The 71,101-nt window shown below is 34.4% G+C and overlaps 6 protein-coding genes across 10 annotated transcripts; 3 read left to right on the top strand and 3 right to left on the bottom strand.

Moving 5' to 3' along the window:
* Positions 1–44,847: 44,847 nt before the first annotated feature.
* LOC120204297 lies at positions 44,848–46,738 on the bottom strand. Of its 2 annotated transcripts, none has more exons than XM_039204399.1 (4): positions 46,527–46,736; positions 46,360–46,442; positions 45,051–45,106; positions 44,848–44,966 (listed from the first exon to the last, which is right to left on the bottom strand). In XM_039204399.1, exons 1-4 carry the CDS (start codon positions 46,696–46,698, stop codon positions 44,888–44,890), a joined length of 390 nt encoding a protein of 129 aa, XP_039060330.1. In that variant the 5' UTR covers positions 46,699–46,736; the 3' UTR covers positions 44,848–44,887. The 2 variants fall into 2 exon arrangements, with proteins under 2 accessions (XP_039060330.1, XP_039060331.1); XM_039204400.1 differs by having other exon boundaries at positions 44,877–44,979; positions 46,527–46,738.
* Positions 46,739–47,613: 875 nt separating this feature from the next.
* LOC120204301 lies at positions 47,614–49,381 on the top strand. Its single transcript, XM_039204407.1, has 4 exons — positions 47,614–47,795; positions 47,875–48,242; positions 48,935–48,990; positions 49,091–49,381. The coding sequence occupies exons 1-4, from the start codon at positions 47,730–47,732 to the stop codon at positions 49,120–49,122; spliced, it is 522 nt and encodes a 173-aa protein (XP_039060338.1). The 5' UTR covers positions 47,614–47,729; the 3' UTR covers positions 49,123–49,381.
* LOC120204296 (protein COFACTOR ASSEMBLY OF COMPLEX C SUBUNIT B CCB3, chloroplastic-like) lies at positions 49,227–50,443 on the bottom strand. Its single transcript, XM_039204398.1, has 3 exons — positions 50,392–50,443; positions 50,021–50,229; positions 49,227–49,920 (listed from the first exon to the last, which is right to left on the bottom strand). Exons 1-3 carry the CDS (start codon positions 50,441–50,443, stop codon positions 49,525–49,527), a joined length of 657 nt encoding a protein of 218 aa, XP_039060329.1. The 3' UTR covers positions 49,227–49,524.
* Positions 50,444–50,669: 226 nt separating this feature from the next.
* Positions 50,670–61,437, bottom strand: LOC120204300 (probable serine/threonine protein kinase IREH1). Of its 4 annotated transcripts, none has more exons than XM_039204403.1 (18): positions 60,663–61,437; positions 58,590–58,654; positions 58,284–58,466; positions 56,846–58,210; positions 56,203–56,375; positions 55,849–56,095; positions 55,469–55,561; positions 55,249–55,389; positions 55,058–55,150; positions 54,548–54,752; positions 54,168–54,253; positions 52,855–52,943; positions 52,119–52,170; positions 51,930–51,986; positions 51,693–51,866; positions 51,514–51,594; positions 50,997–51,157; positions 50,670–50,885 (listed from the first exon to the last, which is right to left on the bottom strand). In XM_039204403.1, the coding sequence occupies exons 1-17, from the start codon at positions 61,300–61,302 to the stop codon at positions 51,074–51,076; spliced, it is 3,828 nt and encodes a 1,275-aa protein (XP_039060334.1). In that variant the 5' UTR covers positions 61,303–61,437; the 3' UTR covers positions 50,670–50,885; positions 50,997–51,073. The 4 variants fall into 4 exon arrangements, with proteins under 4 accessions (XP_039060334.1, XP_039060335.1, XP_039060336.1 ...); XM_039204404.1 differs by having other exon boundaries at positions 50,671–50,885; positions 51,514–51,591; positions 60,663–61,436; XM_039204405.1 differs by having other exon boundaries at positions 50,671–50,885; positions 60,669–61,436.
* Positions 61,438–62,943: 1,506 nt separating this feature from the next.
* LOC120204299 (TPR repeat-containing thioredoxin TDX-like) lies at positions 62,944–66,116 on the top strand. The gene is made up of 10 exons (XM_039204402.1): positions 62,944–63,127; positions 63,230–63,263; positions 63,484–63,636; positions 63,749–63,836; positions 63,910–63,990; positions 64,071–64,135; positions 64,249–64,389; positions 64,459–64,575; positions 65,069–65,099; positions 65,601–66,116. The coding sequence occupies exons 1-10, from the start codon at positions 63,018–63,020 to the stop codon at positions 65,927–65,929; spliced, it is 1,149 nt and encodes a 382-aa protein (XP_039060333.1). The 5' UTR covers positions 62,944–63,017; the 3' UTR covers positions 65,930–66,116.
* A 358-nt stretch (positions 66,117–66,474) lies between these two features.
* LOC120204298 (ERAD-associated E3 ubiquitin-protein ligase component HRD3A-like) lies at positions 66,475–70,257 on the top strand. The gene is made up of 6 exons (XM_039204401.1): positions 66,475–67,094; positions 67,179–67,667; positions 68,317–68,532; positions 68,809–69,132; positions 69,231–69,473; positions 69,916–70,257. The coding sequence occupies exons 1-6, from the start codon at positions 66,537–66,539 to the stop codon at positions 70,129–70,131; spliced, it is 2,046 nt and encodes a 681-aa protein (XP_039060332.1). The 5' UTR covers positions 66,475–66,536; the 3' UTR covers positions 70,132–70,257.
* The last annotated feature ends 844 nt before the right edge of the window (positions 70,258–71,101 follow it).

Below are 71,101 nucleotides of genomic sequence, written 5' to 3'. Positions count from 1 at the left end.
TACTGGTTAGTTTCACCTCATAATAATTTCCTGATCTCTAGTTCCAAAGTTTTAGTGTGTTGATTTTATGTTTTTCTTATAATTTCGAAAGTTATACATCAGAATTTTTGGCATTCAGATATTCAAATAGCCAGAGAAACAAAGATTCTAAGAAAAGTGACTCCTAATTTGAGGGACAGATGAAGATTCCAGTTAACATGTACATTACACCCTGTTTTGAAATGGTTACTCAAGTCTATCTGTCATATGGTTGTCCTGTGGCATGCAATTGTAATTATGTAAGCACATCCAATCTTCTTTTGTTACAAATTTCATACACGTGTTACTAATGAAATTAGTCAGCATTAATAGTTATTTTTTTATGCTTCCTCTGTGAATGCTTCCCTACAATTCACAACTTTAACAATGAAATGGACAAAATTTGATAATACGCTTCCTCATATCATAAAGTCTTTCTAGGTTGTGAGTTTTACATTATGTTAAGATCTTGACGAATTTTACATAAAGAAGGTTCAAGGGAATATTTCGTAGCTAATTTCAATGTTTCAAATATATACTATAGCTACATGTCAATACCATTTCAATCAAAATTTTAGGCAAGTATTATTGCTGTACTCTTTCTATGTATTGCTGTGTGCAGACATATTATCCGAGTAGTGCTTTATATCAAGTAATTCCTGTGCTATCCGAACTTGTGAAAATTCAGTTACTTTTAAAACTTGGATACTGGATTGAGATGATGAACTCGTATTAGTTTTATGTTGTAAATCGATTGTATATATTTGATATTATGACGATCTGAAATACAATAGTCAATAAACATTGTTCTTCCTGCTAATTCAAAACACAGACATCTTACCACGAAGAAAGCTTAATTCTGTCTCCAGCAAATATTTTTTAGAGCTATAAATCCATTTTCTTTAACAGAATGCACTAAAAGTATGTACTGTCGATGACTATCAGATGCACCGTGAAATAAGACGAATAGGATTTGATTAGCATGTGTTCCAAGTCATTGTAGGACATATCAAAATGTTGCCCTGAGCTATTCACGATGATCCAAACGTAATATACTTTTTATTATCTCTTTAATCTACTTTTATATATTGCAATAAAGTTTAAATTAATATACAACATGAGTAGTTTTCATTATGTTATCCTTTGATTGTTAATCACATTATTGAATTCATATAACTATTCAATTCGATTAATTATAATTAATTAGTCATATATTTATATATCTTTTGAATATTTAAGGTTGTTATAAAAAATCATGTCATTACTTTTTTTTTTTTTTACTTTTTCTCTCCTCTCATTTACAAAAAAAAAAATGTTTGAAACCAAGTTCGAAATATTGTTCTATTTTATCGTATATAATAACCTTAAACTGACTTTCAAAGAAAAAAATTAAAAATGATATCAGTATTAGAATGCATAGTTGGGCTGAAAGCTATATTGTAAAATAGCCCACAAGGTACACGAACAACAACAATATATTTTTCCTTTTTTGGGTCACGAACAACAACAGTAATAAACCCCGCTTTACAGGCCCTCTGTACATACGAACAACAGAATTTTGGCCCCAATAGGACACCCACTTTAATTATTAGGCCCAACCCCAAGCCTCAAACCCAAACCATTTATAACATTACTTTTTCGATGTTAATTCTTTCTTAATTGATTCCCACGACTTACATTATCTAGAGATTGTGTGAATTGGATGCATACCCCACAATAAAACTATAAAACCCCAAATCCTAAACTCCCAAGCCCCAAACCCCCAAACCCAAAGTCTACGTCCACTACCTTAGTTATCCACACTAAGAATTTAGAGTGGTTCGACTTTCTCAACCAAAGTCTACGTCCACTACCTTAGCTATCCACACTAAGCATTTTCCAACAAATTCACTAATTTGTTCTTTCTTTTGAGGACAAAGAGTAACCTTACAACTCCCTCAAGAATTATTCCCCAATTCTTGAGCACATTCTTTTTCAAAGAGAAATACACAAATTTGCAAACTTACAAGGAAAACCTCACAAGGTAGATTGTTTGCACAATTCTAGAACAAAGAAAGAACACTCGAGAATGAATATAATTGAGTACATGTAGTGTTCTTGAAAGTAAAATGAATATTGAATGAAAAATAGGCTTGAAGTGCTCAAACAATGAGTTTGATGCTTTCTCTTTGATTCTCACTTGATTCTTGTTTCTGCTTATTGATCAATGGCTTCTAAGCTTATTTAAATACTTATTCAATTGATTCTGAACGTTGGGGATTATTGGTGGAGTAAATAGAGTCGTTTAATTGTGAAAACAATTAATAAAACAGTTGAGAGCGTCTGGTGCATCGATGCATAAGGTTGGTGCATCGGTACACTATGTGTAAAATTCAAATATTTTGATCGTTGGACCCTTAGTGCATCGGTGCACTAAGAATGCATTGATGCATGGAGTGCATTCGATGTTTCAAACAAGCCAAAGTGCATCGATGCATGGTTTGTGCATCGATGCATAAGATGCATTCGATATTTTCATAAAACCCTGAGTGCATCGATGCATAAAATGCATTCGATGTTCAATTTATTCAATGGTGCATCGATGCATGGATTGGTGCATCGGTACACTCCTTTGAAAAATTGATTTTAGGCTCGTTTTTTGTTCGAAATACTTTGTGAAAATTGTTTCAAAAATAGTTTAAGTATAAAACACAATTTTACACATTAGTAAGGATTGAAATTGAACTTTGAAAGACTTGGAGTAATATTTTGATATTCGAGTAATTAAATCGAATATACTTAAAAAATCATTTTTAAAATATTAAAATTAAATTATACTTAATTTGTTATATAGAAACATCAAAATGTTTTCAACAAATTCATTCTTAATTGATTCCCACATCTTACATTATCTAGAGATTGTGTATTGGATTCACACTCCACAATAAAATTATAAAACCTTAAACCCCTATGCCCGGTACCCCAACAACCAAAATCCAAAACCGAGACCTTGGACCCCAAACCTTGAACCATTTATAACATTTCATTTTTGTTTTTGGCTTTATTTTAAACTATTGATCTGGCTGACCGTCATCTCTTTCATTTTCTTCACGGCCGGGGAGGCGAGACCTTGCAAAGTTCTCAAAAATTCTGAAATGGAAAAAAAAAATGAGAGTTTAGTTATTCTTGTAGTTATACTGCTTGTAAATAGGGTAATCACCATGTAAACCTTGTACATTTGCTTATTGATGATTTAACAATGTTATTTTCCTTTTTTTTAGTCGTGTTGTTTCATATATGGTTTGGTTTACATACAACATGTTATGTATTGTCTTTATTTTCATTTCCTAATTTTTGTTATATATGAATTTCCATTATATAATAAATGATTTTTTAGTATTAAATATATAAATTTCAATAAAAAAAATTAAGGCAATGTAATTTCGTTAAAGGAATATATGGAAACGAGCCTCAACTGGAAAAGATAGTGTTCCTGAGTATTTTTCATACAAAATTTCATCCTTTTATATTCGAATATTTTTCGAACATATTAAATATATATCTATTTTTTTATATTAAATATATAAACCTCGACATCGACCGCGACCCCAAGACCCAATATAATTAAATTTACATTTATAATAAAAAACTCATACAAGTTAAAAGCCAAGCCCAAGAAACCATAAACCTAAACACACATCAATATAATTAATTATACCCCATACACAAATAACCATCAGCCCAATTCACATCCACAAACCTCAAACCCTAAACCTAAACCTTAAACTCAAACCTTAAGCCCAGAACCCAATTTTAGATACAATATCAAATGGACTCAAAGTTTTCATATACAACGTATACTTTAATGGGGACCCGATTTCTACGTGGAAGTCCCTCTAACTTAAATACCATTCGCTTAGCCCATTCCCCCGGTGTGGGTTTTTGTACTACCCTATACAAAACGGTTTGCTTCTTTCGCCAATGTCTTTATCCCAAATACCTGCACCACACAAAGCATATTACAGGTTGAGAGATCCATTACGAAAAAAATTATAAAAACAAAAAAGCTTCAAAATAAAAAAACTTAAAACCTGACACCATTTTCTGGGAGATACTGATATTGAAAATAATAATAATAATAACAAACTAACAACAGTCCACAACCTTCAACATACAGAGTTCCATTTTGTCATCCCAACATTCTTTTGCACAACCATATGAATCTTGAAACAATAAAGGTTTATGCATGAAAAAATAATAAATATGACAAAGATATAAATATGAATCTTGAAATTAAATTTAGTGACACAGTTTAATTCACCATAAAGCTTACTAACATAAATGAGATTGTAAGCATAGTTGAGTGACTAGGTTGTTGATTGGGACTGAATCTTTCAAAAACAGTTTGGTTCTTTTATGTTTTGAGCACGTGTTATGTTTCTTTTAATTTAGGTCCTTTTGTTCATTTATTTCAAGTTGCGCTACTTTAATTTATCATATTCTTTCTCCTCATCCCCTTTATCATCATCTTTAGCAGTGGTAGGAGTCAGAGGAGTAGCCTTCTCTGAAGGAGACAGAGCTTTTCTCAATTGCATCCGCCATCTAAATCAAGTTAATCATGTAATACACGTCACATTCATGCACATAAATAACATATTTTCATCTGATGAACAAGAAGAATTCAAATCAAGCTCCCACTCAAAAGATCATGGACCCGGTGCGCTGATTATAACTTTACTTACTTTCACAGATTTTCATATTATCATAAATTGTTTAGACTAAAAAACTCAAAGGGGAAAATCTGAAAAGGATTATGTTTCTTATTTCAAAAGATGCTTGAAATCCTGCTTTCCTAGAACTCACAAATCACCAAAAAGAGCTTTGACTTGTCAATACAACAACAAAGTAAGTAATGACAAGTAGTAACGCAGGTAAAAATTAGCAATACTGTAAAAGATAATCACCTCTTCTGTGGTAGAACTGTGATCCTTAATAGGCAATGAAGCTGGATCCTCAAAGGTTATGGTAGTAACCGAACCGAGGATTTCGAGAGGAGAATCAGACCAAATGAAATCAGCAGCAGTAGACATCTTCTTTGAGATTGTCTCCTCATCTTCATAACTGAAATTGGCATGTAGTTAGGAACAAAGCATAACATAAACCTTGAAACCAGATACCAGATACCAGAGGAATCAATTCAATAACAATGTTCAATCATTATCAACAAAGCAGGTACATTGCCGTATGATAAAGGGAAAGCTCACCCATCAAGGTGTCTCTTCTGTTTGGTTACCCTAAGTACAACAATCACCTACATCAAGTATGTGGCAGAAAGAACAATAATGAGCAGAGATACAATCAATAGGAGAACAATATTAGTCATTTAAGAGATTTTGAAACATAAAATGAAATTAAAAACCTTCTTTTGTGGTTCTTATGATCCCTAAAATAGATGTTTGAAATCAAGAAGACGTGGATCAATCTTTCCTGGGTATCAGTACTTTTCCGAGGCTTGTCCTCTCCAGACATTGATTCTGTAATTTCATAAAGAGAGGCGGATGCTGGAGGGTGCAAAGTTGAAATGGAGAGTGGTTTACCAGTCAGCCGCAATGAAGGGCATGGAGTTCCTAACGATGGTTCCTGGTTTGCCCAGTTCAGGTGGCTAGATATGTCTATGCAGTGATGTTTCTAGCTTCAAATTTCCTCGCTTGGGCTGTCCGATATTACGGCCGCAACACGTTCCCGGAAATGGAAAGTAAGACATTTTACTCGGAGGCATTTAATCATTCTCTACCGTCCTCTAAAACCTCCTAAAAAATTTGATCCTTCTTGATGTCATTCTGTTGATTTTAATGCGTTAATATTGAATCAAAAATTTGAGAGAGATATTTTTCGAGCTAGCGGAAATCGAAGGGCAAATCGCCTACATTTTTCGAGCTTTATCGTAAGAATTTTATTCTTATATTTCTTTCGTTGTCTCTGAAATGTTGATTCTGATCAGATTGTTATGATGTCAACTTTTTCTTTCTTTTGTAAATCTCTATTTCGAGTAACTTGAGCTTAGGCATTGTTGATTCCATATCGGTTAAGAATTTTTTCTACGTTCTTTTTAAATTGCTGTTGTATTTATATTGCAGAAACGGATTCCAGAAACTGGAGAAGATTAAGGATGTTAACAGGCAGAGCAGGCAATTGGAAAACCTTATCGACAAGATGCGAGAGTTTAAGAGGTATTTCAGAATCATCCTCGATACTTATTTTCCTTTTCCTGAATTATTGCTAGGTGAAGAAGTAAAACAGTGAGGAGGTTCGCATTATGTTTACTCTCTTACTTTAGTTTGAATAAATCACAATGATAAAGCTTTGGTTTATAGTGTTTAGGGAAAATCAGTGCATTTATTCTGGTGAGCTTTTGTTTTGGTAGAAGACTGTAAAAAACTTTTTTTTTGTCACTGAGAAATTGCACAGACTTCTGTAATCTTTGGCATTGTAAAATTCTTCTCTACTTATTTATTTATTTGCTATACTTTGTTGCGGCATATGGAAAAGGACTAATCAGAAACCAGAAACCTGGTTTAAATTTGTAGCCATCTTGTTTTTTCCTAACTAGCATTTTGGCTTCCTTAGCATTAACATTAACCTCATTTCACTTTTAATGATTTGTCCCTACTTTAAACTATAAAATAAACAAATAAATAGAGTGTTACGATGTAGGACCTTATTATTTGCTAATCTGGTTTTTGTAAGAAATATCGTGAATGGTGAAATTTCGGGCCCTTAAATGTATCTTTGCCTTTGGCTCTTCGTGAAATGTTCTAAATTTCTAATTAGTTTGTGATTGGTTGTTTGAAATGGTGCCTTCTCTTGGGCACTAGATGATGAACAATTAATATTATTCGATACTACTTTCGTTATATATTATTCACTCCTCCTTATATTTACAGGTTCTTGCCCTGGTTGGTGATCAACTTGACTATGGAGATAATGTTTGTGGTGCAGTGCTGAGCATTCGCTTCAATGAGGATATATTGAGTGTATGGAATCGTGATGCGTCAGATCATCAGGTTTGCTATTAATAAATAGTAATCGTACTGATTTACCTATTTCGTGTATTTGTATTTCGATCTCCTCAGTAGTTATTGATCGTGTTTTATTTCTACCAGTCTGTCATGGCCCTTAGAGATTCAATCAAACGGCACTTATACCCTAATTATAGAGTCTCCATTGTCAAGATCACGATCTACTGATGAAATGGATACCAATTCTAGCAGATCCCCAGTTACCCCAAAGGCCCAAGATCTTCGGTTTTTTTCCTATGGAAGATACTAATACAAATAAGAAAGGCACATACCAGATGTGGAATAGTTCTCCCCTAGTGCTAGTGGAAATTATTAATCTTTTAGGGTCTACGAATAGGTTGCATCATTAAATTCATGCTGAGTTTGTATGGCAAAACTGTTCCATAGAAGTGGGTTTATTCTTGAATCCCAGCTGTAGAAAAGGGGTTGCTCAAAGATTCCCAAATTTCTTCTCTGATGCCTATTGGTTCATTCTTTGAACGTTGCGAAATAAATGTTGTGGCTTAAATCTTAACAAGTAACCAATTGAGGTTAAATGTTGCAGCTGTTGACTATTATTCCTGTTACAGTGTTCTCGTTAGTGCTCTAGCAATTGTGTGCTAGAGAACTTTCTTTGAGTAAAGCTGATGTTTAAGGTGTCTTTGGATTTTGTTCCTACTTGAATTATTCTTTGTATTTTTGTGGTATAATTATAGTATGTTTGTATCCATATGAAAAAATGTAATTTTTTTGCAGCTTGTAATTGACATTTGTGAGGTACTGTTATCGTTGGGCAGGAAGGAAGGGTGTGTGCAAGATTCAGAGCAACCTGTTGGAAAGTCTTCTATAGAAAGGCCAAATGTTGGGGGTTTATTTCCAAGCCAGATGTACGGTCATTTTGGTAATTTGATTGAATTAGGGAATAAAAGTGACAAATAGCCAATTGGAGGGACTTTAGAATACATCTCATCTCACTTCTCAAGGCGAGAGATTATAATATACTTTGATGCATTGTATTTTCTCCAGGATATTAAAGAAAACTCAAATTCATTTGTGCATTAACTTCATCCTTTTCAATCTTTAAGTATGTAGATGTACAAAGAATCCAAACAAGCACGCCCAAGATTCATTTATATCAAGTCTAGAATTGGTACTTATTTTGTCACAAAGGATAAAGATACATCCTATCAATAACATTTTTGAAAGGCTTTTTTTAATAGGATGTGTCTTTGTCATATGTGATAATTCAATCAACGAGGAGCGGCTTATTTAACATGTTTTTCAAGGATTTTAAAATTCGAAAAAATATATAGTACACAAAACATGTTTCTTCTTGCATTCTTTTTAGGGTAGTTCTGCGGTGCGGCGCTTAAAAAACGGCTAATATACGGTGTGACCGGTTAAATAAGTGACCGGTTAAAATTTAGACCGGTTATGTTATATTATTTAACCGGAAATATTATAAAGTACAATAACATACTAGGTAGCGCTTATATAATGTAATAGGTAGCGCTTATATTGACCTATTTTATAAGTAAACCGATATATTTATACCGATAGCATTACAAATTTACCTATTGCATTATAATATGTTGAAAGTGTCTATACTGTTTTATAAAAAAGATCGATACTTTTTTTAAAGTTATGTAATTTATGTTTCAATTTTTTAATAGTGTTTCATGTTTTTCCACCTACAATATTAATTTAATAATTTCATTTGCACAAAAAATTATTTGATTGTTTTGATATTTTAAAAATAATATTTAGAATTTAAATTTAACAATATTAACCAAAGATAATAATAATATGTAATATATATGTTTATTGTTTTTAATTTAATGATAATATATACCGTAACATAAAAAATAAATCATTAGATACATATAATTACTAAATTGATATCTTAAAACTCACTCAAAAGATAACTTTAAATTAATGTTTTCCACAGTGAAATAAGTATGGACACTTTTATAAAAATGATAGATACTTTACAATATAAGCACTACCTATTACATTATATAAACGCTACCTATTACATTATATAAGTGTTACCTATTACATTATATTTTTACCTATTATATTGAAAGTGTCTATACTTTTTATAAAAAGGATCGATACTTTTTTTAAAGTTATGTAATTTATGTTTCAATTTTTTTTAATAGTGTTTCATGTTTTCCACCTACAATATTAATTTAATAATTTCATTTGCACAAAAATTATTTGATTGTTTTGATATTTTATAAAATAATATTTAGAATTTAAATTTAACAATATTAACCAAAGATAATAATAAATATGTAATATATATGTTTATTGTTTTTAATTTAATAATAATATATATCGTAACGTAAAAAATAAATCATTAGACGCCTATAATTACTAAATTAATATCTTAAAACTCACTCAAAAGATAACCTTAAATTAATGTTTTCCACAGTGAAAAAAGTATGGATACTTTTATAAAAATGATAGATACTTTACAATATAAGCATTACCTATTACATTATATAAACGCTACCTATTACATTATATAAGCGCTACCTATTACATCATATTTTTACCTATTATATTGAAAGTGTCCATACTTTTTATAAAAATGATCGATACTTTTTTTAAAGTTATGTAATTTATGTTTCAATTTTTTTTAATAGTGTTTCATGTTTTCCACCTACAATATTAATTTAATAATTTCATTTACACAAAAAATTTTGATTGTTTTGATATTTTATAATAATATTTAATTTAAATTTAACAATATTAACCAAAGATAATAATAAATATGTAATATATATGTTTATTGTTTTTAATTTAATCATAATATATATCGTAACGTAAAAAAAATCATTAGACGCCTATAATTACTAAATTAATATCTTAAAACTCACTCAAAAGATGTACATACCTAAATATGTAGTTATTGTACATACCTAAATTTAATGATATATATACTTGTAGTTATTGTACATACCTAAATATGTACTGCGAATTTAATGTTGTACCCACCCTTTAACTACCACTACCAATACCACATCCTATTGAAAGCAGCACGACTGAAACATGTTCAAAATGAACCTTTGCTTACATCTCCATCAACTCCTGGACCACTGAACTTACATAACAAAATTTTTGCCATGGATAATACTGATGTAGACAATGTTAAGCCAACCGAGGAATGCCATGAAGTACATAATGTTGATGAATCTGACAGATTGGTTGGTCAGTTCTTCTGTTCACGTGATCAAGCTTGGTACTTTTACAAGGGATTCGCACGGGAACATGGTTTTAGTGCACGTAAGGGAACAACACGGCTTGACGTGGAAGGAAATGTGAAGACACAAGAATTTTGTTGTTCCAAAGAAGGGTTTCGAGTATCAAAAGTCAATACTGTTGATCGTCAACGTGCTCATACGCCAGTCACAAGAACATGATGTAAGGCTAGAGTCGTAGTTACAGCAATAAATACAAACGATCAGTGGGTTATAAGTAAGTCTGATCAGAAACATAATCATGCATTGTGCACACCTGCTATGACACCATTTATGCGTTCTAATAGAGCTGTAAGTAAGGCTGATATCGATGAGGCAACAACATTGAAAGAGGTCGGTGTTGGCACGTCACAAGTAATGAACTATTTAACGCAGCAGGCAGGGGGCTATCATAATGTTGGATTTACATATAAAGACCTCTACAATGCACTTTAAAGAGGTAAAGCAAAGGAAATCGTCGATGGGGATGTGAATGCGCTTATTGCCTACTTTGATTATAAGAAACATGATGATCCCGGGTTTTTTATGACATACTCAGTAGACGAATCGGGGGCATTGTATAATCTTATTTGGTCGGATTCTACATCGAGATCGGATTAAACATGCTTCGGTGATGTGATTGCGTTCGACACAACGTACAAAGATAATTTGTATGGTCGACCAATTATGCCTATTGTTGGTGTCAATCATCACCATAACACAATTGTGTTTGCCACTGCCATAATCGCTGACGAGACGTCTCAATCTTTCGAGTGGGTGCTACAGAATTTTTTAGAAGCCATGATGAATAAATCACCTATTTCAGTTGTCACCGATGGGGATAGGGCAATGAAGAGGGCTATCAAATCTATTATCCCTTATGCTAAGCACAAATTATGTTCTTGGCATCTTTCTCGCAATGCACAAGCTAACATTGGTGACCCAAAGTTTACAACAGCATTCTCAAAATGCATGGCTTCCTGGTGGACAACCAAGGAATTTGATATTCAATGGCGTTCGGTTGTTTCAGAATTCAATGTCCAAAAGCATCCATGGGTGATTGAGAAGGGAAATACATGACACTTATGGGCACAAGCATATCTAACCGGTCATTTCTTTGCCAATATTCGCTCAACACAAGGGTGTGAGTCTATGAATGCTTCACTAGCTATTGCACTGAAACACAAGAAGACATATTTAGATGTTGTTCGTGCAATTGAAGATGGAATTATTAGAATGCGTATGAACGAGTTAAAAGCGGATTACTTAAGTTCCCATACGAAGCCCATCCAGATCATAAAACTGGTCGACCTTGAAAGCCATGCCGCTGTGATTTTTACCCGCGAATCTTTTCGTGTGTTCCAAGATAAACTTATACGGGAGACATTGTACCGGATTGAGGCAGGGATTAAGTCCTTATCAGATGAATGTCAACATTATATTTTGTCAAAGTACGCAGAAAAAAAATAGGAAATTTGAAATTAGTTTTGATTCTCGTACGAAAACTCTAATTTGCTCCTGCAAAAAATTCGAGACCGTTGGACTTCCGTGTCGCCATCAACTTCACATTTTGAAGCACTTTGACTACACATATTTGCCCGGGACTTTGATTCAAAGTAGGTGGACTAATGATGCGAAGGCTTCTGCACCCAGCTATGTTGATTTGAATGTGTCTCCAGAAGTGATGCAAATGGAAAGGTTCGTTGCTCTACGTTCAACGTCAAGTAGGTTATGCTACATTGCATCAAAGACAGATGAGTCTTTCAAAACCGCAAGAGATGAGATGAAAAAACTAATAGAAGAATTAGAAAACTCGTTTGGTTTGAATGATTCAGTCAACCAGAGCATTGTAGTAAACAATGTTTGTGACCCTCAATGAAAACAACGCAAGCGAAAAGAAGTGCCGAAGAACAAGGTCGAGAAGAAAATTAGGCGATGTGGGTACTGCAACGGTGAGGGACATAACAAACTAACATGTCCTCAAGTCAAGATCAGTTTGAGTACAAGCACACAGCCTACATCAACTGATTTTTTCGAAGACGGAATGGAATGACAACGATCTCCATATATCGTAAGTATCAACATGACTCCTATTGTATGTACATATAAATATTTTGAATGAAGGAAGAAAAACCGCGTTACTTAAAATTACCGACACAATATTAAAAAGTGTCGATATAGGTTGTAGACCTATTCACTCATAAAACTGGTATATTTATACCGGTTATATTACAAAATTATCTATTACATTATAATTCTGGGTTCCGATGTGTAAATGTCGACATTTTTTGACAAGGTATCGACACATTTTTCTTCCAATCTGGACATAAAGTACCGACACAATATTAAAAAGTATCGATATAGGTTGTAGACCTATTCGCTCATAAAACCGGTATATTTATACCGGTTATATTACAAAATTATCTATTACATTATAATTCTGGGTTCCGATGTGTAAATGTCGACACTTTTTGACAAGGTATCGACACATTTTTCTTCCAATCTGGACATAAAGTACCGACACAATATTAAAAAGTGTCGATATAGGTTGTAGACCTATTCGCTCATAAAACCGGTATATTTATACCGGTTATATTACAAAATTATCTATTACATTATAATTCTGGGTTCCGATGTGTAAATGTCGACACTTTTTGACAAGGTATCGACACATTTTTCTTCCAATCTGGACATAAAGTACCGACACAATATTAAAAAGTATCGATATAGGTTATAGAGTACTATATATAGTGAATGGTGGAAAAACACTTGATATTTAAATTAGTATCGACAAAACATTAAACAGTGTCGATACATATTATATACCAATTCTCTCATAAAACCGGTATACTTGTACCGGTTAGATTGAAAAATTACCTATTACATTATACTTATGGGTTTCGATGTTTATGGGATCGACACTTTTTATATATGGATCGACACTTTATTGTTGCACCCTGTTTGCCATTCATTCTGGACCAAAAATAGCGACACAAACTAAAAAAAGTGTCGACACATTATTTAGGCCTATTCTTTCATAAAACCGGTATACTTGTACCGGTTAGATTGAAAAATTACATATTACATTATACTTTTGGCTTTCGATGTTTATGGGATCGACAATTTTTATATATGGATCGACACTTTATGGTTGCACCCTGTTTGCCATTCATTCTGGACCAAAAATATCGACACAAACTACAAAAGTGTCGACATATTATTTAGACCTATTCTCTCATAAAACCGGTATACTTGTACCGATTAGATTGAAAAATTACATATTACATTATACTTTTGGTTTTCGATGTTTTTGGGATCGACACTTTTTATATATGGATCGACACTTTATGGTTGCAGCCTGTTTGCCATTCATTCTGGACCAGAAATATCGACACAAACTACAAAAGTGTCGATACATTATTTAGACATATTCTCTCATAAAACCGGTATACTTGCACCGATTAGATTGAAAAATTACCTATTACATTATACTTTTGGGTTTCAATGTTTTTGGGATCGACACTTTTTATATATGGATCGACACTTTATGGTTGCACCCTGTTTGCCATATTGTAAATTTGCCTTTTACTTTAAAGTATCAACATGACCCTTAATGTGTATAAGAAACATGTACAACAACATACTTCTAACTTTTCTCATCTCATTCATAATTATATTCACATACAAAATTATAAATCGTATACAAAATTATAAATCTTATACAAAATTAACCCTACATTTACATCATTGCATCCTTTTGTTATTCTTATGTATCATGGCAGCTTTTGTTATCTCCATTCTTCGTTGATTTTGATTGTAGCTTACGAGATCGTTTAATATTCGCGATCGATCCCACTCTCCAACAACCTATATTCAAATTGTCAGAACGTTAAGTATTGTAAACTACAGCATTCAATCTACGACTTTTAACAATTTTACCACAAACGAATTTTTCTTTCCACTTACAAAATCACCAGTTGCCCCTGTAGAACCGATCGATTCCATCCACATCATCACATACATGCCGCAATCATGTCTGTTACAAAATTTGAAAACCACACATGTCAATTATGATGAATACTGCATAAATTAAGCTTTCTATTTGTGATAACATCTCATACCCATTCAATTGCTTATTCTTCTTATGCTCCACAAATTTATAGGATTTAAAACTACTTCTCTTTTAAATTCACGAATTCACGAAGTAATCCTTATATAAAGTACCGTATCCGGTAGCGCTTTACCGGTTTTGTCATTTCAATACTGGTTTTATCATAGTTTTACCTGTTATATCGTTTTGGATCGACACATTTTTAATTTGGATCGACACGAACCGACAAATTAAGTTTGCCGGTTGCAGAATTTTTTAATATTTCTTCATGACTTAGACCTACTACATTATTATTAGTCAACATTTCCGGTAGCGCTAAACCGAATTTATTAAATATCTTTTAATATATCCAGTAACGCCGTATATTAGCCGTATGTTAACCCGCCTTTCCTGAGACAATCCCTTCTTTTTATCCTTTTCCTTTCCCTCTTCCTTATAAAAATGACATTCCCCTCTCTATAATACACGTAAACAAATAAGTTGACAAAAAATCTCTCTTGTTTTTATTATGTAGGGAAAAAACTCAGATATAATTCAAATATTTTGACAATTCTTATTTAATATTATTTGTTTAATTATTTATTTGATTAGTTGTTATTTTTAGGTGTTCAATATATTATATTTTGAATATTATTTAATTTTAAAGAATTAATAATTCCTTCGTGTAGTTAAAATAGTCATAAAGGATATTTTTCTAATTTTTAAGAATAGTGACGAATTTTTTATAATTATTTTATTAATATTTTGTCATAAAAATTGAAAATGTTAATATCGGATGTGAATCACATTTTAACCTATCAACCACATATGGTAAAGAAAATATTTTTTTAATAATGGTTAATTAATATTATACTTTCACTAAATAATTTATATTTATTTTAAATTAATACGATGAGGACTTATGGTTATTTATTCCAATGTGAAAATTACCATATGGTCGCATTATGGATACTTAAGTCAAATTTGAGTACGTTTCACGGGTGCTCAGAGATTGTAAATTGTAACAAGCAATTATTTTACATTCATTGAGAGGTGCATTCTAATTACAAACCCTACAAACCTTAAAAATTCTACAAACCCTAAAACCTTACAAATCCTAGAAACCCTAAAACCCTAAAAACCCTAAAAACATTACAAATCCTAGAAACCTTAAAACTCTAGGGTTTAAGGTTTAGGTTTGGTTTTTTAAAAAATATATAATGATAAAATTAACTCTTAATGTTTGTTTAAATGGTCACTTTGACCCTTATTCTTTTCTTTGAGAATATTTTAGTACATAAACATTTTAATTTTTGGTTAAAACAATACATGTTGATTGGCATTTTCATATTTGTTTAACTGATAACATGTAACATGTCATGTTATATTATCAAAAATAATGATGTGACATGTGTCATGTAATTCAAAATGATAATGTAACATGTATTATTTTATTAATTAAACACATGTAAAAATGTCACGCTAGCAATATGTGTTGATCGTTAGTCAATTAAAGGTTTCATCCAACAAAGGTTATTTTGACAAAAAATAAAATTTTTGACTAAAATGCTCCAAAATAAAAGAATAATGATCAAAATAACAATTTAAACAAATATTAAAAACCAATTTTATTATTGTATTTTTTAAAAAATTTATATTTTCCACTTTTATTATCTTCTAAAAAGACTATGAATCTTCGTATTGAAGAGAAACTCTATTCGTATTATTCCATCTTAAATATTTTATATTTTGAAGTACATACACTTTGAATATTTTCATTCTATTTTTAAATATTTTATATTTAAATTATTTTTATTAATTAATAGTTTGCATCTTATATAAATTTTAAATCCATACAGCCGCATCTTAATTATTATTTTTAATTTATATTCATAGCATATAATTGTATTGTGTTTTTAAAATTGGTAGTTCTAATTTAGTGTTATATATATATATATATATATATATATATATATATATATTGCTAGTTGTAATTTGACTTTGGATAAATGACACTTAATTTATCATGTTACACTTCAACTTTGGAAAGAGTTCGTAAGTCTCCGTTTGGAATTTGAAATCCAAAGAGACGTTATAAGCTTTTTAAATTTACCTCCTTTTAATAATATTTTTTATTTAAAAAATCGAAATCCCATCTTTACTCGCTCTCTGTCTGCATTCTATCGATTTGAACTACAAATACTCTCTCTCTCCCTTTCTCAAATTCAAAGGAGGAGCCTTTCCACTTTTGTTTTTCTCAATAAATCTCAACTTTCAGCTTCAAAGTATATACAAGTTAAACCCAGAAAATTTTAGCTTCAGTTAAGCTGATCTTATTCATTGGTTTCAATGTAAGTGTTTTTGGTTCGGTTAAAGATTTGCTTGTGGGGTGTTTTGTTGATTTTATGATGTTTTTTTCTTATCATTTTTTGAATTGTTTACGTTAGGTGTGTTTGGTAGCTGAGAAAAATCGGGAAAGGGGGTATGATTTTAAGAATTTTGATTGTAGTGTTCTTCATGTAGCGGGAGGAGTTTTGCTTGGTCACTGGTCTACGTTTCGGATGACACGATGAATTTTGATTGATTTCGTAAAGTATACGTTTAATAACATTTGAAGAGGTTTAGGGTTGTGTTCTGAGTTATAGAATGATTGAATAAGAGATTGGGTATGGTTATAAGGTAATTAGAAATGGATTGGGTTCTTTGGGAAGTGAAAGCAAATCATTGATTACAAATTGCAATGGGATAAAGTAGAGAAAGGAGCATGAGAACATTGAAAGATATGTTCTTATCGGTATGTGTAATGAAAATTCGAGGACGAATTTTCTTAAAAGGAGGGGAGATTTGTAACATCCTCAGTACCGGGTTAGTGACTAAATTGTAAGGTTTCAAAATTTGGTGATTTAAATTAAAATAATTGAGTGGTTTAAAGACTTATATGAGAAATGAGGTGTAAGATCAAATTGAAAAGAATGAGGAATGAAAGGATAGTATGGTCATTTACAAAGAAAAGAAAAATATAATAATAATATATGGTATATATAGATACACGTGGAAGGAAGGAAACAAAGTTTAGAGGTTTCCAGAGTTCTCTTCTTTCTTTCTTCTTCTTCTTCACGTGTGAAGCCAAGCAAAGGTGAGTTTTCTTTTGATCAAATTCTTGATGAATTTAAGTTTCTTATTGATCCTTAGTTGATAACTAAGCTTAAGGAAAGCTTAGATTATCTTAAAACCATAAGATGAGGAGTGTATGAAGAATTAAAGAAAGGAAGTAGAAAAGTGAAATTTTGGAATAGGGTTCTTAATAAGAATTAGAAGTGAAATTTGACTTGTCATTAAGCTAACTAAGAGGTATGAAGTGTTAGAAGTCAAATTAGAACATGTTAGAATTTGGGTTAGATTCTTAAACTCTACATGGAGAATCGGATTTCTAAGTTTTGAAAGTATGGAATGAATAATAAGTAGTTTAAGTAAGAGTATGTAAGTTAAGGATATAAAAAGAGGGGTAATATAAAGTGTTAAGTAGACTAAGAAGAGATTTCCGTGCTAAAATGACAATTCTGGGCAATGTGCATCAATGCACATTCATTGTGCACCGATGCATCAATGATAAATCCCAGAAATTTTTTAAGGTGCATCGATGCATATGAAGTGCATCGATGCATTAATTTAAAAAGAAAACATCGAATGCCATCGATGCATCGATGCATAAGGAGTGCATCGATGCACCCCATTAAATACAAACATCGAATAAGATTTATGCATGGTGTAATGCATCGATGCATACCTCCATTAAAAGATGAAAATGACTTTTCTTTTAGCCTAAGAATGATAGCTTAGAATATACTAACTAGTATACTGATAAGTATCAATGAATTACTATGTAGATACTGAGCCTAAACGAGTTCTGGAACCATCGACCAATAGGATCAATCGAGGGAAAGACAAAGAAATCTAGGCGAGTGCATATGCATAACATGATTATGTTAGTATATTCAGTTCTAGACTTGCGATAAGTCTAGATTTAATATCTTGATACATTATTCATTCAGTATTATTAAAGATGATATGAATTCATACCATATGCATTATGGGATATACTATACAGATTGTGGTAAGTCTATTTTCCAGATTAGAGCTTATATATGAATGTATGTGTCATATGAGATTGAATGAGTTACGAGATATCTATATTAGGTATATGAAGTGTGTGTGATGTGTTTTTTTATGGTTTATATGTATGAATGAGCATATGTATTGACATGTTACAGTATATATATATTATATGAGTTGTGTAAATAGGTAGATAAATGTGTTAAACATGTGAAATAGTTAAAATGATCAATATGATTTCATAAGAATATGAAATAAGAAGTATGGAAAGGACATAAGAAAGAATATGAAATATATAGCATATGAATATAAAATCATATGAGGGGTGACATGAATTATATGAAAAATAAACTACGTGATTACAAATATATGAAAATATGCTAGTGTGATGGGACCTAGGAACTAGTATACGTGATATATATACATTTATATAAGTTATTGGATGAAAAATGAACAAGAGATAAAAGAGATGAAGGATAATACTATAGGAGTATGATAAAAACATAAATGATGACATGTATGTATGTATGTATGTATGTATGTATGTATGTATGTATGTATGTATGTATGTATGTATGTATGTATGTATGTATGTATGTATGTATGTATGTATGTATGTATGTATGTATGTATGTATGTATGTATGTATGTATGTATGTATGTATGTATGTATGTATGTATGTATGTATGTATGTATGTATGTATGTATGTATGTATGTATGTATATATGTATGTATGTATGTATATGTATGCATGTATGTATGTATGTATATGTATGTATGTATGTATGTATATGTATGTATGTATGTATGTATGTATGTATATATGTATGTATGTATGTATGTATGTATGTATGTATGTATGTATGTATGTATGTATGTATGTATGTATGTAATGGTTATATGAAAAGGTATAGTTAATAAGATGATCATATGAACATGTGATAAAGAGCTATAGGAAAAGAAAAATGTGATATGATGTGTGAATATGTAATAAGGTAAAAGAAAATGCCCATGATATGAGTTATGAGAACTGTAGGTATAGTTGGCATGCCAAGAGTCAAAGAACTACCTATGTCTTTCGAGACATATGGACAGTATACCTATGTTCTAAGGAACATATGAATAGTTTACCTAGGTTCTTCGGGACCTATGGATAGTTACCGAGGATCTTTATGACCTATGGATAGTGACCGAGGATCTTTATGACCTATGGATAGTTACCGAGGATCTTTATGACCTCTGGATAGTTATCGAGGATCTTTATGACCTCTGGATAGTTACCGAGGATCTTTATGACCTCTGGATAGGTCCTTCGGAACATTCATTGAGCTGTGGTGACAGCATACGTGTGCACAAACTCATAATACTCGTATACCTTGGGTTCTCAATGGTTTATATGGGCTTAAATAGGACATAACGAGGATATATAAAATTGTATCTTAATATGGTATTATTATGATTTATATTGTCTCATATGTGGTATAATAAATGATGGTGTGGTAGTATAATTGCGTTTGGATAGTAGACGACATGTTTATATTTTTAGTAATTCTTTATTATGTAATTATGCCTTACTAAGTCTATGACTTAGCGTGTAAGTGTTTTTACACGTAGGTTTCGAAGAGCATGAGAATCAAGAAAAGGAATTTGCAGATCATCATATCTCCACTCAGCGATCAGATCAGAAGGAAAGTCATAGTAGGTATTTTGTTGTATGTAGTGTGTTGGCATGTAAGAAAAGTGTTAGTTACAAATGCTCTGATTAGTTTCGTCTTGTTTTGTTTAACTCGTGTACAATGACAATGTTATTTTAATAAAAGTTTTAAATTTCATTGGTTTTCGTTAAAAGTTTAAAGTTTGAAAAGTCAATGTGACACCTCAGACTTGTATCCGGGTCGGATACGGGTTGAGGGTGTTACATATGCGATCGTCGAGTGGCATTCCACTAATCGCATACTTCGACAATTTAGTTTGTACAATCAATTCCGGAAGCACCTCACAATATAGACGAGTTTCATAGCACAGATCGATGTGGCAAGTCAAATATAGATTGACTGGTGAAGCATCATGAGCGGGTCGTGTTGTGGGAGGATCGACATCGGCACCTTCCCTGTAGAGAGTCCATTTATGATGAACTTTTGATGGTTGTATCCAGTTTTTATGAGTGGTTCAACAGTAACGGGAAATCGTTTCTTCTTTCCGAGGATACACGAGGGCGGAGCTTTTAGCGACGTCGACAGAGACGTGCACCGTCACAATCCCATCGTCCCGTGACTCGTGGACGACGAGTATGTGCTTCCGGTTCGTCCTCAGCTGCACCAGCATGACCTTCACAGCAGCCACCGTTTGCAGTAACCTACACCCTACAGCCATATCTAATACCGCCACCGCCTTTTGTAACATCCTCAATACCGAGTTAGTGACTAAATTGTAAAATTTAGGAATTTGGGGATAAAAGTAGAAAATTGAATAGTTCAATGATTTATGTGGAGATATTACCTGAAAGTTATTAGTAATTATTAAAGGAGATTGAGGGAAAAATGGTCTTTGTTATCTAAAGATAATTATCTTATCTCTTTATTAAGAGATAAGCTTGTGGGGAGAGTTATCTGGAAAACTCTTCTCCCTTCTTCTTCCTCCTCTACGTGAGAGCTCAAGCAAAGGTAAGCTTAATTTGAGTTGGTTAATTCTTAAGTTTCAAGCTTAGTTTTGATTATTGGGATGCTAAGAAAGATTATTTAGAGATTAAAATATGTTGAAACTTCAAAATGGATGAGTTATGAAGGATCAAATATGAAGATTTTTTAAGTGAATTAGTGAAATAGAATGAGTTAATAGATTTTGAAGTTGAATTTAACTTGTCAATGGTTGAATTAAGAGATATTAAGTGATAAAATGAGTTTTAAAACATGTTGAAAATCTGGTATGATTCTTGAAGTTAACAAAGAGGAGAGGATATTAAGGTTGAAGAAGAGGTAAATGAATATAAATGAGTTTAAAAATGTATATATAAGTTATGAATTTGAAAGGGGATGAAATATGAAGCATTTGAGTTGAATTAAATGGATTTTCGGGCTTAAAATGCAAATTCAGGGCCAGGTGTAATGATGCACATTCAATGTGCATCGATGCACTCTTTAAAGAAGAAACATTGAATGCACTTGGTGCATCGATGCATAAGGAGTGCATCGATGCATCCCTTTAAAATGAAAACATCGAAGGTAATTTGTGTATCGATGCATGGGTAGTGCATCGATGCACATGTTAAAGAATGCATCGATGTACTTCAAGGGGAAATTAAAATAGACATTTCTTTTGGTCTAAAAAATGATAGATTAGTGTTTATCAATTGGATACTAATATGTATCAATGAATGATTATATAGATATCGAGCACGAAAAAGTCTCAGAACGATTATCAAGTTATGATTCGATCGCAAGAGAGGAAATTATAAAACTGGATTGGAACTTAGTGAGGCCAAGGTGAGTGCGCATTATTTTATATATGATGTTTAATAGGAAATAAGACTTGCGACAAGTCTATTTTCTGTAGTATTATGCATGAAGTATGAACATGAACATGTGTTTGTTATGAGTGTCTGAGTTATATGTTTATGAGTATGACAGAGATGATATGATCTAGGTGAATATAATAGAATAAGGTATAAGCTATATGATATGATATAAGTTATTTTATACATATATGATATAAGCTATTAATCAGGACATATGAGATTATAAGAAGGAGAATATAAATGATATGAATACAAGTATAGGAAAGATGATATATATATATATATATATAGGAAGATGAATTATATGAATACACATTTTGATGATGAAATGATGGATTATATGAACATGTGAATATATATATATATATATATATATATATATATATATATATATATATATATATATATATGATAAGACATAAAAATAAGATATAAGCAATGTGACAAGAAATGTGAAATAGTATGAAAAGTGGATATGTTCTACGTGATATGTGAAAGTGATCTACGCGTTTATATGTATATGTGATTCAACTTATGTGACATAATCTACGTGCTACGTGAAAGTGAACTACGTGTTTATGTGAAAATGTGAAATGACATAAATGATGATGCCCATGTTATGTGTCATGATAGCTAGGGTATAGTTGGCATGCCAAGAGTCGAGGGTCTACGCAGTCCTTCGGGACATATATGTATTCTTTGGAACACGTGTGAGGTCTTTTGAGACACATACTTAATCCTTGGCATATATATATGATTCTTAAGGAATTTTCTACGTGGTCCTTGTAACATCCCAAACTATGGGTTAGTGACCAAATTGTAAAGTTTTAGAATTTGATGATTAAAGTGGAAAAGTTGAATAGTTTAATGACTTATTTAAAAATAATTCCTGAAGGGTTATTAGTAATTATTAAAAGAATGAGAGGGCAAAATGGTCATTTGATAGGAAAGATATTTTTTTCCTATATATGAATGAATCACGTGGGGAAAGGGGGAAGTTATCTTCTTCTTCTCCATCGTGAGCAAGAGAGCAAAGGTAAGATTTCTTAATTTTTGATTATTAGCTGAATTTTAAGTTGGGTTTTGATCATTAGATGATAACTAAGCTTAAGGAAAACTTAAGTTATCTTAAAATCAAAAGATAAATGAGTTAGGGAAGATTAAATATTTGGAGTTCTTGAGTGAAATCTTGAAATAGAGTTGATAAGTTAAACTTGAAGTTAAATTTGACTTGTCATCAGCTTAATTAAGAAGTATTAAGTGTTAGAATTGGATTTGAAACATATGGAAAATTGGGTATGATTATTGATTTCCATATGAAAGATGGCATTTTGAGGTTAAAGATGAAATAAATGACTATAAATGAGTTTAAACATGTGTATGAGAGATAGATATATTAAAGGAGGTGAAAGATGAAGAGTTGAGATGAAAAGAGAGTGAATTCCGTGCTTGCAATGGAATTTCTGGGTTGTGTGCATCGATGCATCTTCAATGTGCATCGATGCACTCTCAATTAAACAAACATCGAATGTCATTTATGCATCGATGCACAGGTAGTGCATCGATGCACCGATAGGGAATGCATCGATACACTGTATAGTGCATCGATGCATACCTTCATTAAAGATGAAAATAGCTTTCTTTTAGCCTAAGAAGTGACAATTTAGAAGATATCAATTAGTATACTGATATGTATCAATGTATTATTATGATGTAGATATAGAATGAAGCTTGTTCCGGAACAATATAAGGATTAAGATTGATTCAAAGCAAACAAGGCTAAGGTGAGTGCACATTCTCTAGTATATGAAGTTCAATGGAAAATAAGACTTGCGATAAGTCTATTTCCAATAGTGAAAAACATGAATTCAGAGAAGTATGTATTTGTTATGATTTATATGTGTGCATGAGTATATATGTTATTGATATGAATATGGTAAGTAAAAGGGATTAATGGTGATGATAAGAATAATAATAAGGATAATGAAATGATAGGTATATGTGAATATATGTATTGAGGTGTTTTTGTATGTATTGTAAGATTATATGTTTATGTGATAACATGATGAGATGACAATGATTTACATATCATATGAACATATGAGAAATGTTATGAGCTATATGAAAGAGAAAGTATATGTGATACGTGAAGGTGAATCATATGTTTATATGAATATGAACTCATATGAGAATTAATATGAACTACGTGATTACATGTATATGTGAATGAAACCATCAGCTTATATGAATATATGATATGGTTACATGAATATGTAAAAGGATATAAAAGATAATGCCCATGTTATGTGTCATGAGAGCTAGGGGTATAGTTGGCATGCCAAGAGTCGAGGGTATATGTGGTCCTTCGGGACATATATGTATTCTTTGGAACATGTGTGAAGTCTGGTGAGACACATACTTGATCCCTAGTAAATGTATATGATTCTTAAGGAATGATATGTAGTCCTTATGGACATTATTATATGGCACTACGGTGCAATTCTACGCGCACTTCGGTGTAATTATATGTGGCACTTCGGTGCAATTATATGAGCTGTGGTGACAACATTAGTGCACAACCTCTATGTACTCGCATATCTTTAGTTCTCACATGTGTATCATGGGCTATTAAATAGATAATATTAATAAAAGTGATATGATAATATGTTTGTTTCCTTGTGGAATTCCATGTGTGATTTTGATTGTACAAATGATAACTTATAAGACCATATGATAAAAGGAATCAATGATAGTGATAAAATAAGAAAGAAATGAAGATGATAATATAGTTGCTTGGGTGTACGTTTTTATGATAGTATATATATATGGTTTACATGACATGATATGTATATGTGCAATTGGTTATGGTATATGTTATATGATATGGACATAAGAGATCATAGGAACATGAGATAAGAGATATGAATGATAATAACATATATGTATGCATATATTTGTTACATGTAAAAGTATGAGTTGTATGAAATGATAGTAGTAATTGTTTAGGTATGATTATTAGTTACCGTTTACCTTATATGTTTATATGCCTCACTAAGTCTTTGACTTAGCGTGTAAGTGATTTACACGTAGGTTTCGAGAAGAGTAAAGAGCGATGTGGAGCAAGACAGGTCAGTTCTCCTTACTAAAGGTCAGATCAGAAAAAATATGAATAATATGTATTTTAGTATATAAAGTTCTAGTTGGCATGTTTTCAAAAGAATATATTGTTTAAGCTATGAACAGTTTTATAAATGTTTTGAATAGTTATATGTAAATAAATAATTGAAATATACACGCTCTGATTGGTTTTGTAATAATGAAAATGTCTTTTATGTAAATTAGTCATTTATATGTTATAAAAGTTTTAAATTACTCACTATTTTATACAAGTAAATGTTTTAAAAGGTCAATGTGACACCTCGGATTCGTATCCGGGTCGGATACGGGTTGGGGTGTTACATTCCTTAGGGACAACCTTATATGGCACTTCGGTGCATTTCTACATGGCACTACGGTGCAATTCTATGTGGCACTTTGGTGCATTTATACGAGCTGTGGTGACAGCATTAGTGCACAACCTCTATAAACTCACATATCTATAGTTCTCACATGTGTACATGGTCTAATAAAGAGATAATTGTGAAATTAATGTATGTGATATATGTATATGAATTGCATGATATGATATATGTGTGATATGGGTTATTGTATCTGTTACATTAATATATGTTGATGTATATGTGAGTGAGTATAAATGACTTATATATGATGATATAAGAATTTGTTATAATTTATAAAATATGAATGTAAGAGATCATATGAATAAGAAATAAGAGATATGAAGTATAATAGTATAGGAGCAGGATAAAAACATAAATGATGATATGTATGTAATTGTTATATGAAAAGCATATGAGTGAGATGATTTGATATGATGTGTATGATATGATAATAATAGTTGTTCCTGCATGGTTACAAGTTAGAGTTTATATTATATATTTATTTGCCTCACTAAGTCGCGTGTGAGTGTTTCATACGTAGGCTCTTACAAGCTTATGGATTGTTGAGGTGCAAGTCAGGTCAGCATTTTTCCTTACAAAGTTTCAGATCAGAAAATAGATGATTTAAATATATTTTATGGTATAAAAGTCTAATTGACATGTATTTAAAAGATTTGAATTGTATAAGCTCTGAATAGTTCTGTAAACGTTTTGAATAAGTTATATGTTATAAAAGTTTTTAAATTACTCACTATTTTATACAAGTAAATGTTTTAAAAAGTCAATATAACACCTCAGACTCGGATCCAGGTCGGATTCGGGTTGGGGGTATTACACCTTTCCCTTACTAGATGTCGCTGCCGCCACTGTCTCCTGGTTTTATGACCCCGCCGCCACCACCGTCACAGAGTTATATAACCCCTCATAGAGGATATTATGGGTCTATGTTTGCAGATCTTACTTGGGGTTCATATGCTGGTTATTTGGCGGGTGCAACCTCATCACCGATGACCGCAACACAGACATCTCCTGTATAGTTTTCTCACTCATCGATGTTTGGGTTTTATGAGTTTTCCCAGTTCTCGCAGACCGGTGAGATAGTCAGACATACACCTCCAAGGTCTTTATTCTATGGAGGTGCTACATCATCATCAGTTCTTCATCAACAAAATATCTTTGCTCATGACGACGACGACGACGACGACGATGATGATGGTAATGATGATGACAACGAGGAGTCAGAACCAGTTATACGTAGAAATCCTCCTCGAGACAGACAGTCACCGCCCTGCGAAACACATTCGCACCGCAGACGTTGATAGATTTTGATATTTTATTATATTTGTTTTTAGTTATTTTATTGGACTATTTTTATTGTAATTTTTTTATTATTTATCATTTAATACTTACTTTATTTTGTTAATTTGGTTGGATTTTTTTAAATTTTTTTTGTTAATTTTTTATTGCCATTTAATGTCAGTTATTGTAATTTGGTTATTATTTACCATTTAATACTTATTGTAAGTTTGTTGTATTTAAAATTATATTCAAATACCAAATTGCTATTAGTTTGATAAAATTTTATAATTGCGTTCGATAACTTTCTTAAGTTTGTCACTTATTATATAATTGTGTTTGATAACTTTCTTAAGTTTGTCACTTATTATCTCTTTTATTATAATCACATATAACGCCAATATCCAATCTCGTTTTCTTGTATTGTTTTTTAATCTTCATCAGTGGTTATCGAATGACATTAACTTTAAGTAAATTCAAATTAAAGTAAAAGAATTATTATTTGATAAACAACTACATCAGTTCCTCATCAATTGTTACTTGATCACAACAGAAGTGGACATGTTCTCCTAGTGTGTCCTGAGTTTCTACAATGCCCACATTTTTCTCGTGTCTATATGTTTCTCAAATATTCATATCACAATGAACTCAAGTGGTTTTTTGACGACCACGCTCCCTTAATAAACTTGGATTTGGTACAATCAGAACCCAATTCTGAACCTCATCAGGGTCTTTGTCATTACCTATGAGGGGAACTCAAATTCGTATACCTTAAAAACTTCTGATAGTATGTATACGGGATCCACAAAACGGTTATAATCTTGACGTATATGCAGCAAGCTGCTATCACATGAGAGCATGGATACTTTAGAGCTTGAAAAAATTCGCAGTCGCATCATCTGTCCCGTAGATTTAATCTTAACGACACAACTTCAATCCCTTGAAGAGGTCGTGACAACTCTGTGACACGAAACAATGCATGTTTTCTAGATAAGCTTGTTACAAACATTCCATTTGATGTATCAATTTTTTTGTAGATCTGCAACTAATCTAGGGTGATAGACATGACCGCCTTGCATCCAAGTTTGAGCTTGTCCCCCCGAGCTTTGCAAAAAACACCCCTAAATGAAAATATATAGTTTTTACCAAAGTCGCTACATGTAAGTAACGTGCACCCTTTAAGGTTAAATTGATTACCTCAACCAAGATGGTTGTCATGTGTCCATATCAATATCCACCATCATATATGTTTGTCCACATTTCTTTATCGATGAGGCTGATGTAATCGTATCCTTCCTCATTCTTCGCCCGTAAATCTAGAAGCATGGATTCAAATGTTTGAGGAAGTAGTTCGTAACCTGATTAAAAAATGTAGAACTTACTAACTTTGTTTCTTTAAAAAAATGAAAATGATCGAAAGAAAACAAACTACACCAGTTTCACTTACCCATGCGCACAAGTAATTGACGCTCATCATTCTTCTTGTACCTTACATGGTAGTTCGCAGCAATGTGATAGATACAATACCTATGTTGGACAAAGGGTGGTTGCCACATTGGACCCAAAGACTCCATTGCTACTTTGATCCCAGCTCCCCGATCTGAAATGAAACAGATTTTTTTCCTTCGTAATAACATGTGAACGTAAGTTTAGGAGGAAAAAAGTCCAAGAATTTGTATCTTCTCCTTCAACAAGAGCAAAAGCAACTGGAAGAATATTGCGATTATCATCTTGGACAACTGTCAATAGTAAAACTTGCTTGTATTTTCCATACAAGAAAGTCCCGTCGATCTGGACCACAGGCTTGCAGTATTTGACAACATTAACGCACTGTGGGTAAGTCCAAAAAACCCTGTAGAATTGGCATCGATCACGAAGAACTCGATCATTATGGTATGCATGGGAGGTTTCGAAGTCTACAATTGTCCCAGGATTCAACCTCTGTACCAACCTAAACCAACTTGGAAGTTCGTTGTAAGATGCATCTTATTCTCCATGAAGTTTGACAATGGCATTTTGTTTTGCAACCAAACTTTTTTATAGGAGACAATATACCCATATTGTGATTGTATAGTAGAAATCAACACTGCAATAGCTATATGAGAACTGTTTTTACCATAGGCATGATGGCTTAGCAGATCACTTCAGAGTCCAAGTTAGGATGATCTTAGTTGATCCCTCCAGCACAACATGTATGAGGATCATTGTATATCGTTAGTTCACATCTATTGTTTTTCCTCTTCCTCTTCGATACGCGAACCATCCAATTGCATCCGTTTTTGCGTCGGGTACAGTGACATACATATTTTTCTATCGTGGAGCGGTCGACTCTGGATTGAACATAATTACGGATATTGTAATTTTTTATAGCCATCATCGCTTCTTCTTTGCTTGAAAACTCCATGCCTAAAGATAACTCACCATTATTTATTGATGAGTAATATCCATAGTCACCGAGATGAGGCATATCCGCAAATTCTAGCCCGTACATTGCACCATAATCAGCTTCATACATGTATGCTGGAGGGTCAGTTTATGCCACTTTTGAGGGAACTTCATCTACATCATCATCATCATCGGAGTTGAATTGCGATGATTCTGGGTAAATGAATAGTCCAGTCTCAGCACCATCCGTACCTGGCTCACGAACCGGTTCTTCTGGCGGAGATGATGGTTCCTCCATGCTCTCCACATTTTGGTCAAATAACCTATTACTTCCATGTCTTCCCCTTGAACTAGAAGGCATATCGACATTGAGATCGAAAAAGCTCGCAGTCGAATGCCTCCCCCTGGAGCTTGAAGACATCGTGTCAAATGAAAAATGCACAGATTGTTGCATCGAGGGAATCTCTATATTAAAGTCAAAGAAATTGGCAGATGAATGTATTCCCCTTGAACTGAACGTGATGTTTTCATACGGATTGTTCGTGGACCCACCTCAATACATATCGTAAGGGTGTCTGAATAATTATTTTGAGAATCAACCATCATTTCAACATTACTGTAGTCAGACTGTCAACTTGATCAGCTTGTTCAGCTAGCCCATAGTGGGAGCTTAATGAAAAACCTCGAACAACACACACCTCAACAAACTTTGCATACATCTTCGTAAAGGTGTCTGAATAATTATTTTGAGAATCAACCATCATTTCAACATCATCATTGTTCGATAGTTCGAACGTTGTATACCACAATGGCAATAATGATATTGGAAATATGTACTGAAGCGACGACATTCTTCTAGTACTTCCAATATGAACCTTCCTTGAAATCTTCGTTATCAGCTCCTCAAGAGTTATGTTTCTCTTGAAGGATATTTTAACATAATGATTTGATACGAAAACAACGTCGGTTTCATCTTCCTGAATTTCTCCATCATAATAAACAATAGCTGAAATTCGCGTCATTCTTAGAGTTTGAAAGTGAGATAATCTTATATCTGCAAAAAATATTCAATTGATTGGATATTTTAATAAAATAAAAAGGCATGATTCCATTAGACTCAAACTCAAACAGTTAACACAATAATAATATTTTTCAATAAAATATTTAAGAAACAATGATTTAAGGCACCTAATGATAACTTGGGCTTTTTTTAAAATCTGAATATGTATATATTGTTGTAACGGTTGTTCGGACCGATAATAGGTTTTGAAAATGTTGTAAACATAAGAATAGTCACTAATTTTTTTTAAAGTGAGATTGAATTACTGATTATTTTTAAAGTGGGATTAGAACACCAATCATTTATTTTACTAAAATCATATATTAATTTATTTAGGAAATTTACAACATTCTCCTCCAGGACAAAAACAGGGGTTATATCATAAATTTCTAATAAACTATCATTGACTTATTTTAAAACCAATATGACACAATCAATCAAACAAATTATTGAACCTATCTTTTAAGGGACTAAACCTGAAATTGAGGTTCTAATATTAATCCTAATAAATTTTACATTTTATTAAAAATCCTCCTAATTATTATAATTAATGAGTTAAACTAACTACTATAAAATTTAAGGGTTAATCTAAGTCAAGAATAAATTATTGTAGACACCCGTTTTTTTTCGGGTCTACAAAAACATTTTATCATATATTTATTATTGTTATTATTATTATTGTTAATAATATTTTTATTTTTTTAATTTTGTAGGCCACATGTTCAACCCTCATTTCCAACAAACTACCCACTACCCAAAAATGAGGGAACCTCTATTGCTTTCCCCTTCCATCCACTACTCCCACAACGTCCATAACCACAACTCCACTAACTAGGTAATACACTTGCTCCAGACCGTGCCAATAAAAAGGAGAAGGAAGTTCCACTTCAAGGGGGGTTCATACCAGGTTCATGGAAAGCAAAAAAGAATTGAAGAGAGGACAGAGGGAAACCGATGCTCCAAGGCTTTTGTTGTGTAAAACCCTCTCCAAACTCCATAACCAAATGCATATCGGATCACCCGTATCTTTCTCTACTGCATCACAAAAACCCTAGTGGCTACTTTCATACCCAGAAACTCAAGAAATCAACAAAACACAAGAGGAACCACGGTCGTTTTATAAGCTTTTATTCTGTTTTGTAAAAGCAAACATTAATCACGGTCGATAAACAGTGCCTGCTGGTTGTTGTCTCTAAACGCTGCTTTTCTTTGCGAGCGATGCGGGTTTCTTGTTACACAAAGCGGATATATTAGTCTACAACGACGTGCACGTCGGGACGAATATCAACATCCATTGCGAATCAAAGAACGACGACCTCGGCGTCCGTGTCCTACCGTACCACTACCGCTTTGAGTTCAAATTCCACCCACATTTCTGGGGAGTCACCTTGTTTTTCTGCAAAATACAGTGGAATGGAGAATCACACTGGTTCGACATTTATGAGCAAAACAGGGATTCCAGGCTGTGTAATCGTTGCTTGTGGATTATAAAGCACAAAGGTCCCTGCATGCTTAATTATAAAACTCTCAAGTTGTTGATACCTTCTTGAAGCCACTGATAAGTTCATCACCAACCACAACAACTCCAACACCAAACTCTTCTTTGCCGACATCGATTATCTGAGTCTATGGCCGAGTTCACCGAGTCAAGAACTGAACTCACCATTTGGCTTTCCGGTACCTTTTTTTATTTGTTTTTTCAGTGTTTCAGATCGGGGATGCAGCTCGGAGCGAAAGGATTCAACGTGGGTTTTCTATATTCAATCGTGGGATTGTTGCTTGCTTTCGTCACGCATTTGTTTGTTTATATTAAGAACACGAAAGCCAAGCGTGTGGTGATGCTTTTTGCGTTCAGATACAACAAGAAGCTGCCAAGTTTGGTGCATTATCAAAGATAAGAATACATGCATATATGGTGGGGTTCAAAGGTACCTCAAGTATGTGGTGATTGTTATTACTACTGTGAAGGCAAATATTGGTGGTAAAACCACGTTAAATATATTTTAAATGGGACCTATAAGCTAATTGACGTGTGTTTGTGTGTAAATTGGTGTGTTTTGGACTTTCTAAGGGTTAATCTATGCTTTAGTCATGCCATCTTTAAATATCATTCATTTTGGTCATTTTCTTTATTTATTTTTTTATCTATTTTTTTTATTATTTTCTTTTTTACTATCTTTTATTTTTCTTTGTTATCTATTTTTATTATTATTATTATTATTATTATTATATTAATATTTTTTTTCTTTTTTTTATATTTGTTTTTATTTTATAATCTAACTTTAGGGATATTTTTCAACCAATCAAAGGTAAGTAATCTGAATCGAACGTTTTAAATTTAAATTTCAATTTTCGCAATTAAAGACAACCGACAAATTAATTGGTACCGAAAGGGCGGTTCAAAGGTGCTAATCCTTCCTTGACCGTAACCGACTCCCGAACCCGACACATTTATGGTAAAAACGCAGATCAGGAAAGATGGTATCCGGCCCACCTAAATTCATTTTAAAGTGGTCGGTGGCGACTCCAATCCATTTCCCTAAGTCGAAGCCCAATCCCGGGGCCTAACCGAAAGACGGTTGCGACAGCTTGGCGACTCCGCTGGGGACAGGTAAGTGAGTCAGGCCAGAATTAATTTCCGGTTGTCTTTTTATGCGAAAATTGTAAATTTTAATTTTAATTTATTTATTCGGTTCCAATTATTTACCTTTGATTATTTTTCAAATAAATAGTTGTACTAACATTTTTTAATGATTTCAGATTTTTCAAAGTTTTCTCAGGCTCTATACCCGAGCTCCAAACCCGTTTTAAGTGGGGGTGAAAGCGACGCCTTCGTGTGAATTTATTCACCGTATGGGCCTAGCAAGTAGCCTTCGGGATTCATATACCTTATGCCTTCGTGTGAATTTATTCTCCGTATGGGCATAAGGGAATGTGTCCTCTCGAGTTTAACTTAGTCCACACAAGCTTGTAATGAGCTTAGGACTAAGGGTCTGGCAAGCCCAAGGGGGCACCGGCAAGGAGAACTCGAGTACCTTTTTAGAACCTAAACCGGGAGACTATGGAGAATTAGAGCCCACCCCAAGACCTCATTCCAAACCCTAGGATGCTTTGTTTCCTGCTTTATTTTCTGTTTAAAGCATGCGAACTAGACAAATATGCGGTTAGGATTTTTTTGAAATTAGCATGCGGGATAGATATCATGTCCGGGTAGGAATTAAAGCATGCGGAGTAGATATCATGTGGGGCAGGATTTTTCATTTTTTTTATTGTTTTGATTTACCTCACTAACCCTTTTATTTTTTTTTGTTCTCTTTTATTTTGTGTTCATCGTTTGCATCATTTAAAACGATGTGTTGATCCACCAAAAATGTGTTTGTTAAACATGAATAATTTGTATTAATGGACAAAGGGGTTATAATACAAAGAGATAAAAAGCTCAGAAGTCCAGCCGTGATCAAAGAATACTCAGAGGCAAAGGTTGAAGGGGCAAGACGAGGAAAATGTTGCTGGCCCAGAAACTCCGTTTGAAAACTACGATAACAAGTGGCGGAACCCCAGCTAACCTGCAGACCATTATTGATGAATTCCAAAAACAAGTCGACAAACTTCGGATGGAAGGCTCCAAAGACACTTTCGTTTGGAACGAGCTTGGTATAGAGTGAAGGCCGGAGATGCAGTCATTCGAGATCTTTTTTTGGGGCAAGCAACTCGTCACCCGCACAAATTTAGCCAAAGGAGCTGGAACGGTTCGACAGGATATTCAACCGGTGAAGAAGCGGAAGACGAATCAACTTGCCAGAGGTTGTGCGGGATCTATACCATCAAAAAGTTTTTTGTCTCTTCAGACGTAACATTTTTGTCCCCAATAAGGATTATTCAGAATAATAGGCACATTTTTCAGATCAATGCCTCGGACATTTCATGCTTCATGCATTTAAACATTTTGCATTTTGTTCATTTCTTTACATTCACATTAACTATCTTCACATGATTCATCAAAAAATGAGAACACTTCGACCCTATGACATATAAGGAGCTTTACCAACAGTTGTTCGACGCACATGTGGTGTCACCATATCCAGAGAAATCCATGAAGCCCCGTACCCCAAGTAGTATGATGAGAACGCTCATTGCAGTAGAGTCCCAGGGCGCACTATCGAGAATTACTCCACAATCAAGAGAATCATATAGAAAATACGTAACAAGAATCAGATCGACTTCAACAACTTGGGGGCATCCAAGTGAGGAAGACCATTTCATCATTTGAGACATTTTGTTTGAATTTGTTTTTTTCATTTTTTTCTCAAGTTTTTATAAGGACTTTTAAATAAATTTATGTTACTTTAAAGATGTTAAGCAATGGATCACATTTGCAAACTTGCAATTCTTTGAATATCATTTGAATTAAGAAACTCTGTGAATGGTTCAAAGTTACGGATCTTTGACAAAGTAACATGTTTTAAAACAAGGACCTTGACCTTACCCAAAATATACCCTCAAACACCGTACCCTGCTCTTACAATTAACTAATACAACCTTTTCCTTTCATAAGGTACGGACAACATGGGGCATCATTTGCATATGACAATTACTATGTTTTTTATTTAAGATGTTCAATGACGATGATGATCTTTACAAATGAAATAGTCGAGTATGTGAATCTAGTTTAGGTCAGTTGCTTGAAAATTGAACTCTAAAGATGAAATTTTTGACTTTCAACAAACACCTAGGCTATAACAGGTTCTTCTTGACAATCTTAAGAAATTAAATCCGTAAAAACTGAGCTATTCCGCTAAGGCAATTGGTTATAGAGGAAACTTGAAAGCCCTGGCCTTATGAGTAGATTACGTTCAAACCATGACATTGCTCGGACACTTGGCAATTCGGTGTTTGCTCCACTGCTCTTGTCAGGCCGAAGACTCTGTGATGAGATGAACCCTTCAGTTAACTTGATAAGAGTAATTATAATATTAAGCTGTCCCTCTAAAGCAATTGGTTAAACGCCCCAGCTTTATGGATTCAGCTAGTCAGATAACGACAAATTAAATCAAATTTATCTAAGCAAGAAATTTTCGGTAAAATGGACTAAGGGAGTTAAGGAACACCTGTTATAGTCAACTACACACGAGCACTCAAGAATTTCATTTTTAGACCGATGTTTTTGCACTGCCTTTGTTAGAGGAGCCTACAAAGCTTGAACAAATAGAAAATTTCAGAGGACTGAAATAAAAGGTCTAGTAAGTGATCATGCTAGTTGCGTCATTTTGTCCGCACCCAATTGAAGTGCCAAAGCATGTCAAGATATTTAAAAAAATGACATTTTTTTCCAAAACCTTAGAAAGGAGGTCAAGCTAAAGCCAACCCATCCATTTGAACATTTGTCAAAGAGCTGTAACTCTGAAAACGTTAAAAGAGCTATTGATTCTTTTTATATTCTTTGAACTCACGTTTATAACTTGATTCAATTGCGAATAATATTTTACAGCATTTTTATCATTTTCTCTCCTGAAACAAGAAAAATGAGAAAAACATTTTCAAACAGAACAATCTCAGATATGAAATGTCTGTAAAGCCCAAGCTCGAGAAGCAAATGGGGCACGATCGATTCCATGGACCAGATTGGCAGACAAAGCACGAAGAGATAACATATAATTCATTCATGTTGCATGCATCTTAGACATACTTAGGTGCATCACATTCCTCATTTTAGCATACATGATTTTTGCAGCTTTTAGAGTCAAGGATACTTGATTCGTAAGCGTCTTTAAAGAACGATGGTGGTTGCTTAGCTCGGCAGCAAGAAGCTACACTTCGACCAACTCGACAGATTGAAAATTTTCTCTCAAACTCACAATTTGCTCGAGAGTAAATTTCAACTTCTCAACGAAGGATCTTGACTCTAGACAACGCAAGTTCAACTTCACGACGAAGGGACCGCTGGTTGTCAATAAACATTTCCCAATTTCAGAGCCAATTTCAACTTCACAGCGAAGGATATTGGACTCCAGACAACGTAAGTTCAACTTCACGACGAAGGGACCGCTGGTTGTCAACAAACTTCCCAATTTCAGAGCCAATTTCAACTTCACAGCGAAGGATATTGGACTCCAGACAACGTAAGTTCAACTTCACGACGAAGGGACCGCTGGTTGTCAACAAACTTCCCAATTTCAGAGCCAATTTCAACTTCACAGCGAAGGATATTGGACTCCAGACAACGTAAGTTCAACTTCACGACGAAGGGACCGCTGGTTGTCAACAAACTTCCCAATTTCAGAGCCAATTTCAACTTCACAGCGAAGGATATTGGACTCCAGACAACGTATGTTCAACTTCACGACGAAGGGACCGCTGGTTGTCAATAAACAACTTCTCAAATTCAGAGCCAATTTCAACTTCACAACGAAGGATATTGGACTCCAGACAACGCAAGTTCAACTTCACGACGAAGGGACCGCTGGTTGTCAACAAACTTCCCAATTTCAGAGCCAATTTCAACTTCACAGCGAAGGATATTGGACTCCAGACAATGTATGTTCAACTTCACGACGAAGGGACCGCTGGTTGTCAATAAACAACTTCTCAAATTCAGAGCCAATTTTAACTTCACAACGAAGGATATTGGACTCCAGACAACGCAAGTTCAACTTCACGACGAAGGGACCGCTGGTTGTCAACAACAACTTTCCAATTTCAGAGCCAATTTCAACTTCAGAGCGAAGGATATTGGACTCCAGACAACGCAAGTTCAACTTCACGACGAAGGGACCGCTGGTTGTCAACAACAACTTCCCAATTTCAGAGCCAATTTCAACTTCACAACGAAGGATATTGGACTCTTGACAACGCATGTTTAACTTCACGACGAAGGGACCGCTGGTTGTCAACAAACAACTTCTCAATTTCAGAGCCAATTTCAACTTCACAACGAAGGATATTGGACTCCAGACAACGCAAGTTCAACTTCACGACGAAGGGACCGCTGGTTGTCAATAAACAATTTTCCAATTCTAGAGTCAATTTCAACTTCATGACGAAGGGAATCGTGCTCACCATTGTCTCCCTTGAGACAGTTTCTTTTTGAACCAAATTTTGTCTCTCTTGAGACAGTTTCACTTGAAACGAAGTTTTGTCTCTCTTGAGACAGTTTCTCTTGAAACACCAATCTTTAAATATTTTTCTCTTGAAACAAAATTTTGCCTCTCTGGAGACAGTTTCTCTTGAAACACAAAAATCCTTTGAAGTCGTTTCTCTTGAAACACAAAAAAACCTTTGAAATCGTTTCTCTTGAAAAAACCTTTGAAAATATTTCTCTTGAAACACAAAGACCTTCGAGTTCGACTACGCTCAGCTCCAAGGCACATCATTCATAGCATAACTCAAGGCTAGAAGGGATATCTGCCAACAAAAACCTTCGAGTTCGACCACGCTCAGCTCAAAGGCACATCATTTGCAGCATAGCTTAAGTCGAGAAGGGCTATCTGCCAACAAAGACCTTCGAGTTCGACTACGCTCAGCTCCAAGGCACATCATTTACAACATAACTCAAGGCTAGAAGGGTTATCTGTCAACTAAAGACCTGACGAGTTCGATTTCATTCAGCTCGATGACAATGATGAACTACTTTCTGGAAGAATTTTCAAGCCGAAATCTTTAAACCAAGAAGAAAACAAAGGCCCAATTCCAGGAAGCTCAATCACATTTGAGAACACCAGACAAAAACCGATTGTCTTTTTTCGTCTTTGCCCAATTCTTGTTAACACAAAAATGTGCAAAGAGGGGCAGCTGTAGACACCCGTTTTTTTTCGGGTCTACAAAAACATTTTATCATATATTTATTATTGTTATTATTATTATTGTTAATAATATTTTTATTTTTTTAATTTTGTAGGCCACATGTTCAACCCTCATTTCCAACAAACTACCCACTACCCAAAAATGAGGGAACCTCTATTGCTTTCCCCTTCCATCCACTACTCCCACAACGTCCATAACCACAACTCCACTAACTAGGTAATACACTTGCTCCAGACCGTGCCAATAAAAAGGAGAAGGAAGTTCCACTTCAAGGGGGGTTCATACCAGGTTCATGGAAAGCAAAAAAGAATTGAAGAGAGGACAGAGGGAAACCGATGCTCCAAGGCTTTTGTTGTGTAAAACCCTCTCCAAACTCCATAACCAAATGCATATCGGATCACCCGTATCTTTCTCTACTGCATCACAAAAACCCTAGTGGCTACTTTCATACCCAGAAACTCAAGAAATCAACAAAACACAAGAGGAACCACGGTCGTTTTATAAGCTTTTATTCTGTTTTGTAAAAGCAAACATTAATCACGGTCGATAAACAGTGCCTGCTGGTTGTTGTCTCTAAACGCTGCTTTTCTTTGCGAGCGATGCGGGTTTCTTGTTACACAAAGCGGATATATTAGTCTACAACGACGTGCACGTCGGGACGAATATCAACATCCATTGCGAATCAAAGAACGACGACCTCGGCGTCCGTGTCCTACCGTACCACTACCGCTTTGAGTTCAAATTCCACCCACATTTCTGGGGAGTCACCTTGTTTTTCTGCAAAATACAGTGGAATGGAGAATCACACTGGTTCGACATTTATGAGCAAAACAGGGATTCCAGGCTGTGTAATCGTTGCTTGTGGATTATAAAGCACAAAGGTCCCTGCATGCTTAATTATAAAACTCTCAAGTTGTTGATACCTTCTTGAAGCCACTGATAAGTTCATCACCAACCACAACAACTCCAACACCAAACTCTTCTTTGCCGACATCGATTATCTGAGTCTATGGCCGAGTTCGCCGAGTCAAGAACTGAACTCACCATTTGGCTTTCCGGTACCTTTTTTTATTTGTTTTTTCAGTGTTTCAGATCGGGGATGCAGCTCGGAGCGAAAGGATTCAACGTGGGTTTTCTATATTCAATCGTGGGATTGTTGCTTGCTTTCGTCACGCATTTGTTTGTTTATATTAAGAACACGAAAGCCAAGCGTGTGGTGATGCTTTTTGCGTTCAGATACAACAAGAAGCTGCCAAGTTTGGTGCATTATCAAAGATAAGAATACATGCATATATGGTGGGGTTCAAAGGTACCTCAAGTATGTGGTGATTGTTATTACTACTGTGAAGGCAAATATTGGTGGTAAAACCACGTTAAATATATTTTAAATGGGACCTATAAGCTAATTGACGTGTGTTTGTGTGTAAATTGGTGTGTTTTGGACTTTCTAAGGGTTAATCTATGCTTTAGTCATGCCATCTTTAAATATCATTCATTTTGGTCATTTTCTTTATTTATTTTTTTATCTATTTTTTTTATTATTTTCTTTTTTACTATCTTTTATTTTTCTTTGTTATCTATTTTATTATTATTATTATTATTATTATATTAATATTTTTTTTCTTTTTTTTATATTTGTTTTTATTTTATAATCTAACTTTAGGGATATTTTTCAACCAATCAAAGGTAAGTAATCTGAATCGAACGTTTTAAATTTAAATTTCAATTTTCGCAATTAAAGACAACCGACAAATTAATTGGTACCGAAAGGGCGGTTCAAAGGTGCTAATCCTTCCTTGACCGTAACCGACTCCCGAACCCGACACATTTATGGTAAAAACGCAGATCAGGAAAGATGGTATCCGGCCCACCTAAATTCATTTTAAAGTGGTCGGTGGCGACTCCAATCCATTTCCCTAAGTCGAAGCCCAATCCCGGGGCCTAACCGAAAGACGGTTGCGACAATTATTTATTAAAAATCTAATTGAACTAAATATATGTCAAGGCTATAATGTTAACCCTAAATTAAATTTTAATAAATTTCATTACAGCTGAATGGAAAATTCTACAACGCACGTAGCATACTGAAACATACCATTAATGTGACACACCGATGCACACCACTAATTAAATTATTATTGTTAAATAATATATAAAAATATAATGATATATAATTAACCGTTTCTTACTATCTAGTTTAAAATTTAATAATAATATAATTAAATTATTTTATTTTATTAAAAATTATACTTATTTTAGGAATTTTTATTTTTTTAGGATTGAAACACTTAATTTATATAAATTTACATATTCATCTCAACAATAACCATTAAAACCAACCGTTGACGACCTTATCATCAAATAATGTATTACGTCCAGCAATGAAAAATAATATATTATTTTCAAATCTATGTAATTTCGATATTATAGTATTCTTATTTTTTTGATATGTTTTATTGATTGTGTTCTTTAATGTTTTTCATATCAATGTTCTTATTTTTAATCTTATTTATTTTACTGGCATTTATCCAACAATTTTATTATCTTTTGATTTTCAAATTTGCCTTATGGGTTGTTTTTGTTTTTGGGTTTGCTTTGTTGTTTTGAGATTTTGTAAGTTCTCAAGTTGCTAATGCAACTATTGAATGAGCTATTTTTATCAAGGGAAAAGCTCTCATTGATACAATAAGCGACGATTTTATTTGTGCTACTTTGGATTGGTGGCCTCCTCAAAAGTGTGATTATGATACATGTAGTTAGAGTCTTGTTGGTCTTCTCAATTTGGTAATCTATTTGGTTTTGGTGTTCAGATGATGTACTCCACATTGTGTTTTTTCTCAGTTTTTGGATCATTTCATACTTTAGAAATAGTATTTATGTGCAATTTAGAAAGTTTATTTCTCAGTTTAAAAGTGATTGTTGAGATGTTCTTTCATCTTCCATTATTTTTACAGGTCCCTAGTAAAAATACTTCTTGAATGTCATAAAGATAAGTCAATTCCTTTTCATTCGGAGGATATTTTTTAATTGCTAATGCTTCTTGAATGTCATAAAGATAAGCCAATTATTTATTGGTCCCTATAATTTTTTAGCTTTTTAACCATTAAAGATCAAATTGAGAGACTCCTTACATGATTTTTCGATTATGAATAAGGCTGTTGGCGATTGGTTTATATGGTTGTTGTTTGGATGAATATACAAATTTATATAAATTAAGTTTTTTATATAAATAATGATGAACAATTCTAAAATAATTATATTTGTAAAAAATACAATTAAATTATATTCCTGTTAAAATTTAAACTAAATAATAATAAAGGATGAATTGTGGATATGCCATTATATTTTTTTCATATTTATTTAATAAAGAAAATCAAATTAAAAAAATAATGGATTTTTGAAAAACTAACTTGAGAACTTGAATAATAAAAAATGATTAAAAAAACAAAAATATTAATATAAATTAAAGTAAAATTGAAAAGTTAAATATAAAAACTAAAGCATAATAAAAAGAAACATACCAAACAAATGTAATTATTTAATTGCTTATTATATTTTATTATTATTTACCCTGAGCCCCAAACTCACAACTCGGGCCTACTAACCTTCACCGTAATATATTTAAAATTACATTTACAATAAAACTCATACTTGTTGAAACCCAAACCAAACTAATCAGCTACCCAATACATATCATTACAACTCATATACCCAGTACAATTTAATTTACCCTAAGGCCCAATAACCATCGGCTCAATACATTTCCATAAAACCAATATAACCAGTATATATCCACAAAACCTATATACCCGATACATATCCAGGTGTTTCCAGATATTCCTACGCGTGAACCTCACGCGAGAAGCCTAAGTACTTCACGTTCACAATAGATGTCACGCGCCATATTAGCTTTCAGTTTCACCATGCCCCTTACACGCCAGCAAATCCACCATGCTCCTTCGGCGTGAAAACCACGTGCTGACGAAACACGCTATAACACGGCAAATGGAAAACATCTTGAAGCAATTTTGGAAATATTCTCAAATCGCAATCAGCACCAGATCAACAAGAGCAACAAAATCGATCAAAAGAAATGTGTTCCTTTTTAACATGCAAGACAAGCAAAACATGGCAACCGAAATAACACGCGAATTCAAATCTGAACCAAAATGGGAAAATATTACCTTTTCATCCTCGACTAGCTCACAAAACTGCAAGTACTTCTCCCTAAAATAGAAAAACCATAACAGAATAAGAAAAGCAAAACAAACTCAACTAGAACCTTTTGCTCAAGGTTCATGCATTCGATCTTCAAAAATCTCTCTTAAGATATTGTTCATTTTCAGTCTCACTTGAGACAATATCAGATTTCAAAAACACAGATTCGATCGGATGAAAAATCATTGTCTCTTCGTCTTTGTCATATTCTTATTAACACAAGAATAAACAAAGAGTGACAGTTGTCGACACCCTTTTTCATCCAGAGACCGTTATTATTATTATTAATATTATTATTATTATATTTTATTTACAAGTCAAATTACAACAAACTCTTCTCCAATTACAAGTGACCTAACTATTAAGCCCAACAATTGAAAACCCTAATGGCTCATTATGTTACAACTTTGACTAACCCTAATTTTAGGATTAACTATATGCCATCGCCGCCACCCAAAAAATGAAGAGCATGCCGATGTTGTTAAAAAACCCAACCAAAAAGCAAACTGCACCGATCGTCGGAGTCACCAAGTTTAGTCGGATCAAATCTTAACAAAATATGAGGCATTTAATGCTTGACCAAATGTGAGATGATCATTCTATTGTTAGAGAGGATGAGGTAATTGTTGTTACCGAATTTTAGAAGTATTATAACTTCCTATGTTGGAAATACATCTTGAATGTATTATCAGATACATAATATAAGGTGTACAATTGAACCATAGATACGAAACGGAAGATGTTGATACTAATGAATTATTAGTGACCAAGTTCTTAAACTTTGTAATAATGACAAACGAGGGAGAAGAAATACTTTATTATCTCCATTGATGATAGCAAAAGTATTTCTGTGTATTTGCTAAAAGAGAAAAACAAAGTTATAGAAAAAATTATTTTCTATAAACATGAAGTTGAAAATCAAATTAATAAATAGAATAAGATGGTAAGAAGTGTGCACAACATGATATTACTCATGAAATGATATCACTATATTCTCATAAAATAAATGGAGTAGCAAAGCGAAAGATTTGAACAACAAACGCAATGCTAATAAGTTATGAGTTGTCACAGAATATGTGAAGAAGAGAGAAGTTCTTCTGTCAACTAATTATCTTTTAAATAAAGTCTCCAGGAAAGAAAAGGGACAAGACACCATATGTGTTATGAAAAGGTTGAAAACATATGCCATACAAAGACTTGGAAATATGAGGGGTGTCTTTGAAAGGTATCTATCAGATTACCAAAACAAATGAAAATAAATCCTAAACAATAGATTGTATTTTCTTTGACTATCATATTCTTAGAATAATAGATTGATGCTAGTTGGAATTTGATATTAAATATGTCAAAGACACTGGAAAGAAAAATTGTGTCATGAAAATCCTTAAGAAAAATGTTATAACCAGATTCGTAGTGGATTCTATGTTTGTAGCTCTAGATAAGTCTGGAGACTAAGCTGAATTGTAACACCCCTGACTGGTACCCGACCCGAATACGAATATGAGATGTCGCATTGACTTTTCAAAGCTTTGACTCTATAAAAATATAATTAAAATTTTGAATTGTTACTTTTATTCTAATGGTGAACCCCTCAATAACACTAATTATAATAAAAAAATTAAACAGTGAAAACAAATATTTACTATATTTACATAAATGTTAATTTATATAGTTATAAAACAGATCAGAGCTTTTGCGATTTAAACATTTAAAGTATATACCAACAAAAGTGCAAAATAACAAAACCACCTACTCTTCAAATCGATATAATCTGATCTTCTCCAAAGTGTATGCTATCCAAAGTGCAAATATATTGTAGTTTAAAGAAAAATGTTATTGTTCAAATCTTAAAGACAGTAGTATTAAGCATGAAATATATTATTTACAGGCAGAATTCTGGATGGTTGGAAAAGTGTGGATATGCATGGGGTGGTTGGTACCCTCCTCTCGTCCTTGCAAACAATACCTTGTCTTGTTAGGCGAACAAAATGTTCCACCTGTAACAATATTCATTTTTTATGTTCTTCTAACTCTACTCTACTCTACTCATCAAGCTGCTATGTATTAAACATATTACTTGCGCTGAGAGACATGACTATGAAAGAGGGTCTTATACTGATCCATTCCCATCTTTGGTTTTGGGCTTAATATACTTGATGTTGGTGTTTTCTTGAGGGAGGCCCATAATAACCACAAAAGAGCTCCAAACACTGGCTGTCAACTCGGTCAAAACAAATCCCATACTCCTCCATTGCTTCTCATCCCATTCAGGGCAACTATAACCTTATCCATCTCTGTCTAGTTTTTGAAAATGTTATTTCAGTTTTATACATCAACAAACAATGCCTCCTTTTATTCACAAATCTATTATCACATTTTACTTATTGCATTCAAAGTACCGGCTTAACCCATCTCGTGATGAGGCATTTTATTAATGTAATGTTTGGTTTGGCTGAAAGTGACCAAATTAAACATTTGATGCTTCATGGCTAACAACAAAAACAACAAAACATGTTTCTTCTGCTAAATATGTTATAAAGGAAACATGGCATGATACAAATACCAGCCTTATTACATGCCACTCTCTATTCTAGCTTTAGATAAGAATACTACTCATCCTTGGATCTCTTCTCTCCTTCCTCCAACATCTCAATTTTCTTGTTATACTTACAAATGCTGTGGATACACCTGCACAAGCATCCTTCCCAATTTATCTCACAATTTAAATACAACTTAAAATATCTTTCTCAGAATGATGTAGCTAGCACGTACCAGTAAAGCAAGGTTGCGGTTACGCACAATATTACATTCCTTTGAGCTTTGTAGATCTGCAGCAAACCACCCCAAACTCAATCAAGATTTAGGTCTAACCAGCTTTATAAGAAGTAATTGAGTGGTTAATTAATTAACTGGTCATAAAAAAAGGTCTAACCAACTTATGAGAAGTACTAAAGCCCAAAAGCAGGGCAACCCTTGTGTGTATCCCAGCTCAAAAGACTTTATGTCTGGAGCAATTTATCCCTGACTTGTTGAAGAGCACATAGTGTTTGAACCCCCACAGTAGACTTTTTGAACTGAGGAACATTAAATTCTTTAACATCACTAATCCAATTATCCAAGTGGCAACATGAGATCTAATTTTGTTTCCTAAGGCAAACAAGTTCCCATTGATTAATTCATTCCTTCAACAAGGTATAAAACAAATATGGACTATTTGGCAAGGTAATTCTCCAAATGCCAATCCCTGTCTTTGGGTTGAAATTTTGGGCCAGTCAAATTAGCTAAAAGAAACTAGAAAGCAGGTATGGGGATATCTTGTACTTTACATAAAAATATTCTCTACTTGATTTTCCTCTTAATCAGAAAACATTACCTCTTCCTCTATTTATGTTTTCCATGAGCAATCTATTTATAACTAGTGTTAACTCCTTTATATTTTGAAAGTACCAGTGTTAAATCTTCATTGTTATATTTCTTTCAAAAAGAATAAAGTACTCTTGCTTAAATAACTTTGAACAAAAACATACTATGAAAGGGAAGCGATTTGGTCATTTTTTTTAATCTTGGTCAAAATACAAATGGTGGTCTGCTATATTCTTTAGGAGCCTCTTCCGTTTCAGCACTAATTGTTGGCAAAGGCTACTGGGCAAGTCGGTACGCACTGTTATTATTGGGTTATTGCTATATTTCATAGACCACAAAGATAGAGGTAAATAAAAGAGGAACCAAGCACAAATGTTTCGTTTCAATTCTCAATAACCAAACACCAGTTAGAAGTGCCACAAATAAATAAATAAAATATTCAAAATATCGCCCACCAACATCAATAAATGAATTAAGCCATTATGCAGGTAAAGCCATGGGATCACAATATATGGCCAGAAAAATGCAAAACAGAAATGCACTGAAAACCACATTATAGAATAACAGTAACGTAAAAGATGAAGCTGAGACATTAACAAGAGTAAGAGGAACCTAGAATTTTTACTACGGATATATTCGACAAACAAACCAATCAATGACTTAAAGGCTAGCAATAATTCATAATCAGATATCAAAGCTGGAATTATATAACACTTACAGATTTGTCGTGACGATCTCTCTCGTCAACAGTGCAGATCTCAGCGGTACACTCCAAGCGGTGTTCATTCTTCCAGTAGATGTCTGCAAGCGAAAGAAACGAAAAGCTAAAGATTTGTTTCAGCAAACATTGAAAAGAAGAAAGGAAATGTAATAGAGAGGGAAAACCTAAGAGATGGAATCCGCTAAAGGGAACAATAAAGAGGGCAGGCTGCACAACGAGAGAGAAGAGAGACACCAAACGTCTCTTCAACATCTTGGGATAGGGAAGGGTCAAGAGAAGAGCCACCACCGCCTCCGAAGCCACTACGTACGTTAGAATCACCCACTGCAACGCCATTCTTAATATTTTTTCCCTTTTCTTCTTTCTCGTATTTCCGCCTGCGCTTTTTATGTTGAAGGAAGGAGACGCTTAATAATTCTTCATCTTTTCTATTTCACCTTCCTGGCCGTTGGATTTCAAAATGCTAGATCGACCACTATCCAAATTCAAACCACCCAAGATTTGTCGTTGAGATTTTTTTTCCTTCAAAAATATAAGTTTAGTTAGAAAAAAAATTGATATTAGTCCCTCTACTATGCATTGGTTACAAATTTACTTTATAAATTAATTGAATAATTTAAGTTCAATATCTTTTAAAATTTAGAAGTTTTAGTTTCCATCATTATATTTGTTAAATCAAATTTGACTATTACTATATATACAATGTTTGCGGATTTAATTTTATTTTTTTAGCATGAACCGATTTATCTTATTAGTTAAAGGAATTGCTATTGTTCCTAGAAATTACGGCTTCAAATATCAACGGCTGCAGCAGTGCGATTAAGTGTTCATTGTCAAATATTTGAAAATATTTAAAATAAATATTACTTTATAATCACTTTAGCTTAATAAAAAAATATTTTTCTAATTTATATTTATAATCTCTTTATTATATTATAAACCTCCTATATTATTAAGAGAAGTAATCATAAATCTAGAATACTACCATGAAATAAACATGAAAAATATAATATATATGAAATAAAATTTATCGATATAACGTAAAATTTTTTATTTTTATAATTTTTTAGATTGTTAGATCAGCAAAAATGAAGGCTTTAAATTAATATTAAAAAAATAAAGATACTTGTATAAAAATGAATGTATATATATCAATTGAGACTTGAGACAGTCCAAGTACTTTAGAGTTTGAATTTTGAATATTCAAATACCCCAGTCGAAACACGACCGTTGAAAGGTAACAAAACTGTGAAACCCAATATAGGAGCCTTGTTTAAGCTGACTGGTCAGTGATTTGGAGAAGAATTGAAATTGCAAGCCACATCCAGTATTAGGTTCAACAGAGGAAGTGAGATTTCAGAAAGCAAATGGGGAAGCTTAGAGCCAAATCCGACTATGAAAGTCTAAGGAATGCTCGCATCTTAGAGAACCAGGTAGCTCCTACACAGGCTCTTTTCATATCATTCACTTTCTCTTTCATATTTCTTTAATGGACAGTGAAATCCTATACAGACTCGATTAGCCTCCCTCGGAGTGCAGAAAACCATCTCCGACCTAAGGTCTTCTGCAAAACCAAAGAAAGAGGTCCGAAAATGTGAGAAGAAAGAGTGCGATAACACGCCTGTGCACCGCTCAATTCGTTTCAAAGGACCCGCTACCAATTCTTTGCGTAGATCTAAGCGGCTCACAGGTAATAAAAAAATCCAGGAAGAAGGGAGTAAATTTTTTTCCAGCCAAGGGAAAGAAAAAGGGCCTGCAGTGATATTAAATGATGCGGCTTATCAATTATCGCCACACGACTCTGCACGGCGTTGCCGTGGTAAGGAAGGGAGGTGCAGTGTTTACAATCCTGTGTTTGGAATTTGCTGCCATTTCTGCAGGTTTTTTTTCTCTTCTACCACTTCTATTAGCCAACGGGATAGGAATGTATTTAAATAATTAAGCAAGAAATAGGCAGAATTTGTGCTCAATAATAGCTATTTTTTTGGGAAGACCTATACTATCTACACCACTAAATTACTCATAAATAGATTGCATATTACATCAACCGAATTAAATTCAATCCACATATAATCTTCTAAAAAAATCACACTTCCTTTTGAACATCTGAATCATTGAAACTTGTTTTTGATATGATTTTGGGTTAAACTTGTATAATGTCACTCTAGCTATGGTGTTCTGAGTCGGCCTTGTCTCAAGGTTAGATATGGTGAAGGTAAGATCAATATTATTAATAGGTCATCCTGTTACTTTTATTTATTTTTTAAATTGGCTTAATATAATCTAATTCTTACTTTGTCCCGTTATCCCATTGGTATTTTCAATTAAAATATCACTTGGACTAATTAAAAATCTCATTGTGCCATGGAAATATAAAAATAAAACAAAATTTTAACCAGAACTAGAGGAGGTAAGAGAAAATAAGGAATGGATGTGCCCTCACTGCATAGAAGAAAAAGGGATCAACCCTTACTGGATATGTAACAGTTATGTGACTCATCATCATAGTCTTCCTTGTGTGACTGAGGATTTTATATGCAGTTCACTGGTTCACTTTTGTAATTTTACACAGTTCACTATGCTTGAAGAATCGAAAGATGGCTACAACAGGAATAGCAATTTACAGAGGTTTTGTCTTGAATTGATTCGTTGTCTTTCCCAACCGGCTAAACTTGAAAAATACTGACTACGGTTTATTTGTGTATCGTTTTTGTCATCTAATTCAAAGCTCGAGAGCTGGGATACAAAGCTGATGGATGAGCTTCAGCGTAGAAATCCTTCAAGATTGATATGCAGCAAGTGATTAAAGCCTCCTTAAGATTTTCTTTACAAGGTGAAATCTGCCATATTCTTGTAAGGGAATCAATCACTGTGCTTGACATTTTTCTATCTACCAACTGGAATATTTGTGAGATGTATGTAGTAAGCACTCAATTATCTGAATTCTGAAGCACTCCAAATCATAACGGATCGTTCTATTGAAGAATGTCAACTAAAGATACAAGTTTTGAAGCAAAAATATTATATCTACTCGAGAGAGTTTTTTGGTGCTTAGGCTCTTGCTCAAGTGTGGCAAGAACTTCAGTCCAGAATGTTTCATGGATTCTAAAATTTAAGGGACGTATGTAATACAACAATTTATTGATTCTGTTGCAATGCATACTAGCTAACCTGTTGCGAGATAAGGACGAGAAGCCCTTTCGGCCCGAGCAAGATCTCATTAAGGAAACTAACCAACCCAAACCACAATACAGGGGTTACATCCACACCTCCAAGAGGGGGAATCACCTTCCGGGTTGACATAAGGAGGGGTACAGTGGGAGCATAAGCAATGACATAAGGAAATTTATCCACAGGAAGCTTAGGGTACCAATACATAACTATTCTGATTATAAATAGAAAGGCAAATGCGGAGAGGAAGGGCCCTAAAATACCAATTGCGAGTTCAGCTGAGGCAGGGTCCAAATCAGCCACTAGCAATCCCCGGCGAAACTCCGAGGTAACTTGTGGAGGGTTGAGGTTGGATGGCAAGAGTTCAATTCCAGATATGTAGGGTACCTTGGATTGAAAGAGCTCAATTGCAGGAAATTTAACCACCAAAATTAGATTCTATTTATATATGCTGAACCATTACTGAATAATCAGGGTTGGCACTTACAGTGAAAGCAGATTTCTTGCTCTTCAATGTCAGAGGAGGTCGTACAGATCCTGAAACAGAAAAGAAAATTAATGAAGATAGAAGAAGAATTTCCCTATAACTAAAGGGAGGGTAGAGAGCCCCTTTAATGGGGACGCCATTTAAAAGGCATTTAAAAGGTGAGAAGACGTCGCCATTGGAGAGTAGACAGCAGGGAACGTTATCCAGTCCTTTTATCGGGTTGACTTGTTAAAACTATGGGTTTGGGCCTGGTTGGTTTAAAAAGGTAAGGCTTCTAGATTTAGTCTGTCTTGTTTAAGAAATTGATTTGAACCTCTTGAAGCTGGGAACATGAAATGAATCCTGAACAATCTCAGCACTGCCACAAATACCAGGCACCACCTCCTCTCCCTCTTTAGCTTCTTTATATAGCGACAGTTTCATTATGTAAAGAAAAAAAGAATGGATGCATTCGCTTTGTGACAACCAAATACTGGTAAAAGGCATTCAGTTGTTAATCCCAACATTAAAACCAAACCACTTATATTCCCTTAATTCAGAATACATGATATTCAAGCAATTGGACTACTCTTACAACACAAACTACTTGTTTAAACTCTCCAACATAAAATGGGATGTGATTTCATTGCTGCTGTTAAGAGTGAGAACAATAACAATAAAAGGAAGCCCAAAACAATATAACTCAAACTGCAGCTGGGTTACATTACATTATATTAAAGGTAGGTTCTCCGAGTCAAAAGCAGCTGCTCAACTCAACTCATAATTTCAAATCCCCCTCAGTGTAGATAATAGAGCCTTTTACCCATAAAAAAAAACCAAGCACATCCCCCAAGCAGCAGTTTCAATCCCAAGTTTTCTTCTATCTCTGCATTGGTGAACAAACACCTCATCAATTTACTTGATAATAATATATTTGCACAACCCACAGTATAGTTTATTAAAACAAATGAAATAAAACAAGATTGAAATAACATACATGTACAGGGTATACAAGCAACACATCAATGTCCAAAACAAATATCCCAGGCTCTCCCAAAGATATTGAGGATCTTCCTATGCATTAGAATTAGCTGGAAGATCGTCCTTCCACCCTTTAGAAAGTAGTTCATAGTTAATTGATGCCAGCTGGGACAGATTCTACCAAACCACATCGATCAACAGTGTCAGGATCAAGAAAACAAACAAATTACTATAACCGTCAAGCAATATGTCCCAATCAAACATTGACAAAAATCATCGAGCTATTTCAAATCAACACCATTACTACAATGACATGTTGCAGAAAAGGATATGTTGTTGCTTACAAAATTTCATGAGTTCTGCAAACCAAGTATTCTTATATTTATGTATACACAACTTGTATGGATGAAGGCAAGATTGGTATAATAAAAGACCAAAAAGGAGGGGGTAAATTATTTTTGTAAAAAGCAAACTAATGCACTTATATTCAAACTGAAAGAAATACCCGATGCAATTACAAGGTCAAAGAATACCTTAAATGAGAAATTACTGAAAGAATAATTGACAGATGAACCGGACTCAAATTCAGCAAGACCTCCAAATTCATCTCCCTGCTTCATTTGTGTCCAACAGACCAACAGAGTCAAAAACAGAAATCATTGATAATCATAATCATCACTTAAGAAATTGCACATTTCTGGGGCTAAAATACCACTTCCTCTTGGCGGTTGCTCAGGCAACTACTACTACCGCTTAAGCTGTCAGCATCACTTGAATCATCAAATTCACTACCTGGATATGCATGCTCATTTGAAGTATTCCATGAGTAACGACTTGTAAAGTAACTAGTATCAAGCGCACTCTCTGAACTGGGAACAAAGGCAGCCTGTAAAATGTGGGAAGCAAGGTGAGTAAATGGAAGACACTTGAAAACAATAACATGGCTCACCTTCTGCCTTGCAAGTGTGTCCCAATTGATATCTTTGAAAAATACATGTTGCTTCACCTGGTTAAAAATTTCATTGTTCATTAATCAAACATCTAAGACAGACAATTAAGAAAAGCGTGCACCCAGAAGTATAAAGAAAAGGAACACGAAACAACCAAAGGTTGTACTTGTATTAAGAATAAATATCACCTCGGATGCTCCTCTGGATCCAAGTCTCTGTTGAGGATCTTCAGTCAACAGTCTGAAAATGGAGTACATATTAAAATTTAATTCCATACTAAGGCACTTGAACCAAGAAAAATATTAAAACAAAAAAAAGAGCATTACAATAACTAAGATTCTTCTTGGGATACTTAAATTTGATAAAGGTGATTCTGAAGAAACCTTGATTAAACATCTCAAAGCAGAGTATATCTTATTGAGAAAATATTAAAGTTAAGGATATCACTATCATTTTGCCAACGACCTATAACACTCAACGTCTTTTTTCTTTCTATTTTTTCTTTTTAATATAAAACAAACATTAATGGTGTTATATACAAAGGATACTTTACATATGAAGATGTGAAAACACTGTAAGATCTACATACCTCGATGTTCTAGAATGTTTTTTCACTTTTTTGACGAGGAGATAATTAGATTACACATACAATTAACAAAGTACATGGATTTATTTTTTCAATCTATAGGACTGAAACCTCTCTTAAGCAAAGTCATAAAGCAAATACAGAACCGTTAACTCTGCAAACCATGAATGCTCCGTAGAATATTTCCTTGAACTCAAAAAAATTATGTCCATCAAATAATGTAACAAGAAATCACTTGGGGTAGTGCTTTTTTGCATTACAACTGTAATTTATTTCAAGATGAATGATGAATCCAATTCTCATGAAATGCCAATGACATCAACAAATAGTTTTCTTACCCATCAATTAGATCTTTTGCTTCCAGGCTTATTTCTTCTGGTGCCCGTGGCCAAGGTATTTTACGGTTGAGAATATTATCAAATATTATCTAGAACCAAAATATGAAAGAGAATGAATGTAAGAATGAGAACTAATTTAAAATGCAATTTCAAAGTCAGTGGCCCAGTAATAATTTAGAAGCACTCCAACAGTAACAATCTACAAAAACTTGAAAGAAACCCATCAAATGGCATCATCATTAGAGTATCCAAACCAAATGATTATCTTTTCTTTCTAAGAAGTATCATGTTTCCCGTACGTCTCAAGTCAAGAGTCCCAAAACTAACTGAAAAGTAATGGGTAAGTCTAACATGATAGCCATGCAGTTTTCACTCAATCAAACAAAAGATACACCTTTTTTTTAATAAGAATTGAAGGCCTCATTAAAAAACCCCTTCATGATTAATGAAACTCAAAATGATTTCCTTAATCAGAGGAAGGAAGAAAAGAGTGCCTTATACTTCTTTTTTGATAAGTTTTGCAGGCCTCGTTAAAAACCTCCTTGATTAATGGAGCTTTTATGGAAGCTCCTTAATCAGCGGAAGGAGGAAAAGAGTGCCTTATACTTCATTAATAGGAATAGATACATAAGATTTAAAACAACATAAAAAACCCTTACAAAGAACCCGAATACCCAACCTAAAATACCCCTAAAAACCACACTGTAATTAGCCAATACCAGCCTTAGCTAGTGCATCTGCCTCCATATTGGCTGTCCTAGTAACCCATCTAATTATACCCTCCAATTCTCTCAGACTTTCAGCTATATCCCTGATAATTAAGACATACATCTCAGAAGAAATAACACCATTCTTAACCCAATCTACTGCCATTTTACAATCAGTTTCAATAATCAACCGACCGTTAATACTTTCTTTCATTGAATCAAAAAAAGATAATCCCTTCTGAATAGCCCTTAGCTCCATCATAGTAGGAGGACCCGGACCTGAAGTCTCCTTGAAAGAACCTAGAAACAGACCAGCATCATCTCTAAGAATACCAGCAAATACACCTTGATTGTCCAATATTCTAGAAAAGAACCATTGTACTCCCCATACTGTTTCAGCAGTTCATAACACTGCCACAAAAACATCTGAATTTGATGGCTTATGTCTTCCAATTCATGCATTACCAATTTACCACAATGAAATTATGAAGGTAAAACATCATTGAGCGTTGTCATTGAATGCCAATCAAAGAAATGATTGAGTTTGAGAAGGATAAAAGGGAGCGGTACTGGCAAGAACTAGAACTCATAGAATAAAGATATTACCTGTGGATGCTCTGCATTGAAGGGTGGAATTCCAACAATCATTTCAAATAAAATGACACCTACGGACCACCAATCTGCTGTTGCACCTGAGAAAATTTGGATGGTGTTATGAGCTTGCTACTTTAGAACATATGCAAATACTAACCAAATACAAACAAAGAATTAGAACTTATTCAGCTACCATGGATTTTGAGCTAATTATAACCAGGATATCAGTCATAAAATCAATTAATCAACCAAATAACTACAATCTATATTGCTTAAGCATATGGTATATACAAAATTTCAGGTTGACCAAATTAATCAAACTTGATCTTTAAGGCACACAGGCAACGAAAAGATAATTAGAGCACCTTACACTAAAAAAAGGTTATACGAACCATGTCCTGTTCCCAAAAGAATCTCAGGCGCCAAATAGTCAGGTGTACCAACAGCAGAACGTTTCTTCCGCCTCTTGTGCTGATGCTCAGATGCACATAACTGAGGCTGCTCATCATCAAGTAGAGATGTTCCGCTAACTGCTGGACCAGACAAGTCATCAGTACTGTTGATGAGACCAACCTTTGATAGCCCAAAATCTGTCAACTGCTCAAATGAAAAAAAAAAATTATAAGTTTTAAATGGTCTATATAAATAAATTAGGTACTGAATAAATAATTTCAACATCACATTCTTTCTAAGGTATATTCATTTTGCTTAACATAGGTCATCCCCCGACTCTCAACTAAATCACATCCGACCTTCAATATGATGTGGTCTTTTCCCCAACTAAGCCAATAGTATAGAAGCCACACTTCATCTTTAGAAGTACTGAAGACTGACCAAGTGACAAAGCAATGTACATCTTATATTCGTCAAAACAACGGAAACAATATCATATGAACAGTTACCTTGATATGACCATCATGTGCAATCAACAAATTATCAGGCTTCAAATCACGATGAACCACGTGCAAAGAATGTAAATACTCCAAGGCGAGTACCTATAAAAATATGTATATATTTATACAACTGAAAAGAAGAATTCAACTAACATAAGAAAAGGCATATACTCCTTGTAAAAAATGAATCTAAAACTTACAAGTTCTGCAATGTATACACGGGCAACCTCTTCATCCAAACAGCCTAAATTTCTCAACAATGAATATAAATCACCTCCATTTAAATATTCCATCACAAGATACAAGTTCTCACGGCATGTAAATGAATAGAAGAAGCGAACCTGATACAGCACATAGTTGTAAGAATAACATATCAAGTTCTCAAGAACCGTAAATTCTTGGCAAGTTAGACCTGCTCACCACAAATGGGTTGCGGACTGAAATCAAAATGTCACGCTCTGCTAATATACTTTCAACTGCATTCTTGCGAATCATATCTGCCTTCTTTAGCACCTGTACAAACAACATAAACGTAATTTTAACTGAAACTAACTCCACGTGACCTCTCGATCACAAGCTAACAGAAAAAAATTATAAAAAGCATATAAGATAAAACATGATACAGCAGAAAATAAAGAGGGGAATCACTGTAAGAACCAAAAGGGAAATGCCCTAAACATAAAAAAGACTTATAGGGAACAAATACAATCTAAAATAAAATAATAAAATAAACTATAAATAACTAAATGTTATATTATTAGTAAAAAGGATCTTAGGGAAAGAAAATCAAACTCTGGAACCTTTATTGCAAAAAGATCCCCTGTTGTCCTCTTTTTTGCTAAGAAAACGCGCCCAAATGCTCCACGGCTAATTGGTTTTATTATCTCAAAGTCATCTATGGAGGTACGGTCCTTAGATGAATGAATGGGGCTAGTTCTCAAACTACGAACCACATCGTCCTCTAAAGGAGCATCCTCATCAATGGCAGTGCTTGTTATATCAACCTTTTCATCCTCGACTAGCTCACAAAACTGCAAGTACTTCTCCCTAAAATAGAAAAGCAAAACAAACTCGACTAGAACCTTTTGCTCAAGGTTCATGCATTGCGTTTTTACAATATAAATCTAAAAAATAAGCAGCAGTAACAAAATTACCTTATAAGCTTCTCAATGCGTGCACCAAATGTTTCTACTGTGAGTGCATCAAATTTTCTGCGATCTATGACAAGTCTCAAGTCTTCAAGACAAGTCAGCAAATATGGCACCGAACGATCATCAACGGATGGTGTATTTGCTACACATCTGGCAATATCAGCAAGTTCATTCATCTGCATGATCAGGAAGGAATTAAAACTTGGCATAGCCTAAGATTGTACTCTCAATTGGATCTTAAAAAGCAACACCTCAGGGCCACAAAAATCCATTTTTCAAAGCAGATATATAATGCATCTGCAATGATGGAGTGGCTCCTATACATTCTCTGTATAAGCAACTATTTCGCAGTCTACTGCAGGTGCATGCCAGCCTTGTATTTACAACAAGTAACTGGAAACAGATTTCAAAATCACAACACAAAAGAGAGAGAAAGTAAAATAACATTGCATTTCATATGATGAAAATCAAAACAACCAGAATGAAGAAGACAAAACGAGAGAAGAGCTGGATATGGAGGAAAAGTTAAAGGAAAAAACAATGAAATTAGAAGCAAGTATAAAAGAAAATACAGGTGCGCTGCAAATATAACAGTACATAGAAACCAAAGCACCTCTTTCTGAAATAAAAACTGGAAAAAGAATACCTGTGGGAGATCTTCTTGCTCAGAAAAGGTACCCTTGCCTGACACTAACAAGTCTGTCTGACTATTTTTTGGTGTCAATAAAGGGGATCTAGGAGTCATGCTTCCAGCAGATGATGTTGTCATTCCTTGATCAGATTTCGGACCAAAGCGAGTTTTACATGACATTGATGGAAAACCCTTAAGGTCATCCATAAGAACTGAATTATCCACTTCCGGAAAACAATCAAGCATGTCTTCTGAACCTCTCCTGGACCGGTCACTTAGTTTAGGAGATAGAACATCAGATTCCTCAGTCACACTCGAATTTGATATTTTAGCAACATCTGGGCTCCCTGAGTGTTGTGTATCCTTATTAGCAAATAAGTCTGTCATCTTTTCAAGCATTTCAGCAATTCTTACAAGACGTTCATCAACACTTAAGCCCTTCTGATCGCAACAATCAGCAACAGCACATATTCTTGAGTGATCTTCCACTTTTGAGGTGGGAACCTCCTCCTCACAAATGCGACATATTATAGAATTTTCTTCAGAAACAGTCGGTTGGTCTCCCCAATAACCCCAAGAAATTTTGTGCTGATGCTTAGAAGAATGTTCTTGAGATTCTTTTGCAGGAGGAGGCTCCTGAAGCTTAACAGCAGTCAGATCTACATCAGAAGCTCCTGTTTTTTTCCAGGTTTCAACCATACTATTATTCTGCTCCTTGGAAGCAGTTACTTCCTTTGGACTTTTTTTGGCAGGAGAAGGGAGTTTCTTCCAGGAAGTTATCCTATCTCTGCTTGCAGAAGATTCAATGTTCTTTTCAGTCTCGTCAATGGGAGCGATCAAACTTCCTGGCAGTACAACATGGTCCTTCCTCCAATCTAAGGCATGTTGCTCCTGACTATAAGATTTCTTAGATGAGGAGGCTTTTGAAGCCTTTGACGCACTCAAACTTTTAGCTTCTCTTAGGAGCCCTGAGGAAGTTCTCTTGTCTGCAGGATGCAGGAGTCTAGATTGGCGAAGCTGTATCACCGGTTCATCCTCGGCCAGCCCACTTTCTTTGTGGAACTGCAACAATCTTGTACACCTTGTGAGAATGAAAAGCATCCGAGTATACAGCTGCTTCAGCATTCCTGGAGGAAGTTCCTGACGCTTATCATCTAGCTCCTGAACAATGCCTTCACACTGAAGCCAAAACTCTCCAGGTGGTGCTATAGCACAGCTTCGAGCCAGAACCAGTAAATCCTCAATAGTTTCCTGCCACTCGGGATGACTTTCAGAATTTTTTTCGAGAATTCCAACCAGATCTGCGGCAAAAATAGCCAAATCAGAGTTCACTTCCTCTTTTGCTTTTTCAAATTTTGCCCGAATGACAACCACAATTTCCTGCATAAAACAGAAATCTAGTTAAGAATATAAACTGCAAGAAACTAGGAAACAAGAAATAGGATATAAGTACCTCCAAGTTGTTTAAGCGTTTAGGTTTCCAAAATGGGAAAGGCCGCACTCCTTTCGAATTTAATTCATGGGAAAAGCTCTTAATATCAGCAGGAAACCTCTTTTGAGGCCCACTTGTAAGACGAAGAATAGCTTGAAAACGGGGGGATTCAGACTCCTTGGAGTTTTCACAGTCATATGAAGTCTGCAAAAGAAAATATTCTAATAATCAATAACACTATCACAAGTTGAAAGTTAAAAAATGCAAATAAAGAACGGTTTCCAAGTAGTAAGTGAAAGGAGAGGATGAATGAAAATACAATTGTACCTCTGGTGTACGAAAATCAGAACTTTTTAAGCCTCCAGAGTGGCCCCATGGTGATTCGTGTCGCCCTGGTAATAATATTCAAGCCAGCAAAAGGAACTTTTGAGAGAAAAACATAACAAATCGCCAAAAATCCTTCAGGCAATGGAACCTTTTCTACATTAACCAGCATGCCAAATAAAGCAGTATTTTACACCCTATAAGTGTTCTAAATAGGAAGTGCTCACCTGATCAGAACAGAAAGGGCAGAGAAATGGAGAAAATGCATAGGAGAGAAATTTTGCACCTCAACATATATATAAAGGCATCCCATGTTAGGATCAGACATGCTTTCATATCAAATGAAGATCTATAAACATGATAGTTCTGTACACCATTGACTACAGAATGCATGAAAGATACAAGATATGTAAGATAATATCATATCTTATAAATTAATTAGATTTAGATTGAAGAACTTATAATTACTTACAAAAAGAAATTTTAAAACAATAGTGAGTGCATAAAGTCCATGCATCAAAATGAAAAAAACAAACAATTAGTAGTAATATAAGTGTTAAACTGATGTTATCCCACATTGGTGTCATATATTCAACTTGAACCTCTCCACACATTTCCAATTGTTTAAAGTTAGGTTTTTAATAGAGTGACAAAACTCAGGCTCTATTCTATTGTTATAGCATGTTGCAATGCCTGTTACCCCTTTCGAGTTTGTCACGTGACAGGAACCTTTGTCTCGGCCTACATGTAATGAGTCTTTTTTTTTTAAATAAGGTGGTTGTTATTCTTCACCGGTGTCCTATATATAATAAAGTTGGGGTTTTCCACCTATTTCCAATTGGATTTAAATCAGATTTTAACAATAAGCAGCATATTTTGATTTCATAATATTAGTTTGATTTCTTAACCTTTGGATTTATTTCATCATCGGTAGCATGACTTTAAGACTTGTAGAGTTTGATTTCTTAAGTTTTCTCAGGTTTGATCTGGCTTTTTGTCAAATCAAGTTTTGACTTCTCACTTTTGACAGGTTTTGGTAGGTATATTACAATTTTAGTGCAGGTTTTCGAGTTCTTTTGCCACCTCTAATGATATCTACAAAGTACGAACTGAAGTGAACATATCATGCAATCATACAAATCCATTTTCAAATCTATAAATGCCTTTGTTTCCCTCAGAATTCACCAAAAATTTAAGGAATAATAATGCCGAGCATAAATAAAACTTAACAGAAAACATTTAAGCATATACTTTTTTCCATTTCGAACTCTGACAGCTCAAGTAATTGCATAATCTCAGATTATTTCTTAAAAAACTAACAAAAACTTGATTCTGGATTTTTCCTTTTTTCTCATTTGCCAGCTACGTGTGAACTGCTAACTATCCAAGAACTCTCAAGGCACAGGTATGATAAAAGTAAGTCTTATAACCTAATCTACTCTGTCTTTTATACAGGTTTTCAGATCAATGACCTAAATAGGCCTACCTTTTTATCAAAAAAAAAAAAAGAAAGATCAATGACCTAAATAACGCAACTTCTTTGTTTCACATGTCGTTGTCCCTTCTCTTATCAAAAAGGGAGAGGGAGAGCAATTCTAACTTTTTTTTTTCTTTTAGAAATCTTTATTAAAATGCTGAATAAAATTCTTAAATCTTGTGACAAATTTACGGCTCGTGGCAAATTGAAGCTTCCTTGACGTTCTACCTAGCTTTTCAGTTATACCTATATGATGGCCAAAGCCAAAAAGCTCAGAGATGTAACCCAAATCTACTGGGGAATCCGAAACGGTTAAGTGGCATAAACAGACCAGCTCTTCTCTTGTCCTCAGTGGTTAGGTGCTTATCACCAAATTTTGACAAGGTTCGAACGTTGGGAAGCAAAAGATTGTTTTGAGAATTCTATTCAGCAACCAATCACTAAATAACGAAATCCAAAACCAAAGCCCCAGAATGAAGTAAGCAAAGAAACAATAACAACGAAACAATAGTACGGCCACCAAAGTATCATCAAAGGCACAATGGAAAGACAAATATTCCAGATAAAAAAAAAAGCACAGTAATGAGTCAAAGCAAGATCAGTACCAGCTCCGGAGGATGATTCCCCATTCTGCAACTGGGACTTCCCTTGTACACTAGGGCTCTGCTCTCTAGAGTGCCATCCAGCACCAGCACTTCCAGTTGACATACTATCCGAATTGCTCGCGTAGTCAAGCAAAGTTTCTTGCAGTAACCTCTGGTTCAACACATCTTTCTTCCCGGAGTTAGCACTGTCCCCAGAGCTAGTTGAACCCCCCGGCCTGGACAAGTTACTAGCTCCAAGCACTGAAGCAGAGGCACTTTTCTCCCCTCTGAAACTGAAAAAACTCTCCTGGGGCAAGGGACCGGATCGGGTCTTAATCCGATTCAAGCCCAAGGAAGAGGCCAGCAGAGGGGAGACGGAAGAAGGCCCGTCCTTGGTCTTGGGGGTAGAAAAGGAGGGCTTAGCAGTAGCAGCAGGGGTTTGGGGTTCTTTGGGTTTGACTTGGATTTTCCTGGGACTGAAAGAGGAGGGTGGATTGGGGATCTGTTGGGAATCAGAGGTGGTGAGTGAAGCTTTGGGTTTTTTCTTGTCGGATCGGATCGGGGAATTGGAAGCGGAACGAGGGCTGTTGGATCCATCGGGACTAGAAGAAGCCGATTTCTTAGAAGAGAAGAATAGCTTGTTCTTGAACACCATTTCGTCGTCTTTCCTATAGCATAAGGAAGGAAGGATGAAGGGCAAAACCGCCGCTAAATGATTCCTCCTTCAACTCCAGCCATTTTCTTTCATGAAGAAGAAAAATAAGCTTAGTTCGTAGTTGGAAGAAAAGAGGAAAGCGTTGAAGCTGAACACGTGAGAAATTGTTCAAAGTAATTAAGTATTTGGAGTGATTGGGCTTGGGAGCTCGAAACCGAAACTGGGAAGACGAGACTGCGACTCCCACCCCAACTGTGGATATGCACTCACCCAAAGGCCTTCAACATTATTTGTACAACTAATATTTTAGATTTAGATTTAGATTTAGATTTAAAATATTTTATTACAATCCATTTGATTAATTTAAATCATTAAGTTATTTAAAATATTTAATAAAAAATAAATTTGATTATTTTATTGTTTAAAAATTTATATCATACATTTTCATTTTCTATAATTTCACCCTTATATTCAATTTTCTCGTATTAATAATTTTATTGTTAATTTAAAATCTTAATGTACTTGATAATGATAAGATTTCATTTGATTTTTTTTATAAATTGTAAATTTAATTTTAATTTAGACGGAGGAGAGATAAGAGAGGGACTCTAGGAAAATAAAAAAAAGTATTTTTAATGAATCTATAACTTATAACTTCAAAGAATATATAAAAAAATAAAATAAGCAATTTACATGACGAGGAAGTGGTAATAGATACATAGAGTAAATTGTTTTATTAGGCTGCTTTTTTCCGTTAAAAAAATGAGCAATTTAATCAATCAACTAAATATGTTTGTTTAATTTCATTTGATTGTCAAATTTAAACTAAATTATTAATAAGTATTTCAAACATTGAAATACAGTGACGGAGTTAAAACATGTATTTTCAAAATATTTTGAAACAGTCCAATATGGTGATGTTAATTAAGAACACCGTGATAAAATAAATAGAAGAAATCAAAATTGTGATAAAATTTAATATCATAATTTTAACGGTACAATACATAAATAGTCCATATGTTTTATTAAGTTTTTACTATTACAAGTTATAAAATAGTCTTCCAATTATAGAATGTTACTTTGTTGAATCCTTCTACTATTAAAAGTTACAAAATGGTATTTGACTATTCATTATATTTCAAACTCATCATTTTTCGTTACAAATAAATAATATTTTAAGTTGAACGTTAATTTATTATTTGTAATACGATAAAATATGATCCAATAATCTCAAGCGACTATCATGTCTCAATCGTCATGTTAAAGTCCATGTTAAAAATTGTAAATTTTCTAACAAAAAAATATGAATTTGGAACATAATGAATAATAGGGTGATCGTTTTGTAACTTTTTATAATCAAATGACTTAACAAAGAAACATTCTATAATTGAAGGATCATCTTTTTAATTTTTAATAATCGATGGACTTAATAAAATAATAATCTATAGTTAGAGGACTATGTTAGTAGTTTACTCTAATTTTAAAAGGTAAGAATATAGCGAGGAAAGAGCAAGAACGGTGAGCTCCATCACTAGTTCCATGGACCTTTTTCATCAGCCAAAACATCACCGTTTTAAATTTGATTAAAATATGGGCCACCCCCCATTTCATTGTCATCACCAAGGGTCTTATTCACTTGCATTAGCTTTCAGATTCTCAAGTAAAAAAAGCTTAGAAAGGGAGAGTAATATATTTGAAGTCTGAAGGCTACCGTGATGGATGCTTCAAAGGTAGCAGACTTAAAGCTATTTGTTGATCAGTGCAAATCAAACCCTTCAATTATCCACACTCCACCTCTTTCCTTCTTCAAGTCTTATCTACAAAGGTAATTATTTTCCAGGTCATATACATATATATTCCCTTTGCTTTTCTGATTCGTTGATGTGGAGTTACATGTTTTGATTTCTTTTTTTTTTTTTTGATAAAGTCTGGGAGCTCAAATTCCAGCAGACCCACAGCCGGTAAGATTCAGCTCATTTACTAAAGGTTTGATTTTTGTAGCTAAAGTTGATTGTTTCTTTAATTATCTTTATCCAAGAAGTGTTTATTTAATTAGGATTTACCTTTTTTTAGTACCGAGTCTGTTTCTTTGCATCGAGCTGTTCTTGGAAGTTAATCCTTTTGTAGCAGTACTGATTGTGAAATTTTCATTTAGATCTGTCTTTTATGCCAATTTTGCAGGATAGAGGCGGTGCTAAAATGACGGAGCCCGAGCAAAACCCTGGTGCCAATAAACCCTTCTCTTCAAATGAAGATGATGATGATATTGTTGAGTCTGACGTCGAGTTAGATAACAGCGGTGTTGTGGAACCTGACAACAATCCTCCCCAAAAAGTTTGTGATCATTCATTTCTCGCTTATATCTGTTGCATTTGTATTTCAGTTAAGTGAATTGTGATAAACTTACATTCTAAACTAGTAAATATTATGTCTTTACTTAATTCAGATGGGAGACCCTTCATTTGAAGTTACGGAGGAAAAGCGGGATGCTGCTCAAGCGGAAAAATTAAAAGCTAACGATGCAATATCTGAAGGCATACTGCACCTTTCAAATTGATTTGTTTTTGGCCTTCTCGTTACAAATTCTAAGTTTCTTTCCCCCTTCAGGTAAGCTGGACGAAGCAATAGATTATCTAACAGAAGCTATCATGCTGAATCCCACTTCAGCTATATTATATGCAACTAGAGGTAATTTGCTTAAAGCATAATTTATCATCTTCTGTAAAAGTACTTTTTCTCTCTTAAACATCTGATATGCTTGTTTTCAGCAAGTGTGTTTGTTAAATCGAGCCAACCAAATGCTGCAATCCGTGATGCCGATGCAGCTGTAAAGGTACCATTCCGACTTCCCTTGGTGCTTGCTTATCTTAACTAAAGATTTTAAGTTTTCATCTTATATTTGCCTGGCATCAAGCTGATGATTTGAAGTTAACTTTATATGCTTAGATCAATCCTGACTCAGCAAAAGGATATAAAGTTCGAGGGATGGCGAGGGCCATGCTAGGCCAATGGGAAGAAGCAGCAAGTGATCTGCATGTAGCATCAAAGTTAGATTATGATGAGGAGATTGGTTCAGTACTTAAAAAGGTAAAATTTCTGTTCTTTGATTAGTCTTCTTCTACAAATGCTTTCTCATGGTAACCCTTCAATTTGCAGGTGGAACCTAATGCACACAAAATTGAAGAGCATCGCAGAAAATATGAACAACTGCGGAAAGAAAGGGAATTAATCAGGAGTGAACGACAGAGGCAACAGCAGAAAGCTGAGGCACAAGTAAGTTTAATTAATTAATTTGATCATGTCATTATATTCCATAAAACTTATCACTCTATTTTGGTGCATAAACTTTGGCATGGGCTCATTATGATTAAACAATGAATATCTTATTAAAATAAAGTTTAGGATGCACCTGCCAACTTAAGCCCAAGTTATTTTCTATTTTCTTTGTCTTGAAGGGATCACTTCATTAAAGTAATTAGTTATCCAATCAAGAACTGGGATGTTTTTAGTGCATTCGGATGTGGTCAGTACAAGTTGATTCACTGATGAAGAATATCTTGCACTGATGTTGTTAGATATGGTTAGAGGGGAAGCTTATGATGTTTAGCTTTCATTGTTTGTGTGGTTGTAGGGGATATAGATGTCAAATAAATTAATAGTATATTATCAACCAATTATTCTCATCCATTTTTAACCTTTTGGTCTGTCATGTATAAATGGGTCGCTGCATTTATTCTGAAACTTAATTATCTTTGAATTTGTGCAGGATCAGGAAGCATTATCTGCTTTCAAAGATGGTACGTATAGTTTTCTTTTTTCATTCATTTTTTCTTATGTAAATGATTTATATAGGCCTTAATTGAGTCACTCTTTAGAGAGAATGTTATCTTTGATGAACTGAGACTACCTAATGTCTTAGAGAGGGCTGCTCCTGCATCTAAAAGATGCTTATGTTTCTCGTAGGAATCCCTTGGAAATGCGCTAAAATTTTTGCTACTCTTTGTATGATGTGAAGTGGTCTCTGCTGTAGTTATCCTGGTTCACCATGATTGTCACTTGATGCTTATAATGCAATATGTTTAATAACACATCAATAGCTTGGTTCTAGGTGTCCATGCTGATATTTTTATAGTTGCTTTTAGACAATTTCAGACTTTTGTTGGTAAGGAACTTGTGGATAGATGGAAAGAGTCCATACTGCCGACCATTAAGATCATTAATTTTGTGTGTGAATTATGTTACATTAGTCATGGGGCGAAATCCATTTATGTTGCCTTGCTATTGTTTCGAAATTACAGGGCAGGTTATTGGCATTCATTCCACAAGTGAGCTGGACACTAAGTTAAATGCTGCTACAAGAACATCTCGCCTGGTGATATTGTACTTCACAGCAACATGGTGTGGCCCCTGCCGCTTCATATCTCCACTTTATACGAGCTTAGCTGCAAAATATGCAAAAGTAGTTTTCTTAAAAGTAGATATAGATGAGGGGCAGGACGTAGCAGCCCGTTGGAACATTAGCAGTGTCCCAACCTTTTTCTTTATAAGAAATGGGAAGGAAGTTGATAAGGTAGTAGGGGCTGATAAAAGTACACTTGAAAGAAAGATCGCCCAGTATGCAAGCTGAATGAAAGGAAGGTAGGCTCCAGCCATTCGTAATGGCCTTTTCTTATATGTTGGAACACAACAATAATGCCAAGACTTGGCAATACCTTAGGAAAACTGTACCATATTTAAGTGAGCTGGGCATTTCCTTGGAACTTTTTCTTAGCTATAAAAGCATAATGATTTATGTTTGATGGACTATTTCAGAATTGCAGGACCTTTTAGCAAATAATGTACACATAATATGCAATTGAAGAGCCCAACCTAAAGCATCCATTAAACAAACAGCTGAACAATGTTACAAATGAATGTAAAAAAGTAGCAATTTTACTAGTAAAGTGTTGAATTTATATTACTAGTATCAAGTTTTCGTCAACAATTCCATTTACGTGACCAATATGTACATCATATTTCGATTATTTAGTGAATAATAGTGTTAAATAATTAAAGAAATTAGAGGGGGCTGAGATGTCGAGAAGTTATTGGGTGAATGAACGTGGCGAAATGGATCAAAGCTTTTCTCTTTCTCTTTCTATATGGAATGGAATGGATCTGAGTCATCATCTTCCAAAGGTAATTCATTAGAGTGAAATTTCTCCTCCGACAAATACTGACTGTTTCCGACAAACATGAGGGTGTATCCTCCTCCACCTCCTCCCAGGTCAAGCTACCATCTATTCATCTTCCTCCTACTCCTCTCTCTTTTCCCTCTTTCCCTCCTCGCCCGCCCTTTCGTTCTCGTCCTCTCCCAGGACGACCTAAAGGACGTCCAAAACGACGACGCTTCCCCCCTGGAATCCGACTCTTCCTGGGACGACGACGACTTCGGAGGTACTCATGTCAAGTCTGACGACGAGCTTGATCCCGGTTCATGGCGCCGACTCTTCGAGCCCTCTACCTCCCCCGTCTCCCCCTCCCTCGACGCCTACTACACTGCCGTTGATAAGATGATCTCCGCTTCCACTCACGGTGACTCCAGGTTGATGGAGGAATCCGCGGCGGAGATTGAGGCGGCTGCTAACACGGAAGGTGATCCTCATGCGCGTTCGGTTCTAGGCTTTCTGTACGGGATGGGGATAACGCGTGAGAGAAACAAAGCTAAAAACTTTTTGAATCATTATTTCGCTGCCGAAGGTGGCAATGCCCAATCCAAGATGGCTTTGGCTTACACATACTCTCGACAAGATGTAAGCTTTTTTCTGTATTTGATATCCCCTTTTGTGTTTATTTTTAATTTACCTAAACATTTGTTGTTGCATGTGAATTCTCAGATGTATGAAAAAGCTGTTAAACTATATGCTGAATTGGTAGAAATAGCTATTAACAGTTTCCTGATATCCAAAGATTCACCGGTAATCGAACCCATTAGGATACACAATGGGGCAGAGGAGAACAATGAAGCTTTGAAGAAGTCAAGAGGGGAAGACGATGAAGATTTTCAGATATTGGAATATCAAGCACAGAAAGGGAATGCCGGTGCTATGTACAAAATGGGCCTTTTTTACTATTTCGGATTGAGAGGGTTGCGCCGTGATCATTCCAAGGCTTTGATGTGGTTTTTGAAAGCTGTGGATAAAGGGGAGCCCAGGTCTCTCGAACTTCTTGGTGAGATTTATGCTAGAGGAGCTGGAGTTGAAAGGAATTACACCATGGCCCTTGAGTGGCTTTCACTTGCATCCGAACATGGCCTTTATTCAGCTTACAATGGAATGGGTTATTTATATGTTAAAGGGTATGGTGTGGAGAAGAACTACACCAAAGTATGTTCATTTTCTCTTCACTTCCACTAATTTTTCTGCCTTGTTATTCCGTCCCTGCTCTATATCACCGTGCCTCGTCCTTTTTACTTGTTCTGCTGCCTTGATATAGGCATTGCTCTCAGATTACAGGTTCTTAACATATGTTTCAACAATATCCTTCTCATTGCGTGAAAATTTCAGTTCAGTTTTATTTATCATTTTACTCTATGCTGTTTAGACCTATACAGGCTCTGGGTTTTAGTTTCTCACTTTATTGGATGTTTTGAAGTTTGAAACTTAAGGCATGCTATACTGATTCCGATTTCTATTTTATGTTTCTCTTTCATCTATTAGTAATTTAAAGGGATATGATGTGTTGGTTAAAAGTTGCATGCTTCAATTTTTTAGTTATAAATAAGATTGAAAATGGTTATTCATGGATTGTGGATATACATGGCTTTGAGTTTAGGAACGATTTTCCATTTCCGTGGTTGCTGCCTTAGGTGTTGTCTATTCTTTTTTGTAAGACTTGAGGTTACTGGCAATTCAATGGATTTATTCTTTTTTTTTTCTTTAAAAAAACAAAAAACTCTTAACTCGATGGTATTACGTTATGCTTTGCATGTTAAGTACAGAGTATTTTCAGAAACTGATTCTTTCTTTTGTGCAGGCTAAAGAATACTTTGAGAAGGCTGCTGATAATGATGATGCTGGTGGGCACTATAACTTAGGAGTAATGTACCTTAAGGGGATTGGAGTGAAGAAGGACGTAAAGATTGCTTGTAAATGTTTTATTGTGGCAGCCAATGCAGGTCAACCAAAGGCGTTTTATCAGTTGGCTAAGATGTTTCATACCGGTGTTGGGCTTAAAAAGAATCTTCCTATGGTAAATATTATGGTTCATACTTATAGTTCCTTTTTTTTTAAACTTTTCACCTTATGACTTGTGAGTTCTATATCTTTTTTAATAGTATACATGAACTCCATTTTACTTCTGTATTTTTATTTTTTTCTTCTCAAATTTTCTCTCTGGCAAAAGTTTGTTTTTGCTCGCTATATGGTTGTTACCTGTCATGCCAAGAAGTGCCATTCATAGCAGACAAAATTATTTAATCACTTAAGCTGAAAATGTACATGATTAAAGATTTTCCTCCTTTCCCAGGCTACTGCATTATACAAACTAGTTGCCGAACGAGGACCATGGAGTTCCCTCTCTAGATGGGCACTTGAATCATACCTAAAAGGTGACATGGGCAAAGCATTCCTCTTGTACTCTAGGATGGCTGAACTAGGTTACGAGATAGCCCAGAGTAATGCTGCATGGATCCTCGACAAATATGGTGACCGCAGCATGTGCATGGGTGAATCTGGTGTTTGCACTGATGCAGAAAGGCATCAACTAGCTCATTCTTTATGGTGGCAAGCTTCCGAGCAGGGTAACGAACACGCAGCATTACTTATTGGGGATGCATATTACTATGGCCGAGTATGTATCTTTATTGTCTAGTTTTGGGATAATCTTTACTTACTATTGCTTTCTTATTACTTGGTTAAGGTTTTCTGTAACTATTTATTTTCTCTCAGGGAACTGTGAGGGATTATGATCGTGCAGCTGAAGCTTACATACATGCGAAATTCCAATCAAATGCTCAAGCCATGTTCAACCTGGGTTACATGCATGAGCATGGCCAAGGACTTCCATTTGATCTCCATCTTGCCAAGCGGTACTATGATCAGGCGCTAGAGTTGAATCCTGCAGCAAAGTTGCCTGTCAGACTGGCACTCGCAAGCTTGTGGGTACGAAAGAATTATGCTGACAGTTTCCTGGTAAGTTACCCGTTGTGGTATATGTCCTCTTCTTGCCCCTCCCTACCATAGAATGTCTTTAAGATCAAACTCTGTTCTATCTTTAATGCCATTATCTTTTTCCAGTCCTTACACTTGAACACAAGTAGGAACTTTTGGTTCACTGTTTACCATTATTCGTCCTAACTTACATTCCTGTTTTACAAAATGCAACGATTGGTCCTCATTCCGTTAACCACACAAACTTTAGCTGTATAACCAGAGCGTGGCTTAACATCTTCTAGCCCTCTGAGGGCAGCTTGGAAGTGTAAAGATATTGATAATGAATGTAATGCCCTTGACTCTTGATTGGCCCCTTAGCAGTGATCAGAAAGTTCTGCCAAATAAAGTTGATGGATCTCAAAATTATATTTATACCAGTTATTCGGTCTTCTGACTTGTTGCTTTTTGCTGTTCCGATTAGGTCCACATTATCGATTCCCTGCCTGAAGTTTATCCTAGAGTGGAAGCATGGGCGGAGAATGTGATCATGGAGGAAGGGAATGCAACAATATTGACTCTATTTGTCTGTTTACTCACTGTTCTATACCTTCGTGAGCGGCAACGCAGGAATGCTGTGGCTGCTGCTGCAGGGGCTCTCGAGCCTAATGAGCATGTTGTAGCTGCTGCTGGACGCTAGTTGTCAGTTGTGGTAATTCAAGACGTGTTTCCTCATCTGAAAAGCAAGTTAAAACATCCATAGCAAAAATATCCTACATTGTACCATACAGAACATTTGAGCTGAGAAGAATTAACACAAGTTTCGCATATCAAAACATGTATTTAATTCTACTTTCTTGAAGTAATTAATTTGTATACTTCTACTATGAATATTTTACAACCTTCTTTTTGTTTTCGTTCGTCGAATGTCATGCTTTATATGGTATTCCATGCATAATCATATTGCATCTGAAATCTCTACTTAATTGAATGTTAAAACTATTCAAGTGGCTGTCAACCGCCAACTTTTTCCTGAGATTTCTGTTAGCTTGATACTTATCTTAAAAACAATATCTTGTTTGATTGGAAAATTGATTCTTTCACTTGTATGAATTTAAGAAAATAATTCTGCTGAGGCGTAATTAGTAACATGTGGTACCATATCAGATTTCTAACTTGGGTGGATTTTGGCGTTAGAATTATTAATCGTCTAAATTAAATTTGATAATTTTAGATATTTAGCTGCCTGAAATGACTACATCACCGTCAAATCGAAGTGACCGCTTAATTTGTTGCTTTCCAACGTTACTCGAAAACAAATACATATCAATTTTGGAGAAATTGCATCATCCTGCATAAACGTAAACATTTGCACGATACATACTGTAACCACAAAAACATCATGCCCTTAAAATTCAAAACTTTTGCTCTCGATTAGGATCTAAAAATTGGCCAAAGGGAACAACAAATCACTTTCCATTTGTCCTCTTTAAAAATTATATCACACAAAAGCTTCATCTCTTCTCTCCTAAGCTTATTAATTAATTGGACAGTTGAGGTCTCCTCCATATGTGCTCATCATGCTCGTTCGCTGGTTCTTCTGGACGTTCATGTTTGCACTTGGACAAACCTGGTTCCTTCTGAAATTCACGAAATCACTTCTGCAGAGG

The sequence above is a fragment of the Hibiscus syriacus genome, unplaced genomic scaffold (genome assembly GCF_006381635.1).
Source record: "Hibiscus syriacus cultivar Baekdansim isolate YM2019G1 unplaced genomic scaffold, ASM638163v2 tig00010621_pilon, whole genome shotgun sequence".
Classification (NCBI taxonomy): domain Eukaryota; kingdom Viridiplantae; phylum Streptophyta; class Magnoliopsida; order Malvales; family Malvaceae; genus Hibiscus; species Hibiscus syriacus.
The sequence above is the reverse complement of the archived record's forward strand: the minus strand, read 5'-3'. Positions and strand labels throughout refer to the sequence as shown.

Bases quoted from the DNA above. Each gene is read 5' to 3' on its own strand.
- LOC120204297 (XM_039204399.1), bottom strand. From the start codon at position 46,698: ATGGCGTTGCAGTGGGTGATTCTAACGTACGTAGTGGCTTCGGAGGCG. The intron at 45,107-46,359 runs GTAAGTGTTATA...GGTTTGCTGCAG, and splicing joins GAGATCGTCACGACAAATCT to ATCTACAAAGCTCAAAGGAA. The intron at 44,967-45,050 runs GTACGTGCTAGC...ATGCTTGTGCAG, and splicing joins ACCGCAACCTTGCTTTACTG to GTGTATCCACAGCATTTGTA.
- LOC120204301 (XM_039204407.1), top strand. From the start codon at position 47,730: ATGGGGAAGCTTAGAGCCAAATCCGACTATGAAAGTCTAAGGAATGCT. The intron at 47,796-47,874 runs GTAGCTCCTACA...AATCCTATACAG, and splicing joins CTCGCATCTTAGAGAACCAG to ACTCGATTAGCCTCCCTCGG. The intron at 48,991-49,090 runs GTTTTGTCTTGA...TCTAATTCAAAG, and splicing joins AGGAATAGCAATTTACAGAG to CTCGAGAGCTGGGATACAAA.
- LOC120204296 (XM_039204398.1), bottom strand. From the start codon at position 50,443: ATGAAACTGTCGCTATATAAAGAAGCTAAAGAGGGAGAGGAGGTGGTG. The intron at 50,230-50,391 runs GTATTTGTGGCA...ACCCGATAAAAG, and splicing joins GGGAGAGGAGGTGGTGCCTG to GACTGGATAACGTTCCCTGC. The intron at 49,921-50,020 runs GTAAGTGCCAAC...TTTCAATCCAAG, and splicing joins GCAAGAAATCTGCTTTCACT to GTACCCTACATATCTGGAAT.
- LOC120204300 (XM_039204403.1), bottom strand. From the start codon at position 61,302: ATGGTGTTCAAGAACAAGCTATTCTTCTCTTCTAAGAAATCGGCTTCT. The intron at 55,390-55,468 runs GTGAGCAGGTCT...GTGCTGTATCAG, and splicing joins CAGTCCGCAACCCATTTGTG to GTTCGCTTCTTCTATTCATT. The intron at 51,595-51,692 runs GTATTTTAGCCC...ACACAAATGAAG, and splicing joins GCAACCGCCAAGAGGAAGTG to CAGGGAGATGAATTTGGAGG.
- LOC120204299 (XM_039204402.1), top strand. From the start codon at position 63,018: ATGGATGCTTCAAAGGTAGCAGACTTAAAGCTATTTGTTGATCAGTGC. The intron at 63,637-63,748 runs GTTTGTGATCAT...TACTTAATTCAG, and splicing joins ACAACAATCCTCCCCAAAAA to ATGGGAGACCCTTCATTTGA. The intron at 64,390-64,458 runs GTAAAATTTCTG...TTCAATTTGCAG, and splicing joins TTGGTTCAGTACTTAAAAAG to GTGGAACCTAATGCACACAA.
- LOC120204298 (XM_039204401.1), top strand. From the start codon at position 66,537: ATGAGGGTGTATCCTCCTCCACCTCCTCCCAGGTCAAGCTACCATCTA. The intron at 68,533-68,808 runs GTAAATATTATG...CTCCTTTCCCAG, and splicing joins TTAAAAAGAATCTTCCTATG to GCTACTGCATTATACAAACT. The intron at 69,133-69,230 runs GTATGTATCTTT...ATTTTCTCTCAG, and splicing joins ATGCATATTACTATGGCCGA to GGAACTGTGAGGGATTATGA.